Source organism: Muscardinus avellanarius (assembly GCF_963383645.1).
Source record: "Muscardinus avellanarius genome assembly, chromosome: 11".
NCBI lineage: Eukaryota > Metazoa > Chordata > Mammalia > Rodentia > Gliridae > Muscardinus > Muscardinus avellanarius.
In genome coordinates, this window is record NC_137797.1 from 89,449,298 (window position 1) to 89,521,386 (window position 72,089).

Sequence of the window (72,089 nt, forward strand, 5' to 3'; positions counted from 1 at the left end):
TCTTATCCAAAACGGGGCTAAATTCAGAGTCCAAGAGCTATTCCTATATCAATTACCTAGGAGGAAAAATTTAAAGAAATCCAAATAGAATCTACGAGGTAAGTGTTCAATCATCCAGAGAGTAATCCAATTCCTTCACTAAATGCCAAGAATCTCTGTTGACCCCAGGAGGGTTGGTAGGGAGGACACTGAACTGGTGCAAATTCCCTTTCAGAGTGAAGGACTCAGAGACAAGAGGATGTCCTAGAGTTTCACATATCAAACTGGGGCATCTACCCGAACCTAAATCACTTCTGCTGAGCCTCTTGTCACCAGACCCAGCCACGTGTACAACCCACACAGTTGAGCCCCACGTAATGGTGGCTCGCCAGTTTCCACCCTGCTGGCTTCTGATTTTCTCTAGTCCTCTTTTTTTCTTTTTTACTCAATTGATTACTTTCCCAATAATCACAGCTAAATGAAACCTGGGTGGTCGTGAGACATTTAAACCCTCTTGCCCCTAGTTCTCTCCCTCCTAGGTGTCTTTTTGACAGCTTTCAAGGCTGCACCCCAAATGTCTCATTTCGTCAATATTGCTCCTTCCAGACCCACGCTCTGAATTTACACACCAGGCAGAAGTGTTTCTTCGCCTGGGGATTCTCAGGATGCCAAGCTCGGCCAAATGGGAACAGCTTTCTTGCTAGACCACAGTCTTGTGGCCCACCTTGGAGGCTGAAATAAAGCTACTGTACTCAGCCTCCAAACCTCACCCGATGCCCACTAATAACACCAGCTTTATAGCCGTCGTGCCTGCAACCTGCTCCCTCCTTGGCGCCCTCGCCTCTCCGGGAGGATGTGCTCTCCGATGCGGCAGGTCTGGTGGAAAGTTGACCGTCTCCAAGCCAAGAGCGAAGCCAGCCAGCGCTGGATAAATGACTTGAAGTGCTTTCTCAAGGGGCCCTTTCCAGGTACAGGAGCCCTTCTTAACCAGATTCGGCCTGTGCTGGCAGACAGCCTTGCTCAGGAGCACATTAAAAATCAAAATACAGACACCGTTTGGAAAGCATAGAAAGCTCGACTTGACATCTATGTATTAAGGCATTGTTACATAAAAATGACCACAAAGCTCCAAATTCATACTTTCCTACTTTGTGAGACCGGCTACTACCAGGAATAAACCTGTGGAAGTGTGAGGCCGACTGCGGAGCCCTCAAGAGGCCTGGGGAGGAGGCTGGAGCCGCATTCCAAGCACTGAGGGCAAGATGAATGTCCTGGCCCTTGACTGCGGCCCAGTCTGAAGCGAGGTGGGTGAGCTGGGGCTGTCACCTCACCATGCGTCTGGAGGCAGCGCCAGCCCCAGCCAGGGTGCGACCCATAGTCTCTTCCGAGGCCCCCTTTCATCTCCCTCGTAAAGCCCAGACACATTGGCACGGCCTGCAGGCTTTAATGAAGCATGGGGTCCTGGCTGGAGCCGAAGGAGCGTTACAGAGGCAGAATGGGGCTCTTTCATACCCTCCGAGATGGTGCTGCGGAAGGCCAAACTTCTGGAACGACTTTCTTCAGGGGAGCGCCGTACCAATCATGGAACTCATCTCGTTTTCCCTCATTGAGTTTTAGTGGCATTCAGAATGGATGGCTTCCATCTTTGTTTTGAAGCCCACCTAAAACAAAGCCTTGGATAATGCCACCAAGACTGGAGACACAACCTCCTGAGTCCTGCAAATCTCCCAAGTCCTGAGGACACCTGAGGGAAGGTTCCAGCAGGCCAGGCCCTGCTGAGCTGTGGTGCCACGGCTCATTCAGTCATGACAGCATCCTGGGAGACCCTTCCCCTTCCCTTCTTTACTCCTGAGAAAATACGAGCAAAAGGATTTAGGGTCATGTTGTCAGTTCCTCCTCAGTACACATAAATGACTTCCGTATCCAAACAAATGCCACTGGAGAAGTTGTGATGTGCTCCACCCCGGGAAGGTTCAGGGCCTGGCCTTCAGCGGGCCCTCATTTAAAGCCTGACTCCAACCCTTCTTGGTCACATGATCCCGAGAAACCCCAGATTCTTCATTTGTAAAATGCAAGCATCGAAAGACTCAAGAGCTCTGCACCGGGCAACTTCAGCAATAGAATCAAATAGAAAAGATGCTCCCTAGAGTGGTGCAATTTTGTGTTCCCGCTGAGACTTAGCAATTCCAATTCTTGATAAATTGTGTTTGTTTTTTCTCCTCCCGAGCCATCACATAATAATGAAGAGGAGAAGTGCTTTGAAGTCAGAACTCCTTAGACTTGGGTCATGATGCTCCCATATCCTAGATGGGCAAATTTGAGTCCCAAGCACTCTGAGCCTCCAGCTCCTGACCTGGAAATGAGAATAGGTTGGGATAAACATGTACATTGGAAACAGGCATGGTCGTGCACACCTATAATCCTAGTACTTAGGAAGCGGAGACAGGAGGATCACAGGTTTGAAGCCAGCCTCAGCAACTTAGTGAGGCCCTCAACAATTTAGTGAGACCCTGTTTCAGGGGTAGAACACCCCTGTATTTAGTTCCCAATTATACACACACACACACACACACACACACACACACACACACACACCATTGTAAAAATGTTGGTATTTGGAGGCAGGTACCATAACAAACTTCTAAACTGTGGAAATGGCTTTGGAATTGAGCACTGGGTGGAAACTAGAAAGCAGAGAAGAATTTGAGAAGAGCATTAGTGACATATGAAAGCGCATCAAACACACTGTAGATATAATTCTAGATTATGGCTGTTGGTGAGGATGTAAAGGAAATTGAGAAAAATCTTATTGGAAACAAGAAGAAAGCCAATCGTTTCATACTGTCAAGAGTTTAACAACACCATCCCAAGAAGTTATGTACAAAGCACAGAAAGTTGCCGAGGAACTGGGTGTTCTAGAGGAGGGTATTTCCAGCCAGAGTACTAAGTGCCCCTGGATTCTTGATGCTGTGGGAGATACGATCATTACATGAAAGACAGTTAATTAAGTCAGGAAACTAGTAAGCACAGTGGTTCTGAATGTTTTCAGTCCTTCCAGATGACAAACAATGATAAATTTTAATTTGGGGAGGGCAAGAGGAGTACTAGGGATTGAACTAGGGGCATTCTACTTCGGAGCTGCACCCCCAGCCCTTTTTATTATTTTTGTTTTGTTTTGTTTTGTAACAGGGTCTCCTTAGGGTGCTGAGAGTCTCATTAAGTTGCTGAGACTGGCCTTGGACCTGAAATCCTCCTGTCTCAGTCTCCCAGGACCTAGGATTACAGGCATGTGCTATCATGCCCAGAGTGATAAATTTGAGAAAGGTCTTTTAAGAAAAAAGTAAAATCCAGGACACTGTGAGGCTTCTAAAGATTTATTATCCCTCAGCAGAAGCTTAGAGTTAAAAGGGGGCTTCTCTTGAAAAGATTTACCAATATTTTCTAATGGAGTAAACCTCAATATTTGCAGAAGACCCATAAAGTTTTTAAAGAGTGCCAGCAGAAGCCCTCCTAGTCCTGACAAAATGAAAAGAGGCCACCGGGCCCCCAGCTTCTCCAGATAAGTCAAGAAAAATACCCAGCTGCAGACACGTGCTAGTTTTCATGAAACACAAGGTTGGCTCACAGGACAGAACCCAGAGTCAAGAAGGCAGAGTCAGGAGTGCGGTAGAATAGCTCGAGTGAGGAGACAGGGCAGAGACGCCGGGTCGGCCTGGCGGGATTGCAGAGCGGTAGGGATTCCTTTGAGCCTCCTATTCCCTGTTTTGATGCAAGAATATCTACAGTGTTGCCCCGTGCCTTCCTAAACATTGGATATTGGGTGGGCAGACAGCTGGTCTTTGGAACCCACAGGTTTATAGAGAGGAACTGTACACAAGAACCACCCCAGACAGCCTCACCCCAACTAACTCTAACTCTCTCTCTCTCTCTCTCTCTCTCTCTCTCTCTCTCTCTCTCCTCTCTGTTCTAAAGATTGAATCCAGAGCACTCAAGTTAAACAGGGTCTCGCTAGGTTGCTACATTTCTGAAGCTGGCCTTGAGCCTGCAGTCCTCCCTACAGCCTTTCAAGTCCTGAGATTACAGGCCCTTATCATCACATCCTGCAATCAGACCTAATTTTGGTGGGGGAGCTACTAGAAATTGAACCCAGAGGCATTCTATTTCTGAGCTACATCCCCAGACATTTCTAATTTCTAATTTTTTTTCTTTAAATAGGGCCTTGCTAGATGTCTGAGAGTCTCACCACTTGCTAAGGCTGTCCTAGTACCTGCAATCCTCCTGTCTCTGTCTCCCAAGTACTGGGATTACGGGCCTGCGTCACCACGTCCTGCGACCAAGCCTGATTTCAGTGACAATATTCTAGACTTTGAGCTGAGGGTGCTATGAGGTGAGACTCTGGGGGGACTTTTTTCTTATAAGGTGCTGAGTTCACTTTGCGTGTGGAAGGGCCGAGAACCAGCAGGACCCAAAGGCCGAACTGTAACAGCCAGCTTCCAGGAGAGCCCTTTATGATCCCCATCTTCTATGTCCCTTGCTACATCACCGCAGAATTGATCTGTGTGGCCTGTAGAATCTGGCACAAGTGGTACTACACCACTTCTGAGATTGGGTTCTAAAAGATACTGTGGCTTCTGTCTTGTTCTGTCTGGGATCGCTCATTCTGGATGAAGCCCAGGCTGTGTCATCAGCCACCCTGTGAAAAGGCCCACACGGTGAAAAACCCAAGCCTCCAGCCAGCAGCCACATGAATGAGCTTGGAAGCGGGTTCTCTAGCCCAGGCGAGTCTTCAGAAGACTCCAACCCCAGCCAGCATCTTAACTAAAACCACAAGAGACTCTGGGCCAGACTTGCCCAGCAACGTTGCTCCTGGATTCCTGGCCCTCTGAAAGCAGGCAAATAATTAGTATTTGTTTATTAGCCAATAAGTTTGGAGGAAATTTATTATGTAGCTGCTATAGTTTGGGTGCTGACTGTCCCCCAAAGGACCATGTGTTTAAAGACTTGGTCTCCATGGCAGTGCTATTGGGAGGAGGTAGAACCTGTAAGAGGTAGCACCTAGTGGGAGTTCTTTAGGTCATTGGAGGCCTGCCCTCAAAAGGGATCATGGAGCCCTGACCCCTTCCTCATTCTCCCTCTTATGTTTCCTGGCTATGGGGTGAGTGGTTTTACTCGGCCTCGTGCTCCCCACCGTTACCATCTGGCCCCCCACCAGAAGCCTAAAAGCAATGTGTCTGCCTGAACATGGGCTGGAATCTCTAAAACCATGAGCCAAAATAATCCTTTTCTCTTTTTAAATTATCTCAGGTATTTTGTTATAGTAACAGAAAGCTGACTAAATGGTAGGAATAGAAAACAACCCAGGAAGCTATGGCAGAAAAGAAATACTCAAAGTGTTGCATTAAGGTGGTTAAAAAAAATTTTTTTTTGTTTTGTTTTTTGGTGGTACTGGGGATGGAACCCTTCTACCTTCGGGCTACACTCCCAAACCTATTTTATATTTTATTTGGAAACAGGGTGTCTTAAGCCACCTTGTCTTAAGCCAAGGCTGGTTTAGAACCTGCACGATCCTCCTGCCTCTGCCTCCCAAGCGCGGGGATTACAAGCGTGCGCCACCACGCCCGGCAAAGGTGGTTAAAAAATGTTAATGCCCATATATTTTAAAGTATACACAAGTGTGTGTCACTTAATACCAAGAGACATTCTGAGAAATGGATCATTTGGTGATTTTATCATTGTGCAAACATCACAGGGTGTACTTATACAAACTAGGATAGCTGTAACACCTAAGGCTATACAATCTGATGGGATTACGGTCACATATGGGGTCCATCGTTGACTCAAACGTCGTAACGTGGTGCTTGAGTACATTGACTATATAGAGAAACTTAGGCAACAGGTGTAGAGTATAATAACTAAGACCTGTTGGCCACATGCCAAAGTATGTAAAGGACATCGAAGCCCAGAACATACTTTCCAGGATCAAGAGGAGAAAGGAGGACAGATCTATAACCTGTGTCATCTTCAGAGAGGCAAAATAATAAACAGCAGGCAAAGAATGCCTTCTAGCCAGGTATGGTGGCATATGCCTATAATCCTAGTACTTGGGAGACTGAGATAGGAGGATCGCAGGGTTGAGGACAGCCTCAACAACTTAGCAAGACCCTCAGAAACCTAGAAAAAAAAAACCTGTTTCAAAATAAAAATAAAATAGGGCTGGAGAATGCACCTGGGTTCAATCCCCAGTACCATACACATACGGAAAAAAAAAAAAAAAAAGAAATGCCTTCTGAATAAAAAAAAAAAAGCTAGTGATAGATGTTTGGATGTTTGGTGCCAGAAGAGCTCTACAATGGAGGAAATAGCAGTTAATTTTGCATTCTGTGAATAAAGAGGGAGCTTGGATTTTAATGAACCTAAAAGAGACTATGAAGACAGAAGAGTGAGTGAAAACAGGCGCTAGGATTTCAAGTTACCACAGCTCAAATATTGGATCCCCAGCCCCGAGAAAGGGCTTTCAAACGCTCTGCCTCAGACAGTCAGGGCTGAGGAGCCCGGGCAAGGAGAGCCAGGGGGTACGGGCCCAGAAAGAGTGAATTCTGCGAACCAGAGTTTCCATTCTTTTGAGGATAACGGGCATCCCTCACACCCTGCTGTGACAAAACAAGGTGGCACTGACTGTAACTAAATAAAGCCACAGGAGAGGGAGGACAGGCCTGTCGGCAATCCTCAGTTTCAGAGGGATGTTTTGACTACAGTGCAAGGCGCACTCATCGCCGAGAACAGACAAGAACTAATCTTCAGAGTCAAAATACATCTCCTCGGGAGTTTTCTCTTTCTTTTTTTTTTTTTCCAGAAAACTCCATCCCCTCCCTGACTCTGACCACATTAGAACCTGGGATCGTAGGACTCAATTTGTTTTTGACCTTGTCCCTGGAACGGGTGAGATGTCTTCCTCTCTTTCCTTCTTTCTTTTTCATGTGAGTTTGGAGCCAGTGCGAGGAGCCAGATGGAAACTAAAGTTCTCTGTTTGTGACTGAACAGGTACACCACAAACAGCAGAGTAAATGTTCCACCCACCGCCTCCCACACACCCAGACGGCCCGAGCCCCACCTGGAAGGACCCGCTTCTAGCAGGGGGGACGATGGCTCCGTGTCTATGCTTATTGAGCCTGGTAATATTTGCTTAAGAACAACATTTGAATAGAGGCCCCTCAGAAAACTCACATTTCCATATTTACTGGGGGAGTTTTGTTTATTACAAATGAGGTCAAGAAACCATTCTGTATACTTTCTAGGTGAAAGAAGCGAGCCACTAAGAGAGTGGGGCCACCAGAACGTCAATCAGCACTTGTTAGCACTGACCATGCATCGGGACCTAGGCTGGCACGTCGGGGCTGTGTCTGTGGGCATTTGAGGCGAGTGTTGGCATCCCCACCTTTCAGAAGAGAGAATGGGGTGCAAAGAAGTGAAAGCACCAACCCCGCTGAAGAGGGGTACCCCTGGCGGGAGGAGAGAGGTGCAGTGGGAGGCAGCTTGGATCCTCTTATGCCATTAGGATTTTTTTTTTACCAAATGTATATATTATTTTGATGCATTTGACAAGATGAAATGGGCAAATAAGCTCATCTTTTTCAAAGGGCATTTTCTTGAAGTCATGGAGCTATTAAGTGGCCCAAACAAGCTCCTAACCCTGTCCTTAGAAAAAGCAACTGGCCAACACGTGTGTGGTACTTCCCTCTGGGAGGCAGCAGTGGGACACTATACCAGTTGAGTGACCTCATAAACTGTCATCACACTGGGACACTGCGTGCGTGTGTGTGTGTGTGTGTGTGTGTGTGTGTGTGTGTGTGTTTCTGGTTCTACGTAATTTATATGAGACTTAAATATTGGCGGGGCTCCTGAAACCAGTTCCTATTGGACAGCAAGGGATATTTGTATACCTCTCAAGTCTTCCGTCTTGAGCATGAATCATTTTACTAAGCACAGGGGCAGCATGGATCACAAAAGTATGGGCTATCCACACAATGAGATTCTACTCAGCAGTAAAGAACAAAATTGTGTCATTTTTCACGAAAACGGATGGACTTGGGAGACGTTATGTTAAGTGAGATTAGACAGTCACAAAAAGTGAAAGTTAATACATTTTCTCTCATATGCACAAACTGAGGAGTAATCAGGATACAAGAGAGATTTTAGACCATGGAGGAGAAACCCCAGTGGAGCCAGGAAGGTGGTGCAGGGGAGGATAGTGAGGGTAGAAGGTAGATTAACAAAGGAGGCACTGCCATGACAAACGCACGTGCGTGAAATTGCCGATGCCAATCTCAACACCCTGCGTGTGGAAGGGGAGAGCGGAGGGAGCCGGGGCTCACCAAGCGCCCTGCGCATGTACGTCCATATCACTCTGCACTACCTTATGACGTGAGACTACAATGCCCTGATATAAGTATATAATAAAAAATAAACAAAAAGAAAAGAAAAAAAAAAGACGTCCGTAGACCTAGCTTGTGGGTCTGTGTTCTTGTCATTCAAAACATGAACTGAAATTTCCACAATTCAAATTTTTCACCACCACAATGACATAGAGCTGCCAGCCAGAAATGTGTCAATCATTATTACTGAAATGCTCGTATTTCATAAAAATGCTTGAAAACCACTCTGTGAGTAGCCCTCACCAACATCGGGGGCAACGCAGGTGCTAAACCCCGAGGTTGTGTAATGCCTCCATGGGGGTTACCCCGCGCTCCAGTCAGCTTCTGCTCTACCAAAGCCACTTCCGCTGCTTCCCCAGGCTGAAAGACGGCTTCCAGTGCTCTGCAGCTGTTCATAACTTTCCCCGAAAAAGTTAAAGCCAGCTTCAGAAGAACATATGTGTTACCCTGGCCACCCCGAGTTCCAGTACACAAACACCACACACATCTAGGCAAGACCATCAGTAAATAAGGCAACTTGACTCAACCGAGCTTGGCCCTTCCTGAGTAGGGTGGCCTCGTCTGGACCAGCACCGCTGACTAAATAGCTCAGGAAGTGGGACTGAGGCAGACGGAGGCCTCCTTCCCTCTGACTCAGCGCTGAGCTAATGCGCCCAGGTGGTGTCCCGGAAGCCACCAGAGGGATGAGGGCCTCTCAAACATACAGAACCGAGGGAAACCCGCCACCTTCGCCTCTGCTCCCTGGACCAGGCTCCACGGGCACATGGTACCCGCTGTTTACATACTCTGTTTACAATCTCTTGATTGGATATATTGCAAAATATTGTCTCACTCTAACAGTAAAGCGAGCAATGAACTGGAGAGTGTTATACTAAGCAGAATGAACCAGACTCAGAGTCAAGGGTTCTGTAGTTTTCTCTCATATCAGAAGCTACAGAGAAAAAAAGGACAAAAAGGAAGGAATTTCATAACAATAGAAAGGAGAACAGCAGAGCAGAGGAAGGGGACCAGAAATGAGGAGAGGAGGGGGGATAAAACTGACCAAATTATGTTGTATGCATGTACAAATATGTAACACAGATCTCACTACTCTGTATAACAGTAATTCACCAATAAAAAAAAAAAAACCTTTAAATTAAGGTGAAGAAACAGACTCAGAGAGCCTGTCAAGTCCTAAAAGCAAGTCTGTGCAGCAGCGGGGTTCTTTCTCTTATATCACACTGTCTCCCAATAAGAAGCTATAAGCCTCTATTCAAAGTCTGTACCATGGTCTTTGACACTTCATTTTGTGTGTATTGTGGCATTCAGGTGTACTTCTGAGCTACACTCTCAGCCCTATTTTGCTTCTTTTATTTTGAAATAGGACTCACTAAGTTACCAAGTCTGGCCTCAAACCTGCAAACCTGTCTCAGCCTCCCCAGCACTGGGATTACAGGTGTGTGCACCACACCCAGATAAACTCTTTATTTTAGCTAAGCTCTAAAGGTAGTAACATAGCTTTAAAATACTTGTTCTTTTTCCACTCTAGTCCTAAGTTCTAAAACATGCCCACTGCATGATTTTGAATATAATTGTGTTTATTTTAGTATTATCTATTCTTCTGGTAGGTACAGAAAGGTCTAACTTATGTTATTGAATTCAGAAGGGAATGACTGTGTACTTTTGCAAGGAGGTGGGTTGACCCCAGGCTCAACGGCCGCCCATGAGTCAGTCATGTGTCTTTGGGTCTGATGAAGTCCCAGAGGAACGCCAGAGCTGGCCGGCAAAACATGGCCCCTGTGGTTACATGGGCTGAAATCTGTCTGGCTAGCTTCTCAAAAGCGGTTTGGAGCATCACAAGCTAAGCATGATGCTTGCAATTTAGATTTTTACCACTAGGTGGATAACAGTGCTTTCTATACAATATTAATGGTTTTACTGACTAGGAGGTTTCCCCAGCAACTGATAAATCAACATTTACGTTTATATAGTCAGTTGTACCAGTTTAACGGTATACCTGTGAGCTCCATGAAAAATAAGGCTCATAATTTAAATGGGATGAGAGAACAATAAAACCACACGGCAAAAAATGTGTTTATAACACAAAATCCCACTCAAATTCTGCTATTTTGTAAGAAAAAAAAAACTTCTTTCTTTAAAACAGAATAACTAATCTGATATTGGACAAAAATACTTTCTCAAGTTGCTATAATTTTGTGCCTTTCTCACTAAAACGTAGTTATTGCTGATTATTGCTGAATCTAATCTTGGCTTCCTTTTTTTCTTGCAGTACTGGAGATTGAGTCCAGGGCACTGTACCAATGAGCTACACCCCCAGTTCTTTTATTTATTTATTTATTTGTTTGTTTGTTTATTTATTTATTTTTGAGACAGGGCCTCACTAAGTGGAGCAGGCTGACCTCAAACTTGCCATCATCCTTTCTCGGCCTCCCTAGCAGCTGGATTACAGGTCTGCCCCACCATGACTTACCTGCTTTTTCAATTTTTAAGAAGAAAACCTTAACTCTTTTATTCCTCTACATTCCCAGACTTTCTGGAGAGTCTCCAACTGAAAACATGGCTGAGGTTAGAAGCAAGACAGCCTCTCCTAGTATAGCTAAATTGTGTCCTGCAAATTCCTGGAGAGGTATTACTTCCCAGGACCGTCTCAGCTGAGGCTAGTAATAGTGCAGTTCACAGCTTCTTCAAGGAATGATTAGGTGGCTTTTTTTTTTTTTAATGGTAGTGGAAGTTGAACTCAGAGGCACTCTACCCCCTGCCCTTTTTTACTTTTTATTTTCATTTTTTAGTGCTGAAAATGACAGGATTTTATTACTTTTATGAATAAACAATACTTTATACATATATTTCATTTTCTTCATCCATTCATCTACTGACAGAGACCTGGGTTGTTTCCACTTCATGGTTATTGTGAATATTGTTGCAAAAAAACATGAGCACACAGATGATTTTTAATATACTGACTTCATTTTCTTGGGAAATATACCCAAGTATATTGATAGAATTGGACCCAGTAATGATAGAATTGGACCCGATGGCAATTCCATTTTTAGTTTTTTTGTTTTTCAGTACTAGAGATTGAACCCAGGAGCATTCTACCTCCCAGCTACACCCCCTCGCCCTATTTTTTATTTTATTTATTTTTTTATTTTTATGTGGATCATATTGGAAAAGGCATACATTCACACAGTGCTTGGTGCCCTCCCCCGCCGCTTCCCCTTTCCCCCCTCCCAACAATGAGTGTCCAGGTTGACCACGCTACATCCACACTTATGCACATATTTGGATGTAGCTCCATTAATCAACCTCGGCCTTCTTTTTTTCCTACTCCTCCTTTCTATCTTTGGTGAGGTTCCCCCTCCATTATCTGGAGTCCCTCTGATATTCCTAATACTCCCTAGAGGCGTATTAGAGAAAACATATGTCCCTTCTCTTTCTGCTTGGCTGATCTCACTTAACATAATGTTCTCCGGGTCTTTCCATCTTCTTGCGAATGACGTGACTTTGTTCTTCCTTATTGCGGAGTAGAATTCCATTGTGTGTACTTCCCATAATTCTGCAATCCATTCATCTGTTGATGGAGACCTAGGTTGGTTCCATATTTTGACTATTACGAATTGTGCGGCCATGAACATGGGTATGCATATGTTACTGTAGTTCTCTGATTTCAACCACTTTGGAAAGATACCCAGAAGTGGTATAGCCAGATGATATGGTGTATCTATTCCCAGTTTAATAAGGCATCTCCACACTGATCTCCATAGTGGCTGAACTAGTTTGCACTCCCACCAACAGTGTAAAAGAGTTCAGCTATCTCCACATCCTCACCCGCATTTGTCGTTATTTGACTTCTTTATGCTTGCCACTCTGATTGGGGTTAGATGGAATCTCAGTATAGTTTTGATTTGCATCTCCCTAATGGCTAATGATGTTGAACATTTTTCATATATCTATTGGTCATTTGTATTCCTTCTTTTGTGGCATCTATTCAGTTCTGTTGCCCATTTCTTGATTGGGTCATTTATTTTGCTAGTGTCTAGTCTTTTGAGCTCTTTGTATATTCTGGATATTAGCTCTCTATCAGAGTGGTGTCTGGTAAAGATCTTCTCCCATTCTGTAGGCTTTCTCTTTAGGTTCTTGATGGTTTCCTTTGATGAGAAGAAACTTTTTAGTTTGATGCCATCCCACTTGTTAATTCTTGCTTTAATCTTGTTGAGGATGTTACTGCCTGTGCCCTCCTCTAATAGCTTCACAGTCTCTGGTCGAATTCCCAAGTCTTTGATTCATCTCGAGTTGATTCCTGTGCAAGACAGCCTTTTCACCAAATGGTGCTGGGAGAACTGGCTGTCCATTTGTAGAAAGATGGTATTTTTTATTTTCATTTTGAAAGAGTCTCACAAAGCTGTCCAAGCTGGCCTTGAAAATGTGATTCTGCTTCAGCCTCCCACGTAGCTGGGGAGTAGTCCCTTGGCCTCTCACCTCCCCCCACAACAGCCCTTTGCAATCATGAGCAATTTATTGCACCAAGAAAATTCTTTTCATTCTAATTCCTAGACTTTTTTTGTTTGCTTGGTTTTGTTTTTGTTTGGTGGTGGTGGTGGTACTGTGGATGGAACCCTTCTACCTCCGGGCTATACTCCAAGATCTATTTTATATTTTATTTGGAAACAGGGTCTCTTAATCCAGCAGAGCTGGCTTTGAACCTGCACGATCCTCCTGTCTCCACCTCCCAAGCACAGGGATTACAAGTGTGTGCCACTTCACCTGGCCTAATTCCTACACTTTTAAACCCTAAGACCAGGATAAAACTCTCATGATAATGGTAAATATAGTAACACATTGTGCTTATTAAAATATATCAGGAACTATACTAATAATTTTTCAATGTTAACTTATTTAAACTATGATACACTGAATTTTAAAGATTATTGAGCCGGGCATGGTGGCACATGCTTGTAATCCCAGTACTTGGGAGGCTGAGACAGGAGGACCACAGGTTTACGGCCAGCCTCACTCAGCTACTTAGGCCCTCCACTATTAGTGGAACCCTGTTTCAAAATAAAGAATAAAACATAGGGCTGGGTGTGTAATTCAGAGGTAGAATTCCCCTGGGTTCAATCCCCAGTACCTCAAAAATATTAAAAGTTATTTTATAATATCCCTCAATAGCTCTATACCTCCTTTTAAAATTGCTTTTGCAACCGGTGCCAGGGTCAGCGAGACCGGGATTGGAGCCAGATGAGGGGTTAGGCTGGTTCAGGGGCCAGGGAGGCCAGGATCGGGGCCTCCCATGAGGCAAGGCCAGTGCTGGAGCCAGCGAGGTTGGGATCAGAGTCCTCTGGGTGGCCAGGCCACTACTGGGGCCGTCCAGAGTGGGATCGGAACTTGCAACACCGCATGCACAGAGAAATATCACAGAAAATAAAAACCAGATGCTTCCCTTAATTAGCAAAAACTAGGAGGAAAGGGGTAACAGGAGGAGGTCGAATTGTAGAAAGGGCCCTATAGCGAAGCAATTAAGGTGACCAATCAGAGGGGAGGGGATGGGGGAGGATGGAACCTCTTTAAAACTCAGGAGGTAAGTAAACAAATGTATCAAAGATAATCACCAATCAAGCATGGGATCAAGGGAGGGGGAGGGAATGGGATGGGGAGTAGATGAGGGCTGATTGGATGATGTGTGCTTGTATATCCTCTCAAGTCTTGTATTCCAATGTGATGTATGATTATAATGCACCAATAATAATATTAAAAAATTTTTAAAAATTGCTTTTGCAAAACATCTACTGAATGATGCCATTTTTAAGAGCTCATTTATATATTCACACGTATCTTATGCCTTCATATACATAGACACGCAATCACATATACACAACTCTTCTTAACTCTTCTAGGCAGAGCACGCCAACTTCCCAGGTGGCTTGTGGTTCTCTGAAGAGCAATCTTTCTTTTAGCCCCGCATGTCACTCCTCCACTATGCCTTGCTGCCCAAGAGCACGATTCTCTGACCAGCAGCACGTGCACTCACTATAAGCTTGTTAAAAAGCTGAAATGTGAGGCGTGGTGGGTGATCCCTGTAATCTCAGTACTTGGGAGGCTGAGAAAGGAGGACAGAAGGTTTAAGCAACCTGAGCAACCTAGACACTGTTTCAAAAGAAGAATATTTTGAAAGGCTGAGGCTGTAGCTCAGAGGTAAAATGCACTTGGGTTCAATCCCCAGTACCATAGAGAAAGAAGAAGAGGAGGAGGAGGAGGGCAGGACCCTAGCCAGGTGCAGTGGCACATGTGCAGGTTGAGATCCTGCTTTAAAGTAAAAAGGGCTAGGGTAGAGCTCAGCAGTAGAATGCCCCTAGGTTTATTTAATTCCCAGTACCACAAAATAAAAGGCAAAGGGAAAAAAAAGTTCATTCCAACCTATTGAAACAGAGTCTGTATTTTAACAAGATGTCCAGGTGAATCACATGCACATTATCTACCTTCCTCTCCCTCCCCCTCCCCCTCCCCCTCCCCCTCTCCTTCTCCCTCCCCTTCTCCCTCCCCTTCCCCCTCCCCCTCTCCCTCTCCCTCTCCTTCTCCCTCTCCCTCTCCTTCTCCCTCCCTCCCTTTCTCCTGCTCTCTCACTCTCTCTCTCGCTCTCTCTCTCTCATACTGAGGATTGAACTCAGGGCATTCTACTTCTGATCTACAACCCCAGCCTTATTTTATTTTTATTTTGAAGCAGGGTCTACTAGGTTGCTAAGAATCTCGCTCGATCGCTTAGGCTGGCCTCAAACCTGCAATCCTCCTATCTCAGCCTCCCAAGCACTAGGATTACAGGCACGCACCACCACCACCACGCTTGCTGAGCATTGCCAGTGAGAAGAGATGTCCTTCCCAAGACCTCTGATCGGGAAGACGAGCACACGATGAAGGAGCTGGGCCTCAGGAGTGACTGTGGCAGCGAGGCCAGAAGAAGGAGCTACGCCACGTGGGGGTGCAGATGTAACATTCTAAAAGACGCCGCTACCTACACGTTCCTAGTAAACTCTAAAAAGAAATCACACTTCATAATGCACACTAAATACAAATGTGGGGCCATTCTTTTTATGGTCTGGAGAATAAAGTAAATCTTTTCCTGATGCAAAGAACAACTAGTACCAATACCAGAAAACGGGAAGTAACTCTGAATCCCACTATGACGTATACTTATGTTGCGCTAATACTTGTATAAAAAAGAAAAGAATGCAGCCGGGCGTGGTGGCGCACGCTTGTAATCCCAGCACTTGGGAGGCTGAGACAGGAGGATGGTGGTTCGAGGACAACCTCAGCTACTTAGTGAGGCCCTTTGCAACTCAGTGAGACCCTGTTTCAAAATAAGGAATAAAAAAATAGGGCTGGGGGTGTAGCTCAGAGGTAGAATGCTCCTGGGTTCCATCCCCAGTGCCGCAAAAAAGAAAAAAAGAAAAAAAAAGAAAAGAATAAAAAGGAAACAAGAAGTGTTTTCCTCAAATATTTGATCCTAGGGACAAATTCTGCACACCGGCAAGGCCATCTATTTTCTAAGACGTCTTTTCAGTGTATTCAATCTTCTCCGCCCTCCAGTTTCATTCCTAACTAAACAAAGCAGGGATGGCTGGTGAACAGCAGGAGGTCTCGCTTAGCACCGGCTTCTGTGCCGCTGGTGTTTGCACCTCTGTGCTTTCACCTGGAAACATGGGAGGGTGGGAATTGCAAAGACTCGGGACTTCCTTGAGCATCGGCAGACGCAGCAAACTGCTTCAACATCCGAGCTAGTTTGTTAAAATCGAGGAACCCTGCAGTGCAGTTTTTAGATACCAAGAGGCAGCGAGCGCTTTCGACAACAGTGGAACAACCGTGTTTTTGTGAAGTAAGAATCTGCTCAGGAGGTTACAGCTGCTGCCACGGTGCCATCTGCCTTCGCTCCACGTCACCACCAAGTTGGGGCCGCCGGCCTTGAATTTTGGGAGAAGGCAGGGAATTCACTAGAACGAGAAGGGAAGGAGAAGGAGCAAAGCGAGCAGGGACTGTCAGCTGTTGCTAACCCGCGCTGCGCTGTGTGCAAACAAGCTAGGGTCTTGAATACCCGGAATCTCTGCGATGCTCTGTTTTAAGATTATATATATAATATTTATCTATGCATATATTTGAATAGTAAATACAAATGTAGGGCCATTCTTTTTATGGTCTGGGGAGTAAAGTAAATCTTTTTTTCTGAGGCAAAGAACAAGCTAGTGCCAATAACAAAAATAGGAAGTAACTCTGAATCACTATGTATGTATGTGTGTGTGTGTGTGTGTGTATATATATATATACACACACATATATGTAAAATTATATATATATATTTTTTTTTTTATGGTACTGGGGTTTTCCTGAAAACCCTTCTACCTCAAGGCTACACTCCCAGACCTATTTTTAACCTATTTTTATACTTTTTTTTATTTGGAAACAGGGTCTCTTAAGCTAGCACAGCTGACTTCGAACCTGTGCAATCCTCCTGTCTCGGCCTCCCAAGCACAGGGATTATAAGCATGTGCCACCCTGACTGGATAACATATTTTTGTTTTTATTTTTGTTTTTGCAGTCAAAATTTTGTCAGTAATCGTTTACTGTGGTGGAATTTCACATCGCGGATGGCAAGGCCACTGCAGGTGTCTGAGTCACTGGGACTACATGCCTTATTAATCTGCATGTGTGGCTGTCATGGCCACAGTGATTCTGTTTAGGTACAAGTATCTCAGCAGTTGTTCCCAAACATTTACATGTTTATAGTTTTAACATTTTACATTTAAATGTTTGTTCCCAAACATTTACATATCAATGGAAATATTATATCATTAATAAATTGTTTTCCTTTTGTTTCTCCTTACCAGCAGGGCACCATATTGATTTTTTTTTCTTTTGGCACTAGGGATTGAACTCGGGGGCATTCTACCCCCAAGATACACCCCCAGCCATTCTTATTTTATTAGTTTTAATTTTGAAATGGGGTCTTGCTAAGTTGCTGAGGCTGGCCTCAATCCTTCTGTTTTATCAATTCTGCAATCCTCCCCTCTCAGCCTCCCAAGTAATGGGATGACAGGCATGCGCCACAGTACCATATGATTTTTTTTTTTTTTTTGGTGGTACTGGGGGTGGAACCCAGAGATTTTCTACCTTCAGGCTATACTCCCAGACCTATTTTATACTTTATTTGGAAACAAGGTCTCACTAAGTTGCTGAGAGCCTCACTAAGTAGCTGAGGCTGGCTTCGAACCTGCGCGATCCTCCTGTCTCAGCCTCCCAAGCGCGGGGATTACAAGCGTGAGCCACCACGCCCAACACCATATGATTTTTAATTATGTGTGTAGAGAGGCTATATTATCCATAAATTACTGAAAGGAATATTGCAAAATATAAAAAAAAATGGAGGTATCCAGTTTGATAGAATTGAGACCACTGGTCTTAACAACTTCCTTGCAACCTAAGACCCAAAAGGGCAGCAATAGTTCAGGCGACTGGCCAGAAGGACCACTCGGCAATGAGAATGTGCTTCTGTTTTGTGTAGAGATGCTTTGACCACTTGCTTTCCTTCAGTGGCCTCTCTCCTGCCTACCTCTTAAATGTAGGTGTTCCCATGGCCTCTTTCTGTTACTATTCTCTCACTCTGACCCTCAGTTTTAGAAAATGTATTGATTAGCCGGGCGTAGTGGCACACACTTGTAATCCCAGCATTTGGGAGGCTGAGACAGGAGGATCGTGATTCGCATACAGCCTCTGCTACTTAGTAAGACCCTTTGCAACTCAGTGAGACTCTGTTTCAAAATAAAGAATAAAAAATAGGGCTGAGGGTATAGCTTGGAGGTAGAATGACCCTGGATTCCATCCCCAGTACTTAAAAAAAAAAAAGAAAAGAAAATATATTGATTCATAAAGATTCAACCACCATCTCTATACAGCGAATTCAAAATCTGTACTCAAGATCTGACTGATCTGAGCATCAAACATAGGCTTCAATTCCTCTCTGGAGTGAGTCACACATGTGTTGTTTTATACCTTCAAATTCACCGTAGCAAATACATTTGACATCAGAACCTAGGCTCCAGTGTTCCCACCAAGTAAATCTTTATCCCCTAAGTCATGAGAGTTAAAATGTCAAATGATCAGAAGCTTCTGAATCATTTTTAACGAGTCTCTGCTAGGCATGGTGGCACACATCTGTAATCTCAGTAGTTGGGAGACTGGACCAGGAGGATTGCAGGTTCAAGGTCAGCCTCAGCTACCTCGTGAGACCCTCAGCAACTTAGCAAGACCTTGTTTCAAAATTTTTTTAATTTTTAAAAAGCAGTGGGGGTATAGCTCAGAGGCAGAGCATCCCTGGGTTCAATCCCCAATACAAAAACCTTCCAATCGCCCTTTAATCAGTCATCAAGGCCTGTCAATTTCATTCAGATAGCTCTCTGAAATCTTTTTCAGTGGTGTGCTGGTAAAATGATTTTAAAAAAAAGTCCTAGTTTGTAATGTTTGCCAGTTTCCTTAATGTAAATAGCCCCACTATGACCAATTTCAAGCTATCAAAGGTTTAACATGTGTCTCATAAAATCCCTAAAAACCTAACAGAAGTTCTTGAAAGCCAGTGCCGTATTCTGCTGTTGCCGCCCGAGTTCACCTTTTACCTATTTTCTGAACTGCTTAGAAATTTATAAGTTAGTCTGCTTATCCCTGACCCCAATTACACCATGAATAAAATACTTGCGTATTTCTTGGTTGATTATAAAATAAACATCTAGACCTTAGCCTGGTGTGAAGAGCCCTCCCCAGTATTGTCTAGTCTTTTCATCTCACATCTCAAACTCCCTGCACATGGCTCTTAGGCTCCTGCCCCAGGAGGCCAGCCTGGCAACTTAGTGAAAGATCCTGTCTCAAAATAAAAAACAAAAAGGGGTGGGGATGTAACTCAGTGGTAGAGAAGCCCTGGGTCCAATCTCCAGTAACACACACACACACACACACACACACACACACACACACACGTTGGGGTCTGCACAACCGCCTGACAGAAATTTCAATGAATCTGCAACATGTAGCGCCGAGCGGATATGAAGGGCGTAACTACTCCCCTTGCCCCCGCTAGCCCAATTTGGTAATGTTGAGCTTTATTGGCTCAAATAATGCTTCCGTGCTCCTGAACCCCTCGTGCATTGGATAATGATTGGCTGCAAGTTATGTGCTTTGCACATGCAAGAGTGACCTTTAGCTTAGGTTAGAATAGTTTCCTGTTGGAAATCCCCCTTGCAGTTTTTTGCTTTAAATTGGGTTGCCTGAGAGAAATAAATGCGATCCTGCTTAACACGGCTCCCAGCTCCATGTGGTTCTGTTTGGGGCCGTCTGTACTCACCTTCCCTCTCAGCCCCACCGCTGACAGGCTGGACCCATCAACACACACACATACACACAAACACACACAGCTTTGTCAGAGAACAAAGATCCTAGAGTTGGCAAATATCCTCAAAATTTATCTACTTTAGTCAGAAACATAATTACCCAAGGTTGAGGACAGAAAAATTGGCCAATTGCATTAGTAAGGAATGCTTTTGACTGCAAAACACAAAACATATTATGGCTTAAGCAAATACAAAATTATTCTGATAGACCAAGAAATCCATCTGTAGGTATTGCTGGCACTAGTTCAGCAGCTCATCAGTCCCAAGACTAATATTTCTATGATTCTCTTGGTCTCTCCCTTGTGGTCATGTGCTGTTATGACTCCAGGGATCACACACATATTCAAGGTTTAAAAACAAGAAGCAGTGGTACCATTGATCAAGAGAGCCCAAGCAGAGAGGATCATGTGAGTCTAGGAATTTTAAGCTAGTCTGGGCAACATAGATAAACTCAATCTCTTAGAGAGAGACAGAGATAGAAAGAAGAAAGAAAGAAAGAAAGAAAGAAAGAAAGAAAGAAAGAAAGAAAGAAAGAAAGAAAGAGAAAGAAAGAAAACAAAGAAAGAAAGAAAGAAAGAAAGAAAGAAAGAAAGAAAGAAGGAAGGAAAGGGAAAAAGTGTACCATATTCAAGTTAGCACAAAATACACTAGCACTTGGGACACTGAAAGCTTTACAATCAGTGAAGTCTCTAAGAAAAAGGGAGGGAGCCAATTTCTTCACCATGTAGTATAAAATACTATTTCTTCATCTATTGCTTTATGTTCCCCCAAAAGCTATGTCTAAATCCTAATCCCTCGTACCTCAGAAGGTGACCTTATGTGGAAATAGGATCACTGCAGATGCAGGGTCATACTAGAGCAGGATGGCCCTTACTCCACGATGACCAGTGTCCTTATAAGAGAGAAGACTGTCTAGTGTAGATGGACGCAGAGCCCGGAGTTATGCAGCTAAAAGACAAGCTGCACCAAGGATGGCTGGCACCACCAGAAACTAGGGAGGGGTGAAGAGGAGTCACCCCAGAGATCCAGAGGGAGCCATGTCCTGCTGAGACCTTGACTTCAGACCTTCAGCCTTCAGAACCGTAAGACAACATGCTCCAGCCAGGGGCAGTGGCTCATGCCTGTAACCCCAGTGCTTAGGAAGCTGAGATAGGAGGATCACAGGTTGGAGGGCAGCCAGAGAGAGAGAGAGAGAGAGAGAGAGAGAGAGAGAGAGAGAGAGAGAGAGAGCCTGGATAATATCCCTACCACATGCAAGGAGAGGAGATTATGTAAGGTAAAGATCATTGAGACATTGTAGAACTGTCTACCACAGACCCCTACTGTCTTAGGATACTCTAGAGGAACAAAACCAACAGAATGGATATATAATTTGTGTGTGTGTGTGTGTGTGGTGCTGGGGATTGAACTCAGGGGCATGCTACCTCTGAGCTACACCCCAGCCCTATTTGATGAAATAGGACCTTGCTAAGCTACTGAACGCTGATCTCAAACATGAGATCCTCCTGTTTCAGCCTCCCAAGTACTGGGATTACAAGTGTGCACCACCACAGCCAGCCGAGTATATATAACTTTTGTAATAGGAGATGTATTAGGTCGGCTCACAGGATAGAGGCTGGATAGCCCCATAATTGCTGTCCATGGGCAGGAAGTCTGGGCAAACCTGCTGCCAATCAGTCCAGAACAAGCGGGATGAGAGAGGCAGCCCCAGCAGAGGCTGGAGACTCGCTGGTGTGAAGCCACACCTAACGACTGGAGAGTCTGGAGTCTGATGTCTGTGGGTAACAGCAGCCACAAAACAATATTCCTGCTCAAAAACCAAGCTTGCTCAGCCGGGAGGAGCCCCCTTCCTGCCTTTTGTTCCATCAGGGTGCACTGGTCTTCCTCCTCAGTTCCCTGACCCACATGCCCATCATCTCTGGGAGCATCCCACTATGGCTTGGCTCTGGAGTGTCCCTCCAAGCTCATGTGTTGGAAGCACGGGCCCCACGGCAGCAAGGTTCAGAGGTGGGGCACGGCTGGAGGGGAAGGGTCTTGGGGACTGACATCTGCAGCCCCCTCCTCCAATTCCCTCTGCTTCCTGCCACCATGACTGAAAGCAGCTTTTCTCCATCCCACCCCTACCACCACGGTTTCTGCCATGGAGCTGGTCGACCATGAACTGAACCTCTACAGTTGTGAGCCAAACAAACCTTTTCTCCACTAAGTTGTGCTTGTCGCAGTAACAGGAAAGTCGACTAAAACACACCCTCACAGATGTGCCCAGAAGTGTGCTTGGTTGACTTTCAAGGTGTTCCCCAGTCCAGTGACAGTGAAAACCAGATTAGCCATCTCTTCCACACCTACCTTCCAGCTTGACATATAAATCCCCTAATAAAGATTACATTTCCCAGCTTCCCTCACAGGTGGGCACAGCCATGCATCTAAACATGTGCCAAGGAAATGTGGTATAGCAGCTTCTAAGAAACATCCTTAAAAAGCTGTGTGGTGACACAACCCTATAATCCTAGTACTTGGAAGATGAGGCAGGAGGATTTGAGGCAAGAGATTTGAGACCTTCCTTAGCAATTTAGTTAGATCCTATTTCAAAATAAAGGGCTGGGGATAGAGCTTGGTGAGAGAAACTCCTTGGGTTCAACTTCCAGAGGAAAGAAAGAGAGAGAGAAAGAGAGAAAAAGAGAAAGGAAGGAAAGAAAGAGAGAAATGAAGGAAGCAAGGAGAGAAAGTGAGAAAAGGGAGGGAGGGAGAGGGGGAAAAAGAAAGAAAAGGAGAGAGGGAAGGAAGGAGAAGAGAGGGAATGAAAGAAAAATAAACCTTAAAATACTGCTGGAAATATATGATCATATATTGATTCCTTCTTATATTTTATTTTGATTCCTTCTTGCCACCCGTAATGTGTATCTGGTTGTCTGTGTTTCTTGCAGGAACTTTAGACTATGAAATGACAGTGAGGATGGGAGCCACATGCCAGTCTGGTGTGTCAGAAGGTAAAAAGAGCTGCAGGGCCCTAACCCTGATAGAGAACTACACACCGTGGCAGTGATGTGCTTTTCTTTTCTTGGGTGTTTTATTGTTATTTGTTGCACTGAGGGATTGAACTCTGGGGCACTCTTCCACTGAGCTACATCCTCAGCATTTCTTATTTTTTATTTTGAGACAGGGTCTCATTAGGCCGGTTTTGAATTTGCGATCCTCCTGTTTCAGCCTCCTGAGTCTCTGGGATTGCAGTTGCGCACCACCATGCCAGGCCTGGGGCACAGTTAAATGGAAAATGGCTCTGGAAGGCAAAGCCTTGATTTGTAGCGTTTGCCAATGTTTGTATTGTAAATTCTCCACCATAACCAATTTCTTTCTTTCTCTCTTTCTTTCTTTCTTTCTTTCTTTCTTTCTTTCTTTCTTTCTTTCTTTCTTCTTTTGTGGTACTGGGGTTCCTGGAAGCCCTTCTACCTCTAGGCTATACTCCCAGACCTATTTTTACATTTTTATTTGGAAACAGGGTCTCCTAAGCCAGCGCGCGCGGCTGGCTTCGAACCTGCACAATCCTCCTGTCTCTGCCTCCCAAGCACGGGGATGACAAGCGTGCGCCACCACGCCCGGCAACCATAACCAATTTCAAGTTACCAATAGTATATAACTGAATACAAAGGTGGGAAGAGATGCTAGCGAGCCGTTCTTACAAATCAGAGCACACCAGCCCCAGCACACCGCTGGCCGTACCCTTCCTGGACTGGTTTATTTCCAAGCTTCTCTTTTCATCAAAGAAAATTTAGCTTCTATCTTGTTTAAGGAATTGTTAGTTTAGGGTTTCTGTCCCATGCAGACAAATCAAATCCTATGGTCATTTTGTTTGGTTTTCTCTGTCAATATTGGAATTTTCTTTTCTTCATCTTTTTCATTATGTTGAATGCATTTGGATCTAAGCGGGGCAGTGGGTATATGGGAGACAGGTTTTGCTTCCCACAGCATTCAAGAAACTGCCATTTCATCTCAGCCTCCTGCTGGAAAGATTTACCCTGCTCCTTATATGGGAGAGCCTGGATAATCGTACAGCCCTCAGAAGAAAACAGAGGGGATATTGTGCCTGAGAAACATAACCAGGCATGACAGCCACCCTAGGCAGCCACCATGGTGGGAATTATCTTAAAGCAGCGCAGCAAGCCTGGGAGTGTGCGACATGGAGCCCCACTCTACACAGCTGTCTCAGAAGACTGTTGAAGTTCAAGACCCATGACAGAGCAGAAAATAAGCATCAGCACAACAGCTCTACGAGAAAAAACCTATTCACTTCTCTGAAAACTGAGCTGGGAAAAACACACAAGTTGAGCCTTTTTCTTTTGGTTTTAGTGGCTCAGAATCTGAGACATGCAGCCCATGTACCCACCAACCTAGAGCCCACAGGTACTCCTTCTACCTCTGAGCTACACCCCTCGGTCCTTTTTACTTTTGAAACAGGGTCTTGCTAAGTTGCTGGACTGGCCTCAAACCTACACTCATGTTTCAGCCTCCCAAGTACTGATATTACTGTCACCTACCACTCACTGCATCTGCTATGTTAATTTTTTCCTTTTCTTTTGAAGGAAGGAGTCCAAAGGTGTCAAGTGCCCAGGAACATCATAATGTTGCAAGGGATAAATGATAATAGAATTGTTATTGCTATGGGCGCCAAACAGATGGAAACACTTCTGTCATAATTAGGCTTTCTTGACTAAAGAAAGTGTGGTGCAAATTAATGTCTCAGAAAGATATGGAGTTGTCAAAGTTGGGCTATAATAAAATGTTCAGTGAAGAGTCTAATAAACAGAGCTAATGCATATTCCCCCATCTGTTCTTTCTCTTTGTAGAGGTTAAGAGAACTGCCTTTGTGTGATATCTAATATGCATCAGGCTTCTCAGACTTTGTTATAGCAAGCTTCTAACTAGAAAACTAATAAGGCATCCCTTTGGCTTTCAAAAGGACATTTCTGTGGAGCATGCTGGCACATGCCTGTAATCTCAGTACTTGAAGGCTAAGACAGGAGGCTCATGGGTTTGAAGACAGCTTCAGCAAGAGTGAGAGTGAGAACTTCAAAACCATATTGAAAAGGGGTGGTGATAGTGGACATTCGTATCTTCTCCCGCAGTTTTCCCCCATTCAATACGATGTTGGCTTTGAATTTATTATAAATTGACTTAATGATGTTGTACTACATTCTGATTTTCTACAGTTTTTTTTTTAAACATGAATGGGTGTTGGATTTTGTCAAATGCTTTTTCAACATCTATTGAGATGATGATGTGATTTTTGTTCTTAGTTCTATTTATGTGGTGAATAACACACATGATTTGCATATGTTGGGCCAGCCTTGCTTTCCTGGGATGAAACTAACCTGGTCATGTTGTACTATTTTCTCAATTTGGTTTTGAATGTCCGTAACTAGTATTTTGTTTAGAAGTTTTGCATCTATGTCTATCAGTGATATTGGCCTGTGCTTTTCTTTTCTTGAGGTATCTTTATTTGGTTTGGGTATTAATGTAATACTGGCCTCATAGAAGGAGTTTGGAAGAATTCCATCTCTTTTGATTTCATGGAATGACTTGTGAAGTATTGGGTTTAGTTCTTCTGTAAAGTTTTGTAGAATTCAGCTGGGAATCTGTCTGAACTTGGGCTTCTCTTTGATGGTTATTCATTGCTCCCCACTAAATTATTTGGTAATGACCCATGCTCTGTAGTGGCCCAGCCTAACTGCTTGGTGGCTCCCAGATGTAACCAGGATAGGTGCTGACGCATCTATACAGAGGGATTCCTATTGGTATGTCTAGACCCAGCATCTGAGCTCTACTTTTTGACTGTCTATAGACTAGAAGGGAAAGATTTCAGCATTTCTCAACTTGTTCTGGAAACACACACATTGGGTGAACAGAACAGCCTCATGACAGCCAGTATACAGCTTATACAGCTCCCTAATGAAGAAACTTAATTTGATGTGTCACACTAGGACAGTGAGGAAGGGGAACTTGGAGGATTTGGCTCAGTGGGAAAATTGCACTAGAGATCAACTATGAAGGCACAGTAAACCAGGTCTGGTATATGCCTCAGAACAGTTGCATGGTAGCAACAAAGGCTCCATTGAGTGATGTTCTTGGGGGTTTTTTTGTTTGCTTTTTTTTTTTTAACTATAGGAAACATTCTTTTAAACCAGACCCTTCTGGAGCGTGCAACCTAGACTTGTGTCTCCGTGGACATCAGAAGGAAGGCTCTGGGCTTTCTTGGAACCCAGATCTCAGTAGGCATGTACTTAGTGCTTCAGATGATTATACCTTCTGCCTGTGGGACATCAGTGCCATTCCAAAGGGAGGAAAAGCAGTCGATGGTACACATCAGTCATAGAAGAAGTTTTTTTGGCATCTACCCCATGAGGCTGTTTGAGTCCGTTGCTGGTGATCAGGAACTTATAATGTGGGATACGCATTCAAACAATACTTCCAAACCAAGCATTCAGCTGATGCTCATGCTGCTGGAGTGAACTGTCTCTCTTTCAGGCTTTATGGTGAGTCCACGCTCACTAAAGGATCAGCTTGGCAAGTCTGTTCCTTTACGGGATCTGAGGACTCTGAAACTTAAGTTCCATTCAAAGGACACAACTTATGTGGCATTGGATGAAATATTCCAAGTTCAGTGGTCACCAAACTATGTGTTCTTCCTTCTCCATATATTTTCACTTTTAGTATATTTCTTTTTTTCACATTATTCCTTTCCTATCTGTGAAATAATAGTTTTTTGTTCTTTTACTTGAGACTTCCAAGTTGTAAAGATGTATGTTTTTACCGGACAGTTGTATCACAGGTAGACTGTTAAGAAAAGTGAACTTAAAGCTTTTGTTTTGAAAATTAAATTAATCCTTGATAAGAGTTGCAATTTTTAGGGGTTTGTCCTTGACTACTAAGTTTAATACCATCTCCATTTTGGGTGACTCATTCCACCAGAAAGCCTGTTGCTTTCCAGGACTAACTATGTAAGTGCTTATAATGGGATAAATTGCTTTTCTACATAAATAAGTAAAAAAAAAAAAAATGGAACAAGTTTTCAAAACATAAGGATGCATAGATCATGGTGGACCATAGTCACTAAGCTGTGAGGTTCAGACTTTGCCCTTTTATTTAGAATTCTGAGGACTTAGAGTACACAGACTTAGAGTATACAGAGTTCTGGTAAAGAAGGACCCAAGGATGCCCAGCACGCAGAGCCAGTCTCTCATCACACCGATGCTTTGCACACCCCTCTCCCCAACTCTTTACCTGCCACCCAGTTTGACTCTTCTCCCCAACAGGATTGCCACCTCCCAATCTGGCTCACAAGTGTTAGCTGTACATCCCCAAGGACCCTCCTCCCCGCTCCAGCAGAGTCCCAGGCAGACAGCTGGGGCACAGAACCCAAGAGACAGCAAAAGTTAATTTAGAGTGATTTTATTTGAAATTTTTTTCTTCTATAGTTCTACTCATAGACACAAAAAGAGTGCTGTTATAGTGAGCGCTTCCTCGGCCAACACTGCATTTAAATGAATCGGATGACAATGATTACATTTTCAAGCTACACTGGAAATCAAAGTCTCAGTACAACCTTTTGAACAAAGAAAGTATCAGTCATAACAAAACATAGCTATTCATCCTACACGTGATCGTTTTCTCTAAAATGACTACTAGATATGAAAACACTGTAGGGACAGCCACTGTGCCCCTGTGCTGATGTTTTGTTTTTTTTTTTAATGATGTAGTTATGCAAATCACATTTGCCTCTTCTTTACCAGTAATAAACTATGGCAACCATTTGAGAAAGCACAGGCCGACCCTACAAAAGCTACGTCAGCACCTCTAGCTCTTCAAAGCTTTGTCATCCTTGGTATTTATTCTGGCTCCTGTAGGAATTGATAAAACAGCGTGCCCGCTGGTGTGTTTCATAGTGCATTCCTAAATTAACACGAAAAAGTGGAAAACACTCCTGTGTGAATGAAACCTAAGGATGGAAAGCCACTGTGCGAGATCAGTATCACAATGGCACGCTCCATGGATTTTCGTAGGGACTGGTGCCTGAATGGACATTTCTTTGTTAGTACTTTCCAGGCAGTGTAAAAGGCGCTGGTGTAACATGCATGCAATGATTCGCTTCCTCTCTCCAGACACCTTGCTCTTGTTCCTCCCCGCATTAGACAGAGCTGCTGAGCTACAAAAGCTGTGGTGCTTAGTGAACATGTCCAAATAAAGTGGATCGCATATAATTTTAGATATTTTCACACACACACACACACACACACACACACACACAAATATTTTCTAAAAAGTAGTGAGAAAAAAAATCAGTGGAAAACGATAGTATAGGATGTGACATTCAGATTTAAAGAAAAAACTGGTTCATGATGATTACTAGCAAATCATAAAACAAAAAAGAGATTGGAACGGGACATAGGCTGCTAGACCAGGGAGCCCAATGTGCCTTGCCAGCAGCTGGAATCTTTGAGACGGATGTCCTGGTTTAGGCAATTGAAGTGAACATTTTAGGAGGCTGCAGGCTCTTCAAGCTCAGTGGTTTATTTCACCCCATTCCCGGTTCTCAGCGTGGTCTTGCATTTACAGACATTCAAAATAAGTACCTCTGGTAATTTAGGGAATTGCACTGAATCAGCCCACTGCTTTCAGAGCCATTCTGAGAGGTATCTGCTCTAATTCCTGTACTCCTACATCTAAGGCAGGGGTGGATAACAGCCTTGTTCCACTTGGAGGGACGGTAAGGGGTATCTGGAAGCACTGATCTGACATAGGTCCTGAGAGCAAGTCCTGACACAGAGGGAGTGCCACACTTCTTCATAATGCCAACTTAAAAGAGTCGCAGCATAGACGTTAAATAGTCCCCATTCCTGGTTTGGAAAAAGCATTGGACACTCACTGTCTTCCTTCTCCTGTGGGCCCTCTTGAGACCTGCACTCAGACCCTGTACAGAGACTGGTTGCAGGAAGACCAAGGCCCTTCCTGTTAACTCACCTTTGGCCACACAGGTTGGGTCACACCTTACCCTGGAAATAAGAAATATTGCATCCCGGTTGTTCAATAAGGAATGATTTACTAAAAGAAAACATTTCATGACTCCTTTTCTAGAGGAAGAGCTGTGTCCACCTCAGGATAGCTTAATTTCTAAGGCATTTGGAATTACTTGGGATCTTGGCATTAAAATAAAAAAGTAGCAGAATTCAATTCTCTTTGGTTTTCATGCTTAATCTTAAGCCTTGTTTCTCTCCTACTGGTATCCATAACATTCTCAGAACATCATTGTTAGGGCTTAACCAACTCTTACACATTCATCAGAAAACCTTTAAAGGCTGGTTGCGTGAATGCTGGCCCAGGTCTGCAATCCCAGTACTTACGAGGCTGAGACAGGAAGATTGCAGGTTCCAGGCCAGCACATGGTAGCTTAGTGAGATCCTGTTTCAACCTAAAAAATTAAAATAGGACTAGGGGTGTAGCTCAGAAGTGGAATGTCCCTGGATTCAATCTTCAGTAAATTAAAAAAAAAATACTTTTAAAGGATGCTAAGAGGAGAGAGTTCTCAAACTAAGACGGTTGAAAGGAAAATCAGAAAGACTGACAGGAAGAAACAATAAACTCCTTCTACGAACTCACAGTCGGAATTTGCTCCCTACCATCATATCATCCCCTGTGAAAACAGGTGCTGTGGCCAGGTGGCTCCTCAGGAGGGGCTCCCAACAATCCGCCTAGAGTGGGAGGTCAGCACCCTCAGGAGGAGCTCAGAAAAAAACGAGAAGAGGGAATGGAGGAAAATACAGGTTATCAAAGAGTAAAGGACGGTCCTGGGGGATACGAGGATATTTTCATAGAAGCACTGCCCTCAGCATAGGTAAAGTCTTCAATATAACAAAGAGCAGAGCCAGCCAGGCACAGTGGTGCTTCTAATCCCAGTACTTGCGAGGCAGAGGGTCGCAGGTTCAAGGCCAGTGCACAGTAACTAAGCAAGACTCTGTTTTAAAATAAAAAATAAAATAGATCTGGGGATGTAACTCAGAGGTTCAATCCCCAGTACCCTTTTAAAAAAGAACAGAGCCAAATTAAAACTACCCTCAAAATGTCCATTCAGCTGATGTGCATAGCAGGATGATGTCATAGAATCCACGGGCCTGTTCCTATTACACATTCTACCTTTCCCAAGCACTACTGGTGGCTGAGCATAACAAAATATTGTTAGGAGTCTCTATATCTTACAGTGAGCTATTAATATGCAAGCATATATATATATATATATATACATATATATATGTATATATGTATATATATATACACATATGTATATATGTATATGTATATATGTATACACACACACAGCAGACCAGGTTTATAAAAGAGTTTTGTAAATTAGAATATCCCTCCACTTGGTCCAGGAACTCTTTAGGAAAACAGGTCCAAAGAATGTAATCAGGAAGATAAATAGTTGGTTGGCAGGAATAAGACTGTACTTTATATGATGTGGTTATTTATAAGATGGTCTCCAATCTAATTGGTCTAGCACTAATTCAACTGAGTTCAACTAGAAACATCTAAACAGAAAAATAAAACCTTTAAAAAGATAAGCTCTGCAGCAACAAAAATAGATCTTAAATATATGGAATAAAATTACCAGCCACTGGAAATGCAATTCTACAATGAATATAAATTAAAATAAATCTACTGTTTAAGTGTCATTTCTGGGAAGATTTCAATACAGAGTTATTTTTAAAAGACAGTATTGGAGAATAAATGAATATGGCTTAAGACCCTTAAACAGTGTTATGAGTAGATTATTGATGGGATTATTTGGTGACAAGATACAAAGATCTGTATCCATGCCCAAAATAGAGGCTTTGTCCTTCTTACCTAAAGAGTTGTGCAAAGGGGATTTTTATAACTAGACCCTTCTTTAGGATACCCTGGAGGCCACGTTCATAAGGAAACCCTGTAATGATCCTTTCGTACTGAAGGACTCGGCGGTGGTGACCTCCCCTGCACCACCTCTGCACGGTGCATGGCACCGAGGCACTCGGCATGCGCTGTGACAGCATGATTTGCCGTAACCGTTTTATTCTTCTATGGGGCTTTCTTAAAGCCAGGCACACTGTGAATGAACACTTCTGCCTGCTGTTAGTGTAGAATGATCGACTCTGGCTCACAGCTCAGCTGAAATATCAGATAATCTCAAAAAGTATTCTTCAACACAAATATAATTTCCATATGCATGAGAATAGGTTTTCTTTTGTTTTGTCTTTTGTCTGAGGATTAGACCCAGGACTTCATGGATGCTGGGTGTGCACTCTGCGACTGAGCCACACCCCGGGTCCCCAGCGTTATGTTTTCTAGGGCACGCTGGTCTGTGATTGGCAGAAGTTTTTATTCATTGCTAACCAACAGGAAAGGGCATGAGTTGCTCGCAGCTATTGCTGAGGGAGTTGAGTCCTGACCAAGGCAAGCCAAGCACCTTACCTAATTTCAGAAAGACTTCCGGGGGGCATTCCATTTCTGTAAGGAATTCTTCCTCTTTCCAGCACAAATGTTTTACATCTATCCTCATCTTAGTCCACAAAAGCAAAGCACAAAATTACAAAGCTAAGATTAAATTAGAAAGCATCCTGATTTAAACATGATAAAGTTTTTTTTTTTCAATCTTAAAGCAAGAACTAAGTCAAATACATTCCATACTAGTAACTCTTAAAGGCAGAATTTTTTTTCTCATTTGGTATTTCCTTCCCTTTCTACATAAGACTCAGTTTTTAAAATATCTGTTTATAGCCGGGCATGGTGGCGCACGCTTGTAATCCCCGCACTTGGGGGGCGAAGACAGGAGGATCGCGCAGGTTCAAAGCCAACCACGCTGGCTTAAGAGACCCTGTTTCCAAATAAAAATATAAAATAGGTCTGGGAGTGTAGCCCAGAAGTAAAAGGGCTTCCAGGAACCCCAGTACCACCAAAAAAAAAAAAAAAAATCTGTCTATAGCTTATCTTCCAAGCAATATAGCATGCCTTGCAGTACACTTTATGTGAGCCACATAGATCTGCAGACTGCCACATATGAAGTCAGAGGCTGTATCAGTCTACTCAGCCATCAGTCATAATTATGAAAAATACTGGAAAAAAATAGCTGAGAATGCTTCTATGCAGGTCTTGGGTGGACTGAACACTTGCAAGGGTTCATTCTAGATTCCACCATTGTAGGTTTCCTGAAAAGTAGTGTACAAATAACAGAAGTGAACACAGGCCCTCTTTTAGACACGTCAGAAGGAAGTGTGTATATGGCTGGGGAGGGGAGAGAGGAGTACAACATTACTATAAATGTCTGTCAAGTAAATTGATAACAAAAAAGTCTCCCACATGAGAAACAAATGCTCTTTCAAGTGACCTAAGTAAAACAAATTTTAAAGCTGTTCCCGTTCAAGTCAACTACTGACTTTGGCCCTTTACCGAGCAGACCCAATGGCTCTGCTTCTTGATGCTCAGTCACTGGCCCAAGAGGATCACGTTTTGATGAAAACATTTTCATAGATTTGCTCCCATAATTTAAAAATCAATAATTTAAAAAATAATAGTGTTGGTCTCTCGTCCACAAGTTTTCAAGTAATTAGTTCAAGTGAGCTTATTTACAGCTGTTATTGGTATATCTGTGACTTATAACCCATGTTTTTTCTTTAGAAATCGGTCCCCCTTGAAATAGGATATCAAATTTTTTCTTTCTTTTTTTTTTTTTTTTTTTTGGTCTTGAACCAGGTTTCTTTTAAATACCAAGTCAACTCAGTCAAGTTTCTGCTTTATTGGGCAGATAAAGAGAAGAGACCAGCAAGTTATGTCCGAAGGCTGGGAAACGTCGAAATGCTTCCCAGCTGTCTGAAAAGATGTTGTACTTGAGGAAGACGCGGTGCTCCAGGCTGGTGGACAGGGTCACGTCTCGGCTCATAATGTAGATGCCATCATTGTGCAGCGCACAAGTCAAGTTCAGACCTGATTTGGACGTGTTCTCCTTGAGGTAGAGCCACTGCCGGGTGACAGTGTTGTAGGACTGCACGGTGAGCATGTCCTCACTCTGGCTGCTCCTCCGGTTGGGCCCGAATTCGTGGAGACACCCCCCCACGATGTAGATGGTCTCCTCCACGGACACCATCTGCTGCTTGCGGATGTGGACGTCACACGTTTCAAAGAGCGTCCAGATGTCGGAAGATGGGCAGTACTGCAAAATGTTCATGTTGCGGTCTGAAACACAGAAGGAAGGCAAGTGATGATACAGGCGCCCGCAGGACCATGGAGTCTTCTAGATGCACAATTTGCTCACACAGAGGCAAAACTCTCGGAAAAGCAGAGGTTAGAGAAATAGTCTAACAATGGCCGGGGAAAGATGTTTGGATTCAACCCCATCTACCTCCCATTTACGCATTTCTCCTTGTTGGGAGCCTTAGAGTCGTAAAGCCAACTCTTATCAACAGTACAGAATGGCTACTGTGGCATACAGGAAAGACGCCCACCTCCAGAGGATCTCTTCCTTTTTCCCTGAAAGGGAATCAAACCCAGACCTTGCAAATACTAGGCAAACACTCAAGCACTACATCCCCACCCTGAGGATTCTACTTATGACCGATGATCCTAAGAACCAGGGAGCCAGCCCCGCGGGATCTCCAGGACAGGCGCACAGTCTCACCGCCTGCCTACCAACAAGCAGACTCACGTGGCAACCCCACTTCATACAGACTAACAGACGCCCATCTGTCCGCCTGCCCCCTGCCCAAGAGACGGTCAGCGGATGGTCTGTGGATGAAATCAAAGACTAGATGAAAGTCGGCTCTGACATTCTTTAGTTGGCAGCTATTTCCTTTAGTGAAAAATGTTACCTCTTATTTACAGTGCCTGTAAAACTGAGAATATCTATTTTGTTGTTGTTGTTGTGCTAGAAATTAAACACTGGGCCTTGTGCATGAAAGGCAAGCACTACCTCGGAGCTACATCCCAGTCTTTTCTAAATTTTATTAATTTATTTACTTACTTACTTATTTATTTTTGCAGTACTGGAGATGGCCCAAGGGCATTCTACCCCCGAGCCCACTCCCAGCCCAATTTTTTATTCTTTATTTTGAAACAGTCTCACTGAGTTGCAAAGGGCCTCACTAGTAGCTCAGGCTGTCTGCGAACTGCGATCCTCCTGTCTCAGTCTCCCAAATGCTAGGTTTACAAGTGTGCACCACCATGCCCAGCTCTAAATTTTATTTTTAGGGCCAAGTCTCAGGTTGGCCTTGAATTTTGATCCTCCTGCCTCAACCCCCACGTAGCTAAAATGACTGTCTTGTGTATGACAATATCAGGCCTATTTTGCGTCTCTTTTTTAAATAGTTTTTTTTTTTTCCTTTTCTCCTCTAGGAGAGAACATATGGAATATTTTATCTCAGCAGGAGAAGAAAAAAACATTGAGTAATGAGAAAGAATAAACTTTCTGTTCTTTGTTAGACAAACCACAAAAACTGTCAGCGGAGGGGCAGCTGCGCCTGGGACCCGGCACGCCACTACAGCGTGCAGCATGCCTACCTACTGCTGCAGAAGCCCACAGCTCCTTTTCTGAAGGGGTTACCTCCTGCTTCAGCCCCTCCTCTGGAGGAAGATGGACCCACCCATAACTGGCTCTGCTGATAGAGCTCTACAGACTGAGCTGGTGCCAACGGCAGTACCTCTTAGGAGGGCATGGAGTAAGACCAGGTCCAGTGTGTACACGTCCCTGTGTCTGCAGAAATTTGAGAATTGTTACAGCTTTAGAAAACTGTCCTTCTGATTTCCATCCACATCAATAAACCTCCGGGTATTTCTTTTTACTGTGGCTCTTGTGATAAAGCCCGTTCTAGGCAATGGTGCCAGGAGTGTGGTTCCTCACTATTCGAAGGTGTTCCTGCCCTCGTCACCTGGCTCTCCACTGAAGGAATAGAGGACTCATTCTAGCGAGGACCCCGTATGTCCCAGTTCCAGGTCTAAGGGTCTTTCTAATTTTGTTTTGTTCAGTACTGGGGGTGGAACCCAAGGGCATTCTACCTCCAAGCTACACCCCTGGCCCTATTTTTTTTCTGTATTTTTGAAACAGTGTCTCACTGAGTTGCAAAGAGTCTAAGACTGAAGCTGTCTTCAAACCACAATCCTCTTGCCTCAGCCTCCCAAAGGCTGGGATTACAAGCATGCGCCACCATGCCTGGCAATCTTTCCAGGTCTTATGCAAATGTTCTCTGCCCTTAGCTGGGCACAGTGGCTCATGCCTATAATCGCAATACTGAGGAGGCTGAGACAAGAGAATTGCAGGTTCAAGGCCAGCCTTGGGAACCTAGTGAGACCCTCAACAACTTAGTGATATCCTGTTTCAAAGTAAACAAATTTTAAAAAGAGCTGGGAGGTAGAATGCCCCTGGAAGGGAAGAAGGAAGAGAAGAAAATTTAACTGGGCGCTATGGCATATGCCTGTAATCCCAGTACTTAAGAGGGTAAAACAAGAAGATCACAAGTTCAAGGCCAACATTGGCAACTTAGTAAGACTTTGTTTTACAAAATAAAAAAAAATAAAGAGTTGGAGGTAACTCAGTGGGAGAATATCCCTGAATTCGTTCCTAAGCAACACACACACACACACACACACACACACACACACACACACACACACACGTTCTGTGTCCTCATTCAACAAGAGCCCAGACCACAATGAAGTGGTTGGAGTTGGTGGGATGATATTTGTTTTATGTTTAAAACTGGTTCTGAAGTATCACAAATTACCCTTCTTTTACTTAGGGTTACTCTATCTGTCTACTGAATTCTGCATTTCTTGAATGGTTGCCAAAAAATTAAAATAACCAAACAGCTATTATAAAGGCCTTGAATTGTTATTTACTAAACTTTACAAGTTTTGCCAGGCGTGGTGGCGCACGCTTGTAATCCCCGCGCTTGGGAGGCGGAGACAGGAGGATCGCGCAGGTTCGAAGCCAGCCGTGCTGGTTTAGGAGACCCTATTTCTAAATTTTAAAAGTATAATAGGTCTGGGAGTGTAGCCCAAAGTAGAAGGGTTTCCAGGAACCCAATACCACACACACACACAAAAAAAAAAAAACTTTACAAGTCTTACCCAACTTAAGTCAGTAGGATAAGATCTCATCTTTAAGTTCTTGTTATTATTTTTTTCCATGACAATTAGAATGACCTGTTTGGCCTACAAGGAACTATTAGGTAAGGCTGGGGAAACCCCAAGCAGAGGAAGGCCTCAGAGTACCAGCAATGGCCCTGCCAGCTCATCTTAGAAAACGAATTTTCAGCCCTTCCACAAACACCATCATCCACATCACTAACCACCCATCCTGGTCTCTGGCACAGGGAATCCGGGCAGAAATCACAGTGGGTGGCCCCAGTGAAGGAGATACACTGCTGGTGGCTTGCAGAGCTACAAAACACACTAGAAGGCTTTTCCCGGTCAAATCTGAAGAACATTTGCTCGGCCAGGGTCATGGAAACAACTAGGAAATCTACCAGCAGAGCCTCTCTGGGTGACGGTGCTGCCTGGCTGTGCGCAGCAGCTCCTGGGTGGAAGGGAAGTCCAGGGGCACATGTGTGTTCTGTTGGCCCCCAGGATGCACTGTGTCAATCTAAGGAGGTATCAGTATCTTTCCAGGCATCCACGGTAAATAATGTGGCTACTTACTTTCCTGGAAGAAAAGAAACTGACAGACACACCAGAGTTTGGGGGTAGGAGAGGTCAAAGCTATTTAAGCATAAAGTTGATCTCTGTACCCTAGTGTTGAGGAGAAAAGAAATATCTGCCAAGTCACCTATGTGCTCTTTGCAAAGAAGAAAGTGGCAGGAAATTACCTTCAGTGGAGGGCAACTGGAGAATGAGGAGGGCAGGGCGCAGCTCAGTGAGAGAGGGCTTGCCTAGCTTACAGGAGGGCCTGGGCTCCATTCCCACCAGAGAGGAAAAGAGAGGGACGGGAGGGGAGGGGAGGAGAGGGAAGGGAGAGAAGGGAGAGAGAGAGGAGAACTAGAACTCGACTGCTTTCAGTGCATTTTTCTTTGTCTTTTTTTTTTTGGGGGGGGGGGGTCCTGGGGATGGAACCCAGGGCCATTCTACCTCCAAGCTACATGCCCAACCCTATTCTTTATTCTTTATTTTGAAACAGGGTCTCACTGAGTTGCAAAGGGCGTCAATAGTAGCTGAGGCTGGCCACGAACTGCAATCCTCCGGTCTCAGCCTCCCAAGTGCTGGGATTACAAGCGTTGCGCCACCACGCTGGACTTTGTCATTGTCTAGTCTTGAATGCCTAAATTCACATGCCACCTATAGTGGGCTAAATGGTGGCTCCCCAAAAAAGTCTATTTACCTTCTAGCCCTCAGAACCTCTGAATGTGACCTTATTTGGGGGGAAAAAAGGCCTTTGCAGATATAACTAAGAATCTTAAGATGAGATCATTCTGGATTATCCAGTGGGCTCCAAATTCAATGACAACTGTCCAGGAGACACACACAGAGATTAGAAGACTGTGAAGACAGAGGCAGAAACCCACATGCCCTCACTGGAGACAGAAGAGAGAGAAAGAACTCTCCCTAGAGCATTTGGAAGGAGCAGCACCTGCTGAAACCTTGATTTCCGCCATCTGATCTCTGCCACTGTGAAAAAATATATTTCTGTTATTTTAGGCTATCAGGTTTGTGCTAATTGTTATGGCAGTCATCGGAAACTAATATACCACCACCATACCCCCATGGACTCAGCTGCTTAGAGGCATGCTAGGAAATGTCAATCAAAATATTCTGCTGTCTCACACACACAGAAAAGGCAATCAACCAGGCAGCACCGTCCCAGCCTGTGGTCCCTATAGTTGGGGGGCTGAGAGAGGAGTCTCATGAATTTGTAATCAGCCTCAGCAACTTAGGGAGACCTTGTTACAAAATAAAAAAATGAAATAGGGCTGGGGGAGCTGGGCATTGTGATGCATGCCTGTAATCTCAGTACTTGAGAGGCTGAGCCAGGATGATTATAGGTTCAAGGTCAGCCATGTGTGTTAACGTAGCAAGGCCCTATTTCAAAATAAAAAATAAAATATGGCTGTGCAATCCACAGTACCAAAAATAAAAATAAAAATGGGGCTGGGGGTGTAGCTCAGAGGTAGAATGTCCCCGGTTTTAATCCCCAGTACACACAAAAATAATTTTTAAAGAAAAGGTTGAGGGTATAGCTCAGAGATAGAATGTTCCTTGGTTCAATCCCCACTACCTCCCCCCAGCACACACAAGTACAAACCACACAGGGACACCTTAACAAGTGATCATCACCTCTTGCTGGTCAAAAAAGAATTCTCTTGTATCCGTGCCCCTCCTGTGACATGTGACCAACACAGTATAGCTGGGTTTCAGGATCCATATGCGACGTGTTTGTGCTCAGGAAGGGCGAGAACAAAAGCAAAGCCCACAGGCAGCCCCAGCACCGTGGGGCTGGATGAGTGCCTGAGTGCGCTGGGGAGAGGGATGCTCAGACAGTGCAACCTCCATACACCCGGCACAGCCAGGACCCAGGTGGCTGACCACAGGCTGGGTTTCCAAAGCAGAAATAGAACATTTCCTCAGAGCTCCCCCAGCATTCCCCTGGCTCTTTATTTTGTTTTATTTTCATTTTTTGGTACTGAGAATTGAACCCAGGGACATTTTACCTCTGAGCTATACCTTTATTTATTTATTTATTTATTTATTTTAATTTTGAAACAAGGTCTCATTAAGTCACTGAGGTTGGCCTTGAACCTACAAACCTCCTGTCTCAGCCGCCCAAGAACTGAGAGTATAGGCGTGCACCACTGCCAGCTCCCACTGGATTTTGATGCTTATGTATGGTCACTGGAGGCCTCTGGAGTCCAAACCACCCCTGTCATACAGGGCTCTCTTCCAGATGTGGAAATATATAGTATCTAGTACATAAAATCCCACTCTGGTATGCCAGTCTCCTCTGCACCCTGCCACCCTCCCCAGGCCACTGAAGCTTACACAGTGGAGCAGCGACTCAGCCCCTCACTTACCTCTGGTGGTATAGCCTCCAATGACGTATATTTTCCCCTTACACTCACATGCAGAGAACTCTGCCAGGGGATTTGGCAAAGGTGCCACAAAATTCCAGGCATCCTGCTCGGGATTGTAACATTCCACGTTAGAAACAGCCTGCCCGCCGATGGCGTAGAGTTTTGAATTGACAGCCACAAGCTTGAAGTTGGACCTGAAAGAGAAACACAAGGGCCCGTGAAGTCAGCTCTTCTGATCGTGAAGTAAGTAGACAGTATGGACTGTCAAGCCGAGTGTGGAGTCTGCAGGTCAGGGGAGGAAATCAGCTCTCCACCCTGGAGCCATTCTGCCTGAGAACTGAAGAAAAGCATGTGTGTGTGCTGTGGAGGATTGAACCCAGAGGGTTTTCTACATCTGAACTATGTCTCTAGGGCCGCGCTACATTGCTGAGGCTGGCTGAGAACCTGAGATCCTCCTGTATCAGCCTCCCAAGTACTGGTGTTACAGGTGCGCACCACCACACCTGGCTCAAAAGATGACTTCTCACAATGTACTCTTGCCCCCCGGACTCCACAGAAATGCCAGGCTGCCCCAGCACCAGCAACTGAAAACAAGTAGTTCAATACAAGTACTAATCTTACCTAGCTTTGGGCCAAGAGCCAATGTACTCTGTATATACTAAAGTCAAACAGCTGGCCCTCTCAATCCACACCATTCACATCCATGGGCTGAAAATGTTTGGGGAAGCCAGGTGCATGCATGTCATCTCAGTAACTCAGGAGACTGAGGCGCAAGGATTGTGAATTCAAGGACATCATGGAAAACTTAGTGAGCTTTGTTTTGAAGCAAAAATATAAAAAGCACAGGGGATGTACTTCAGTGGTAAAGTGTCCCCAGGTTTCATCCCCAGTACCAAAAAAAAAAAAAAAAAATGAAGGAAGAAGGGAGACAGGAAATTGTTGGAGAGAAGATGCACTTGCACGAAACATACACAAACTCTTTCTCCTCATTATTCCCTAGAAGACACAGCATAACTATTTGCAGAGCATTTCATTGCATATCATAAGTCATCTAAAGATGACTTAAAGTATATGGGAAGATTATTTATATGAAAATACTATGTCACTTTATATTAAGGGCTTGAGCATCCATGGATTTGCGTATCTGCGGGGATCCTGGAGCCAATTCTCCATGGACACTGAAGGATGACTATATTTTCTTTCCAGGGCAGAGGCAAGTGGCAAGGGAGAAAGGCACCTGCCATGCTGTCCACAGAATAGTCATCACATCCTTCCTACTGAGGAGGAAGGCTCCATCTCAGTGCTCCTACACAGCTCTGATACCTACACCGCTGGGGACCCATTTACCACTGGAGCACCTGTGCGGCTACTAAGCCTCCCTCCTCTATCAGAGGGCATTTCTATATGGCTTCAGAACATATGAATGAGGAGAAGTAAGCACTGAACTAATTAAAAATATTCTGATATAGTATATTTAGGATATCTATAAATGTTAATAATACCTATATCAACAAATGTGCTCTAATATTAATTTTTATTTATTATTTATTTTTTGGTACTGGGGATTGAACCCAGGGGTGTTCTACCTCTAAGCTATACATACCACCAGCCCTATTTTATCTTCTACCTTGAAACAATCTCACTAAATTACCACACACTGGCCTTGAGCCGACTATCCTCCTACCTCAGCCCCTGAAGTACTAGGATCATAGACAGACGTGTGCCGCTGCCCCTGGAAAGAATTTTTTTTAAAAGAAAAATAAACTGGCTTCTGCAGGTGTGGTAACCCATGCATGTCATCCCAGTACGTAAAAGGCCGAGACACAAGGATCTTAAGTTTGAGGTCAGCCTCAGCAACTTAGCAAGACTATGTTTTAAAACAAAAAATAAAATAAAATAAAATAAAACAAAAAGGGATAGAGATGTAGATCAGTGGTGGACTGACCCTGAGTTCAATCTGTATTACAAAAAAAAAAGAAAGAAAATAAAATGAAAATGAAACACACACTGGTTCCAAGCCCGACAGTCATATATAGTTAAATGCTACTTATTCTTGTAAACACTAGATAAGACTCATGAACTGAAAGGTAAGACGAGCTGGGTGTGGTGCCAAACATCTGTAATCCCAGTGTGTGGGAGGTTTGAGGCCAGCCTAAGCACCTCAGTGAGGCCCTCAGCAACCTAATGAGACTCTGTTTCAAAATAAAAAACCAAAAGGGATGGGGTATAGAGTTCAGGAGTAGAATGTACTTGAGTTCAATCCCTACTATGAGAAAGAGAGAGAGAAAAAAAAAGAGCCAAAGAAGAGAAAGAAAAGAAAAAGAGGAGGCAAGGTGAAGTTAATTTGCTCCAGTGAGCACACAGAGATTCTCTGGTCCTTGGAAGGACCATCATTTGGGAGCGCCAGGCCAATGGGTGCGGATCCCTGCAACAGGCACAAGGTACAGAAGCGTGCGCGTCGGCGTGATGGAAGAGGAAGTGATTTAAGACCTGAGCACAAACCAGGAGGCCCTGGCTTGAGCCCCAGCTCTGCCAACCAGCCACCTGAGCCCAGCCCAACCACCTCACACCCGCATCACATAACTTTCATCACAAGGTGGTCGCGATGATGAACTCAAATGGCCCATCACAAAGCACTGTACATAAACCAAGTGGACCTAACAGACATGTACAGAATACTCCATCCAACAACAGCTGAATCCACATTTTTCTTAGCTACTCAGGGAAGTTTCTCCAAAACAGATCATATGCTAGGCCACAAAGCAATGAAATTTTTAAAAAGTTGAAATAATTCCACTCGTTTCAGATCATAATGAACTGAAAGTAGATATCAGCAGTAAGATCCAGAAGAATTACATAAATACATGGAGACTAAATGATGCACTTTGAATAAAAGCTGGATCATAGAAGAAATAACTGGAGAAATTAAAAAATCCCAAGAATCAAAAATAGAAACACAACCTACCAACCTACCAAAATCTACAAGACACTTTGAAGGTGGTTTTAAGAGGGAAATTTATAGCACTGAGTGCCCACATAAGAAAAACAGAAAGTCACCAAATAAACAACCTAATGATACACCTCAAGGCCCTCAAAAAACAGGAAAAGACTAACCCCAAAGCCAGTAGAAAGCAAGAAATAATTAATTCAGGACAAAAATCCATGAAATAGACACCACCAAAAGTACAAAGATCATCAGAAGTTTTCATTTTGAAAAGATAAGCTTGATAAAACCTTAGCCAACCTAACCAAAAGAAAGAGAAAACCGATACAAATTACAATATAAGAGATGAGAAAGGACATATCACTACTAAACTGCAGGGAAAACTAGAGCATTATCAGAAACTATTTTGAAAATTTATATTCCAGTATAATGGAAAACCTTGACAAATTACAAATTTCTGAATACATACACTCTACCTAAATTGTACCAAGAAGACATAGGAAACCTAAACAGAGCAGGAGCAAATAAAGATAATAAAACAGCGACAGAGCCTTCCAACAAAGAAAAGTCCAGGACTAGATAGATTCCCAACTGAATTGTACAAGAAAAACCAAGCCCACACTCTTCAAATTATTCCATGAAATAAAAAGAGATGGTATACTTCCAAACTCATTTGACAAAGCCAGTAACACCTCAATACCAAAACCAGTCAGAATGGCAATCGCCAAGAATGAAAACAATGATAAATCCTGGCAGGGATGTGGGGAAGCAGAAATTCTTAAACACTATTGGCAGGATTACAAATCAGCCAGCTGCTATGGAGATCAAAATGAAAGTGTCTCGGAAGACTGGGAATGGAACCACCATGTGACCCGGCCACACCACTCCTCAGTGTCTTCTCAAAGTTAGAATAGCACGATGAGACGTGCATATTTATGCTTACTGCAGTAAAATTCACAATAGTCAAATTATTGAACCAGCCTGGGTGTCCATCAACAGATTTATGAAACTGTTATATATATATGTATATGTATATACATATATATGCACAGTTTAATTTTACTCGGCCATAAAGAAAAAAAAATGTGATTTTTTTAGGGAAATGGATGGAACTAAAGAACATTACGGTGAGACTGGCCAGTCTCAGAAAGTAAAGGGTCATGTTGTTTCTCTCATATGTAGAAATGAGAGGAAAATTGAGAAACAAAAGGAACTTCAGATAAAGGAAGAGAGAGAGCAGTAGAACAGTGAAAGGGAATTTAGGGAAGGAGGGAGGAGGAGAACAAGGAGATTTGATGGAGAAAACAGTTTAAATAATACTGTGTAGCTATATTATGTTATCAGTACCAATCTAAATAATACACACAGGAACGGGGAGGGAGCGGGGAGGATTCAGAGGGAAAGATGCCAAGTGCTGTGTGCAGGTGCGTCCTATCTACCGGAACCTCATTATGATGTATAATTACAATGTGCCAATCAAAGTATATCTTAAATAAATAAAAATAAAATAAACAGCCAGGAGTAGTGACACATACCTTTAATCTCAGTACTTGGAAGGCTGAGACAGGAAGATCTCAGGTTTTGAGCATGGCCTAAGCAACCTAGTAAGACCAGTATTTTTTTTTGCTGTGTGTGTGTGTGTGTGTGTGTGTGTGTGTGTGTGTGTAGTAATGGGGATTGAAGCCAGGAGCATTCTACCTCTGAGCTACACCTCCAACCCTATTTTATTTTTATTTTGAACCAGAGTCTCACTAAGTTGTGGAGAGCCTAAGTTGCTGAGGTTGGCGCAAAACCTGTGATCCTCCTGTCTCAGCCTCCTGAGTACTGGGATTGCAGGCTTGTGCTACCATACCTGACTGAGACCCTGTTTCAAAATAAAAAATAAAATAGGAAAATAGGACTGGAGGCCTTGCTTAAAGGTAGAATGCACCTGGGTTCAACCCCCACTACTACTAGTAAGAATAATAATAACAATAAAATAATAAACAATAATATAAAAAAGCACTGCAGAGATAAGATACTATTATTTCTTCTCAACTTTCTACTATGTGAAACAAACATGCTGGATTGAGTAAATTTTGCGGCTATACCTAACTCCAACACAAAGATTTCTACAAAAAACATGATCTCAGAAAAGAATGGTGGTAGAGGCTACCAAATGCAAATAAAATAATTACATCAGAGAGTAGATTAAGAAGCAGCCTAGGCTTGGTCTCCCAGAGCTGTTCAAGAAACTCTGGTGCCCTATGAGACAGAAAATACATTAGTAACAACTACCTACTAAACAGTTTTTTCTAAAGGTGCCTGTGATGCTCATTTTTAAATGTGTTTTCATTTAGCTTTATTTTTCAAATCAGAGCGTGAACAGAGTACTCTTCATGAAGAGTTTCTTCCTGGCCATTAAACCCAGCCAGCCGTTCAATGTTTCGGGGCAAGCGACCTCGCCAGGGTGGCAGTTACTGGGGGGTCCCTGATTCATGTTTACCTTCCCCGCTGCCAATGGTCCTTAAAATCCAACCATGATGTCCTCTCTGTGTGTGCAAATTTGGGGAACCAAGGAAATAAAGCTTGCAGCTGAGCGCTAAATTTTACCAGCCCTCAATTTGTTTTTGCTCCCCAAAGGTACACAGACAATAAATCTTGCAAGATCAAAACAGTTTTTACTGTTCACCAGGATAATCATTTGTCCTGAGCAAAAAGGTAAGGGGCTTTTTTGGAGGTGGAATGAACAGGCAGCTAAGAAGTAAATGATTCTGTTTCTCCAGACCCTAACGTGCCCAATATCATTTGAAGAGAGGAGAAATACTTTATTAATGTTGGCTTTAAGATGAAATTGCCACTTAAAATGGACCATTTACTACAGAGGCATACTGGCCAGGGAGCTAACTTCATTCAGCTTCAACAGCCTGTAACCGTGGGAAAATCACTGAATCTCAGTGTACTTGTGCCTCAGTTTCCCCACTTGAGAATCAGCACACAGAAAGAGGTGAAAAAGACACCAGCTGCAGAAAGAAAGTCCTCTCCATTGTGCTCTGGGGAATACTGTTCTCGAGTCAGAAGGCTTGTTTCTTAACCTGGGGACGGCTGGTTTCTCATCTGTTACCTGCAGGAGTAACTTGCCCTGTACCCTGCAACTCTGTACCAAGAGCTCTGTCATCAGCAAATTCTCTCCACTTTCTGTCTCATCTCCAACTTCCTAAAAACACCCTCAACTTTTCCCCTCCTCAATGGAAAAAGGTGTATATCCAAGCTATCACTTTGAAATATTATCATCTTGGCCCAGCATGGTGTGATTCATACCTATAATCCCAGTGCTTGGGAGGCTGAGACAGGAGGATCTCAAGTTCAAGACCAGCCTCAGCAACAAAATGAGACTCAGAAACCCACCGAGATCTATTTCAAGTAAAAAGGGCTGGGGGCATCACTCAGCAATAGAATGTACCTGGGTTCAGCCGGGCATGGTGGCGGACGCTTATAATCTCCACACTTGGGAGGCCAAGACAAGAGGATCACACAGGTTTGAAGTCAGTCTCAGCTAGCTTAAGAGACCCTGTTTCCAAATAAAATATAAAATAGGTCTGGGAGTGTAGCCCGGAGGTAGAAGGCCCCTGGGTTCCATCCCCAGTACCACCAAAAAAAAAAAAAAAAAAAGTACCTGGGTTTAATCCCCAGTACCACAAAACAAAAACAAAAACAAAAAACTGGCCCAGCACGGTTTGCACCTATAATCCTTCTTCTTAGAATGCTGAGAAATAGGAGGATTGAAGGCTGCAGGACAGCCTCAACAACTTAGTGAGACCCTACTTCAAAATAAGAAATAAAAAGGGCTGGGGATGTAATTCAGTGTTCAACCCCCCCTGGGTTCAATCCCCAATCCCACAAAGAAGAAAGACCGAGTACGCCACAGAGGGGCTGAGTATAAAATATGAAGAAACGTCACGTAGTGAGTGACCTCGACCCTGACCCAGAGGAAGCGCGCAGGAAACAGAAACCATCTCATTAGCTTGTTCCACAGGAAGCTGGTGACCATTAGAATAAACATTCAAGTGAACCGCTGCACTCCCTCCCCGGCCCCCAGAAGACGTGCAGTGTACAGACCACCCAGCTCTTCTGACCCATCTTCTGCCCTCTGCCTGCTTCCTGCCATCTGCCTATGTAGTCGCCTCCCCTGGGTACCAGGAGGCTGGGAGTGTGACACAGCGATCACTGCTTCAACCTCTTATCACCCCTTAGCAATTTAAACTGTCGGCCAAAATTAAACTGGGGGATGAACAGACATAGTCTTCTTTGCACGGCTCCCAGGCCTCTTTGTAACAATAACCACAGAGGACGAAACCTCTCAACAGTCTCATGTTTCTAGCAATGTTCTGAAACATTTAAACTTTGGCTGTGAGGATTCAGGCCAGCTCAAGAAACAAGACCGGCTAAACAGCTGGGCATCCACCTCTGCCGGCAGGTAGCCGTGTGTGAAGTCTCTCTCGGCCTCGCTGTATTCGCACACCAAAGGGCACAGCCCAGCTCCATTTTAGAGCAAAAGTCCAAGGCTGGAGACGAGCTGGCAATGCACAACACTAAGGGACCTGCCGCGGCGACAGTGGCCAGTTCCTGCAAGTTATTGCTCATTAAAGCGAGGAGGTAAAGCAATTTTGTGGTCACACAAGCTTTTACATGTGACGCCTTCTGTCCCGACGACTCCTGAGGCCTAATCCCTGCTCAGACAGTAAGTCAGCATGGCGCACCTGGGCCTCGCGAGCCCTCCCAAGGGTGCTGCGCACTCCTGCCGCCAAGCTCGAGCCCGGGGAGCAGCGCTGCGTTTCTTTCTTTCTGCCCCATAGACTGTTCTCCAGGGTGCAAAGGCTTCATGAAATTCTCCAGCTCAGGGTTCCCGCTCTTTAGGGTGCTGGATCACGGCATGGCTCAGCCCCCAGGGAGAGTGGGCCGCTCACCCTGTGACCCCTTCATCTAAGTAAAAGTGGGTGGGGACACAGGCAGCCACTGTCAAAGTGAATCAAGGCAGACGGAAAGGCCCGGCAGCCGGAGGCGAAGCCTGCCCTTCTTTTTTAAGGTTCCTGGTATGGAATCTGGACTGGATGCGCTATCCAGGAACAATCCACACTAGGTTTTATTTGCCCTCCTCCCATTGTCTAAACTTAATTTTAAACTCACTGAGGGCAGGAACTTTAATCCCTGCTTCTGTGTCTCCACAGGTGGCTAGAAACACACTGGGTGAAGCTGAGACACACATGACATTTTATTATTTATTTCGGTACTGGGATGGAACCCAGGGCATTTTACTTCCCAACAATGCCCCCAATGTTTTTTATTTTATTTTTTGTTTTTTTATTTTTTTGGTGGTACTGAGGTTCCTGGAAGCCCTTCTACCTCCGGGCTACACTCCCTGACTTATTTTTATAATTTGGAAACAGGGTCTCTTACGCCAGCACGGCTGGCTTCGAACCTGCGCGATCCCCCTGTCTCCGCCTCCCAAGCGCGGGGATTACAAGCTGCGCCACCACGCCCAATGTTTTTGATTTTGAAACAATGTCTCAAGTTGCTGAGGAGCTCACTAAGCTGATGGGCTGTCCTTGAGCCTGCGGTCCTCCAGTCTCAGCCCAGCTTACAATGACACTTTTAAATGTGATGCAATACTAAACAATTACTATACTGCTTCCTGGAAAAATAATTTCTTGAGCAGAAAGTACCAAACCCTATGATTTACTGCCTTTCCCATCTTAAGTAAGTGTGGTCATCACATGCTGTGGATTTCACTTTTACAGGTTTAGATACAATAGCAGACTGAGCAGGAATTTCCTTTTCCTTCTTCACAGTTTCACAAATGGATTTGCTCTTACTGTAGAGCTGAGCAACCTCAGACCAGGACCTTTCCTCCTTTCCTCCTTTCTTTCTTTCTTCTTTCTTTCTTTCCTTCCTTTCTTTCTTTCTTTTCTTTCTCTTTCTTTCTTTCTTTCTTTCTTGTCTGGGGATGGAACCCAGGGGCATTTGACCTCGAGCTACACCCCCTGCCCTATTTTTTATTCTTTATTTTGAAACAGTGTCTCACTAAGTTTCAGAGGGCCTCACTGAGTAGTAGCTGAGGCTGTCAACAAACTGCAAACCTCCGGTCTCAGCCTCCCGAATGCTGGAATTACAAGCACGCGCCACCACGCCCAGTTTCTCTTTCCTTTTTAAATAGAGAACTTTCACCTTGCATCCTTAGTAAGCACTTTGCACATCTTGTTGACACATCCAAAAGGACCCCACCCGAGCACACTGCAGTACTGTTAAGTACACAAGCACTGCAGTACCAATACAGGTGTCTGAACACCAGTGACTGAGTGACTAACGGGTGGGTAGTGAACACAGGGTGGATACACTGGACAAAGGGGTAATTCATGTCTCAGGCATGAGATTTCATCACTCTACTCAGAATGGCATTCCAGTTAATTTATGGATTCTTTCTAAAATTTTCCACTTAATATTTTTGGGCCATGGGTAACTAAAACCATGGATATCAAAACTTTTAAAAAGAAAGGACTATTATTTATTTATTTATTTATTCATTTATTTATTTTGGTGGTACTAGGGCTGGAACCCAGAGGCTTTCTACCTCTGGGCTATACTCCCAGACCTATTTTAAGTTGCTGAGAGCCTCACTAAGTAACTGAGGCTGGCTTTGAACCTGCGCGATCCTCCTGTCTCGGCCTCCCAAGCGCTGGAATTACAAGCGTGCGCCACCACGCCTGGCTAAAAAGGAAGGACTATTAATAAAACATGATATGCAGTACTTGGGAGGCTGAGACAGGAGGATCGCAGGTTTGAGGCCAGCCTCAGCAACGCAGGAAGACTCAGCAGCCTAGTAACATCCTGTTTCAAAACAAAAAATAAAAAGAGCTGGGGATATAACTCAGAAGTAAAATGCTCCTGAGTTCAATCCCCAGTAAGTAACACACACACACACACACACACACACACACACACACACACACACGATAGGTAAATTTACAAATATAAATTAAAAACTATTCATCTTCCCCTAATCTATAAATGCAATCCCAATCTAAGTCCCTATGGGACTTGAAAAACTGACTCTTAAAGTTTACCTGAAGGAGAAAATGTGCAATAAATAGTCAAGAGAAATTAAAAAAAAAAGCAGTGTCAATTCCACCTGATAATAAACTATATCACCAAGCTACTTTATTTTACATTATGTCATCGAGTCGGGCATGGCGGCACACCCCTGTAACTCTAGGAAGCTGAGACAAGAGGAGCTCAGGTTCAAGGCCAACCCCAGCAACTTATTGAGACTCTGTTTCAAAATATTTAAAAATGAGCTGAGGGTATAGCTTGGACGTAGAATGTCCCTGGGTTCAATCCCCAGTACCAAAATAACTAATTAATTTCAAAAAGTAAAATTAAAAAAATAAGAATATGTTACTGGTGCAGGAATGGTCAAACTGGAAGCCTGAAAATCAGCATATAGTAACTAATTTCCCAAATCAGTAAGAAGGAGTGGGCCTGCAGGGACATCCAGGAAAAAATGCTATAACCTTACGTTATACCTTATATGGAAATAAATACCAAAGAGACCTAGACTTAAATGAAAAAGGCAAACTATAAGGTAGAACATGACACAGAGATTTTTTATATATTTAGCCAGTGAAGATCTATGTATGCAAGATACTAAAAGGATACCTATGACAAACCTCATGTCAAAAAAATAAAAATGTCTGCCGGGCGTGGTGGCGCACGCTTGTAATCCCCGCGCCTGGGAGGTGGAGACAGGAGGATCGAGCAGATTTGAAGCCAGCCGCGCTGGCTTAAGAGACCCTGTTTCCAAACAAATAAAAGTATAAAATAGGTCTGGGAGTGTAGCCCTGAGGTAGAAGGGTTACCAGGAATCCTAGTACCACCAACAAAATAAATAAATAAATAAATAAATAAATAAATAAATAAATAAATATGTCTTCATGTAAGAAGACACTGCAGACCTGGAGTCTAAGACTGATGGCGCACAAGGCCTTAGTAGGCTGCGTTCAATTTACTTTACAAGGTCTTGTTTGTTTTTGTGTTACTGGGGTTGGAACCCAGGGGTCTTCTATCTCCCTCTGGCTATCCCCCCAGCCCTGTTTTAGTTTTCATTTGAAAATAGGGTTTCACTATGTTGTTGAGAGCCTTATCAAAAGGGTTTTCTGGTTGTTGATTTACTTCTTTTTTAAACAAGAGTAAACTATTGACATTTAAAAACTGGCGTCAGGGGTGATGGCGCATGTCTATAATCCCAGTACTTAGGAGGCTGAGACAGGAGGATTGCAGGTTGGAGACCAGCCTCTGCAAGAGCAAGACTCAGCAACCTAGTGAGACCCTGTTTCTTCACCACCACCACCACCACCACCATCGTCATCATCATCATCGTCCTAAGAGCTGGGGGATAGCTGAGAGGTAGAAAGTTCCTAGGTTCAATCCCAAGTACCACACACACCAAAAAAAAAAAACAAAAAAAAAAAACCAGCCTAGGATGTTTGGCTGTCTGGCCACACCCCTGGCTCATCCCCGTTTGGGAATAACCGGGTGTGGCTGAGGGCGGAGGCTCTTTGGGCCGGGGGACACGCCTCCTTAGTTCACCCAAACTCCCACCGCCCCGTACTCATCGGCTTCACCTGCCTGGTCACGTTGGGACTTCAATTTTGAACCATACTAAAAAAAATAAAGGCATGGAAAAGCAGGCACTGTTACATAACAGACAAGAGCCTGGATCTACATATAACTTTTAAAATGAATATGAGAAAGTCAAACCAATTTTTAAAAGAAAACTGGCAAAGACCATTTATTTTCAAAAGAAACCTACTAAGCATATTTGAAAAGAACAATCTTCCTTCTTTTTTATACTTGTCCTAGGACTTGAACCCAGGGCCCTCTATACTAGGCTGTACCTCTAGCCTTTTTTTTTTTTTTAACAGACTCACTATGTGCTGGCCTTGAACCTACACTCCTCCTGGCTCAGCCTCCCAAATTCTGGGATTACAGGCATGTGCCACCATACCCAGCACGATCTTTCTTCTAACTAAAGGAAAATCACACCAGTGCTTTTAAGTCAATTTCCCTGAGGGGGAGCAGTGCAGAGGACAACATACCATCTTGGCAGAGGGGCACAGGCAGCTGGCAAGTTCAAATGGCATGCGGATACGCGAGGCTGTCGGAATACTTCTGGACGGGCAATTCACCAGGAGCTACCACAATATAAAATGTGTATACACTCTGCCCTACGTACCCAGGGATTCCAAGATTTTGACATGTGGAACTAACCCACATGCACCTTCTAAAATATACGTTCACATATACCAGGATGTTCAATACAGCACTGTTCATAGTGGCAAACGGAAGCAACCTAAATGCTGGTGAGTAAGGGGAAGGCAAATTACATTAAGTATATCCGTAGGTTGGAAGGCTACACACAGCCATTAGCAAGACAGGAGGAGACCTGCATTTGTGACCACAAAAGCTCAGATACGGTACTCTGCTCTGAGTAAATATAAAGGACCATAATAATTAGTATAAGCTAATAATTTTAGAGTGAAAATAAATATTCATAAGGTGATATATACCCTGATGATAAATATACTACATAGTAGATAAGTACTATATGTCTTAGAGTGACTAGCAGGTGTGGAGCTGGATACAGTGTGGATACATCGAACAAAAGGATGATTGTGTCCCAGGAATACACAGGAACACACACACACACACACACACACACACACACTTCACCCCTTGCTAACCACTATCAACATACTTATATTTATATAAGCATATACTTACATATGTTTAGACATTTATTGTACATAAATATAAGTACATCTATAGATACACTTGCTTTTATTCACAATAAATTTTTCAAGTAAAGTGTAGTTTAAAAAGCATGTACTTAGCCAGGCACAATTGTGGTGCACAGTTGTAATTCCAGTATTTAAGAGGCTAAGACAGGAGAATCATAGATTCACTGCCAGCCTTAGCTACTTAGTGAGACCCTGTTTCAAAATAAAATAATAAAAAAAAATAGGGGTGGAGGTATCTCTTGGAGGTAGAGTTCTCCTAGCTTCAGTCCCCAGTACTTCCAAAAAAAAAAAAAAAAAGCATATACTTATGCATTATTGGAGAGAGAGAGAGAGAGAGAGAGAGAGAGAGAGAGAGAGAGAGAGAGAGAGAAATGGCATGGGGGCACACACCTATAATCCCAGTATTTGGGAAGCTGAGGCAGGAGGATCACAGGTTCAAGAACAGCCCTGGTAATTTAGTGCAATCCTCAACAACTCTGCAAAGTTCTGTTTCAAAATAAAAATGAAAAATGGCTGGGGCTATAGCTCAGAGGTAGAACGCCCTTAGGTTCAATTTTTAGTACCAAAAAAAAAAAAAAGTGAGAAAGGGCACTCCTATGGGGAAGAAAGGGGAAATGGGAAAATAAAAGAAGGCACTACCAAGGATGTATGAAGGACAACGGAGGACTGTGAGGTGCACTGTAGGAGCTAAGGAGGGCACGCTGAGTACAAGCAGAGGCAGCTGGAGACAATGCATAGATGACAGGGAATCTGAGCCTTCCATCCGTAGTCTGAGCACCATCCATAACTACCAAATATTCAGGCTTGTGGTATAAGCTCATTGGCAAAGCACTGAACCTACCCTGTGTGCAGAACCTTGGGCTTAATCCCTAGCACGGGAAGAAGGAAGGGATGGAGGGAGTTTGGAATATTCCTATAGCTCAGATACACAGAAGGCTGAGATAAGAGGATTCAATCTGAGGTCGGTCTGGGCAACAGAGCGAGACCCCCAACTCAAAAATAAAGCTCTTAAAATGTTTTAAAATGCCGGGTGCATCATGGACACTTATCTAGCACTTGCGAGGCTGAGAGAGGAGGATCACAAGTTTGAGGCCAGCTTCAGCAACTTATTGAGATCCTATTTCAAAATTAAAAAATAAAAAGGGCCGGGCATGGTGGCATACACTTGTAATCCTACCACTTGGGAGGCTGAGATAGGAGGATCGCAGGTTCACAGCCAGCCTTAGCTACTTACTGAGGCGTTCTGCAACTTAGTGAGACCTGTTTCAAAATAGAGGGGAAAAAAATAGGGCAGGGTGTGTAGCTCAGAGGTAAAATGCCCCTGGAATCAATCCCCAGTATGAAAATAAATAATAAAATGAAATAAAATAGGCTGGGAGTGTAGCTCAGAGGCAAAATATCGCTGGTTTCAATCCTCAATACAAAATATATATTTTTGAGCTGGGTGTGGTGTCGCACGCTTGTAATCCCAGCATTTGGGAGGCTGAGACCAGAGGATTGCTGTTCGGGGACAGCCTCAGCTACTTAGTAAGGCCCTCTGCAACTCAGTGAGACCCTGTTTCAAAATAAAGTGTAGCTCAGAGGTCAAATGCCCCAGGGTTTCATCCCCAGAACAGCTATATATATATATATATATATTTTTGTTTGTTTGTTTGTTTGTTTAAAAATAACAGCCCCAACACCCAAATTTAAACATAGTATCAGCTTAATGGTGTAAACAATGTATTAAAGAGGGGCTGGATGAAAAGTGGCAGCTTGTAGCCCTTGCCTCTGGAGGAGAGTGTCACAGCACAGCCCTCGGCTTCTTCACTCCTACTTCTTCCGGTTTTCTATAACTGTAGCATGTTTATAAAGGAAAAAGAAATCAGTTTCCAAAGTGAATTTTATATTATGGCAAAAACATAGCCAGTGTTCATCAAATGATCTCTGGCCTCGGGGGCCCCTAAGTGGAGGAAATCCGCACAGCAGATGCCCCATTACTGCTAAGGCTGCCTTTGCCTGGGTATGAGTCCCACAACCCCTTCCTCCAATTTTAGGGAAGCCACCACGGCCCGACCCAAGATGGACTGACAGCAGGGCATTCCTGTCCTTTGCTGGGTTACACGATTCTTCTCCCAGCTTCTGAATGTGGGTTCTGAGGCACCTTGGCCCTACCACCTTTATTTTCTACTGTTTCTTCTTCGCTTGCTCTCATTTTGATATTTCTTTCCAGGTTACTTTCCCTCCCCCCAAGTCCCTCCAAGTCACCTGTGTTCTGGGTGGAAGGGTAGGCAGGATGGGGAGGGAGAGGGCAAGGATGGATTGAAATACATTGGCACTGAGAGAGGCGGGGTCTGAATCCACAGACTGGGGTCTGAATCCACAGATTCAACCAACCGTGGACAGGAAATACCCAGGCAGGAGCGATTTCATCTGTACTGGACATGTACAAACATTCTGTTATTCTCTAAAAAATACAGTCTAGCAGCTATTTTATATAGCATTTACACTGCTTTCGATATTATAATCTAGAGATGATTTAAAGTATACAGAAAAACACGCATAGGTTATATGCAGTTACTATGGCCACCTATACAACAAATATTAGTAACTTTCCTGCAGTTATCTCCTGATCACAGCTCGGGGGTCCCAGTATGGAAGACTTCAAAGTCATCGACAAAAACAACAAAACCCATCCAGGTTTACTGTTGGATGCCGATAATCCCGGTACTTGGGAGGCTGAGGCAGGAGGATCGCAAGTTCCAGGCCAGGTTCAGCAATTTAGTGAGACCCTGTTTCCAGATTAAAAAGGCTGGGGGTGTTTCTTGAAAGTAGAATGCCCCTGGGTGTCAGTACCCAAAAAAAATTATATATATATATATAATTTTATTATATAAATATATAAATATATATAAATATATAAATATATATAAATATATAAATATATAAATATATATAAATATATAAAATTATATATATAATTATATATATACACACATATATATGTATATATATACAGTAACCTATAACACTGAGATATATATATTTCAGTGTTATATATCTCAGTGTTATAGGTTACTGTCCAGGGTGTCATCATAATCAGATCCTAAAAGACAAAAATTTAAAAAAAAAAAAAAAAGAAAAAGCAGTTTTCTTTTCCAAGTATCCTTCCTGGAAATCACAACATCTTCTGTCCACCAGGAGAGAAGCAGAGAAAGCAGTTGTCCCAGAAGGCGCGCGCCTGCGGAGGCCCGGGGCGGCCGGCGACCTCGCGAGGCCCCTTCTTTTCGGCCAAGGTCTCAGCTCGCGAGGAGCTCTGCCGGGGCCCCCGCGGGGTCAGGACGCGCACAGCAGGACAGGCGAAGGGACGGAGAGCCGGCCGCTCGCTCGCTCGCTCGCTCGGGTCTTACCTCTTCTGGTTCATGGAGGCCACCTGCAGCCACTCGTTGGTGCTGGGGTTGTAGGAGTGCGCGGCGGAGATCTCCTGGCTGGTGATCCGGTACCCGCCCACGATGAACAGGTAGTTGTCCAGGATGGCCGCCCCGTAGCCCCTGACGTTCACCAGGTCGGGGGGCAGGTTGCTGGCCAGCGGGAACCACCGCTCCGTCCCCTCCTCGTACCTGAGCATGGACGGGGGCTCGCCCTGGTAGGGGTGCGGGGCCAGGGGGCCGCCCAGGAAGTCGCCCAGGGCCACGAGCACGGGCGTGCCGGCCAGGCGGGCCTCGCGGAGCCGCTGCTTCAGGCCCGGCGGGCCGAGCTGCGGGAAGTGCGGCTGGCCCAGCACCTCGTGGAAGTGCGCCGCCATGAAGCGCAGGCAGGCGTCCTGCAGGTCGGGCAGCCCGTACACCTGCGCCAGGCGGTACAGCTCCAGGCAGTTGCCCAGCCGCACCCGGGACCGCAGCAGCCGCAGCAGCGACGTGACCTGCAGGAAGGAGGCGGCCTCCACCAGCTCGGCCAGCGGGGCCTCGTCGCCGTCGGGCGCCGCGCCGGGCAGCCCGCCCGCGTTGATGAAGTCCAGCACCAGCCGCAGGCCGGGCGCGCTGAGGCCGCGCAGCTGCTGCACCTCGGGGCCGCCGGCCGCGCCGCGGGCCTCGCGCATGCCGGAGCGGTACAGCGCGCGGAAGTAGTCGCTCTGCTCGATCAGCTTGCGCTTGCTCACCGGGTAGCAGCGGTCCTCCAGGCGGATCTGCACCACCTCCTCCGCCATGGCCGGGGGCCCGGGCCCCGGGGCGCTGCCCGCCAGCTCGGCCGCTCGCGCCCTCCGCGTGGGGCGCGCGGGGATGGCGGCCGCGCCGGGGCGGGACGAGCCGGGCCGCGCCGCAGCCCCTCCTCCCGGCCGGCCCGCGCCGCGCCCCGAGGCCCGCTGCAGCCTCCGCCCGCCGCGCCCCGCACGCCCGAGCCCCGAGCCCCGAGCCTGCACGCCCGAGCCCCGAGCCTGCACGCCGAGCTCCCCACGCCCGAGCCCCGAGCCTGCACGCCCGAGCCCCGAGCCTGCACGCCGAGCTCCCCACGCCCGAGCCCCGAGCCTGCACGCCCGAGCCCCGAGCCTGCACGCCGAGCTCCCCGAGCCCCAAGCCCCGAGCTCCCCGAGCTCCCCGCGCCCGAGCCCCGAGCCTGCACGCCGAGCTCCCCGAGCCCCGCACGCCCGAGCCCGCGCCGCCCCAGGCTGGCTGCAGGCCGCGAGGCCGGAGGACGCGCGCCCCCGCGCCTGCCGGGGCTGCGGAGACGCCCGGGTACCGCAGCCCGAGCGCGGGGCCGCCCGCCTGTGCCCCACGCCAGGCAGCAAGGCGCGGGCGCGGGAGGAGCAGGGCCGGGGGAGCCTGGGCCTGGACGGCGAACAGACCTGACGCTGGGGGCGCCCCCCGGGGCGGCTGCGTGGGACCCGGGCCGCGGCGCCAGGCCGCCAAGGCGGCTTCAGGAGGTCCAGGCAGATGCCCAGCGCGCGCCACCAGATGAAAGGGATCGCGAACAAGGGCCTGCATTTGCTGCTGGGCCCCCTTGGCCCGTGTTGTTAAGAAATGATGGAGGCGAAACTCACACGCCTTCTGTTTGTAAGACGTGTTGTCTAACAGCCATTGCTTTTTCTCCTTCAGTTTGGGTGGGTCTGAACGCTTCGGCTCACAGTTCTCTACAGAGGGCTTTTCTCGCTAACTCCTTACCTAGGTGCACCCCTGGCCCTGTCTCCTGAGGACTAGGACAGGATCCCAACTCTTTCCCCTCTTCCCTTACCTAACGTGGTAGAATAAGAAGGCCTACTCCAAGCCCGGCGTGGTGGCCGCACCTGTAATCCCAGCACTTGGGAGGCCGAGACAGAATTACAGGTTCAACGCCAGTTTCAGCAACTTAGCAAGACCTTGTTTCCAAATAAAAAATAAAAGAGTTGGGAGTGTAGCTCAGCGGTAGAATGCCCCGGAGTTTAAGCTCCAGCATCACACACACGCACGCACACACATACACGCGCGCGCACACACACACACACACACACACACACACACACTCTACTCCAGGTAATAATAATACAAATGACCTTTGTTGCTTCATCCTAAAAAAGTGTAGGGAAAATATTGTTACATTACCTTTAGGTATTGTTAAATATAAACTTCAGGAAGCCATTGTTTTTTTTTTTTTTTGTGTGTGTGTGTGTGTGTGTGTGTGTGTGTGTGTGTGTGTGTGTTACTGGGAGTAGAACCCAGGGGCGTTCTACCTCTGAGAGACACCCCAGCCCTAATTTTTTATTCTTTATTTTTGAAACAGGATCTCACTGAGTTGCAAGGGGCCTCACTAAGTAGCTGAGGCCGTCTGCGAACCGCACTCGATCCTTCCATCTCCGCCTCTCAAACCCAGGGATTACAAGCATGTGCCATCACGCCAGGCCAAGAAGCAGTGTTGGGGGCTAAGTTCTGCACTGGGCCCCAACTAGACAAGGCCCAAAGCCAGGCACGGTGGTATGCTGGCACATACGTGTAATCCCAGCACTTGGGAGGCTGAGACAGGAGGATCTCAAGTTCAAAAGATGAGCGATCTCAGCAACCTATGGAGAACTTAAAAACATCAACAAAGAGGGATGGGGTGTAGCTCAGAGGAAGAATGCCCCCGGGGTGCAATTCCCAGAACCACACACTCTCCTGAGGTCCATCCAAGCCTTTTGGCTATTTTTATTCTCCTAAATGGTCCGGGATGGCCTCGAACTTGTAATCCTCCTGCCTCTGCCTCCTGAGTCACTGGGACTACATACATGAACTGCTATGCCTGGCCCAATTTTAGTTTTTTGGCTTTTAACACAGGGACATTCTACCTCCAAGCTACACTCCTAGCCTTTTTTGTTTTGAGACAGGGTCTCATTAGATGGTGGAGGCAGGCCTTGAACCTGCAAATCTCCTGTTTTAACTTCCCAAATACTGGCCCCCACCACCATGCCCACACACTTCAGCTTTTCTCTTGAATGACAAGTTGGTACATAATATCTTCTTCATAAATACATCTCCGCTACTTCAAAATAGCAAGCGGGGAGTCTTGAACAATGGAGAGGAGCACCCACACTTGGCAACTCAGTCCTTGGGAAGCTGAGATAGGAAGATCACAGGTTTGAGACTAGCCTCGGCAATTTAGTGGAGGCCCTCCACAATTTAGGGAGACTCTGTTTCAAAGGAAAAAAAAAAATAGGGCTAGAAGTATGCCTGGGAGGTAGAAAGCACCTGGGTTCAATCTCAAGTACACAAAAACAAGAAGGAAGGAAGGAAGGCAGGCAGGCAGGCAGGCCAGCCAGACAGCCATGGTGATATATGCTTGCAATCCCAGCACTTGGGAGGCTGAAACAGAAGATTGAAGACAACCTCAGCAATTTAGTTGAGGTGCTTAACAACCTAACAATATTCTCTTTCCAAATAAGAAATAAAAACGGGTCTAGGGGTGTACCTTGGAGGTAAAAGGCCTCTAAATTCAATCCCAAGTACCACACACGAAGGCAGACAGTCCGTCAGTCATACTGATGAAACATGAAATCCTTTCAGCACACCATGTATGTTTACTTCCGTGTTTTTCCCTATGTAATTTAGATACCTCCCACTGATGTGTTATCCATTATCTTCTGTATCATGAACAAAGAACTAAAATTTAACAGAGAGCAAAAGATTCTGGATTCTGGCCTCCCTGGGGAAAATGAAGGGAAAAGAATGGACCTGTGCCTTGTTTCATTCGGTTACTTTCTTGGATTTTATGAAGCCTTCCAGTGCTCCGCTTTGGTTCACCTGCCCCTTAAATCATCACCGGTAAAACGCCATGCTCACACTGGCCTCCCTGTTTCACTCTCAAGGAGGGAGCACGAGATATGCCCAGGGGTTGTGTTTTGTTGTGATTTTTGTGGTGAGGGTGGAGCATTGGGCTTCAAAACCAGTCATGGTAATGCACCTGTAATCCCAGTACCTGGGACTTTGAGACAAGAGGATAACAAGTTCGAGGCCAGCCTGAGCAATTAGCGAAGCCCTCAGCGACTTAGCAAGACTCTGTTGCAAAATAAAAAATAGAAAATAGGGTGGAGGATGTAGCTCAGAGGTAGAATGGCCCTGGTTCAGTCCCCAACCCCCAACAAAAGGTAAGCCTTCAACTCGGGGACTTTCGCCGGGAGATCCTGTAGCAGAGAGCCTTGGATTTGGGATTCGCTTGTGCCTCCACCAATGACAATGCAGGATTCAGTGGGTCAGCTGCACAGAACGGGCTCTCAGTCTCTCCTCTGACTCTTTAGAATCTTTCACCAATAGATGCTTTTGTTTCCCAGCCACCATCGATATGCCTCAGACTGGTATTTTCTTGCCTTTTTAAAACAGACTGAAAAATCACACTCGGTGTGTGTGTGTGTGTGTGTGTGTGTGTGTGTGTGTGTGTGTGTGTTAGAAAGGCATTTGAAGCACCGTAATATTATCAGGGCACAATCAGGTCAGACAAGGAAACTGGAGCCAGTGTGACAATACTGGGTCCTGACCTGATCCCGAAAGCTTCTGGGCCCCAGCATGATGACGTCAGCATCATTTGCAACCTGAAGCATCTTAAGGGATCAAGTCACTTCAGCCGGGTGTGGTGGCGCACGCTTAAAATCATTGTGCTTGGGAGGCAGAGACAGGAGGATCGCGCAGGTTCAAAGCCAGCCACGTGCGCTGGCTTAGGAGACCCTGTTTCCAAATAAAAATGTAAAAATAGGTCTGGGAGCGTAGCCCGGAGGTAGAAGGGCTTCCAGGAACCCCCGTATCACCACCAAAAAAAAAAAGAGAGAGAGAGAGAGAGAGAGAGAGAGAGAGAGAGAGAGAGAGATCAAGTCATTTTATTTATTATTTATTTATTTATTTATTTTGCGGGTCTGGGGATGGAACCCAGGGGCATTTGACCTCCGAGCTACTCCCCCTGCCCTATTTTTTATTCTTTATTTTGAAACCGGGTCTCACTGAGTTGCAGAGGGCCTCACTAAGTAGCTAAGGCTGTCCGCGAACCGCGATCCTCCGGTCTCAGCCTCCCGAATGCTGGGATTACAAGCGTGTGCCACCACGCCCGGCTGATCAAGTCATTTTAATTCATACGTCAAAGCAATGAAAATTCCTTGCATTTTAAAAGACCTCAAGTGCTATTCCTAGGCTTCATGAAAATATTGCTTTACATAACTGGAAGTATTCTAAGGATCTGTTATGGCTAATCACCGAATAATAAATACTGGCCTTTGTGGAGGTAGGCCTCGGTCAAGCACTTTACGTCACTGTGCACTTCTGCAGTACTGGGGATTGAACTCGGAGCCTTATCTGTCCTAAGCAAGCACTCTACCATTGAGCTACATCTCCAGCCCCTTTTTATTTTATTTTGAGACAGGGTCTCACTAAGTTGCCCAGGCTGGCCTCAAACTGTGATCCTCCCACCTCAGCCTCCTGAGGGATTATAGCTGTGTGCTACAATTTCTGCCCGCCACTATGTTATACAAAAGACTAAAGTAATTTATCTAAGGTAATTTATTCAAGAATTTATACAGAATATATCTTTAACTTAGCAAGCTAAGAAAAATCTTACTGTAAGATGTTTATCACAGTATTGCTTTTATTTAAAAAAAATTTTTTTTTCTGCTCTGGGGATGGAACCCAGGGGCATTTGACCTCCGAGCTACACTCCCTGCCTGCCCAATTATTTTTTTTTAATTCTTTATTTTGAAACAGGATCTCACTAAGTTGCGGAGGGCCTAAGTAGCTGAGGCTGTCTGCGAACCACAATCCTTCTGTCTCAGCCTCCCGAATGCTGGGATTACAAGTATGCACCACCATGCCCAGCATAATATTGCTTTTATTAATAAAAAACTGAAAATGGCATAATGTATAATAGTAGCTAATAAGCCGGGCATGGTGGTGCACGCTTATATTCCCAGAGCTTGGGAGGCTGAGACAGGAGGATCGCACAGGTTCAAGCCAGCCTCAGCTACTTAGTGAGGCTCTCAGCAACTTAGTGAGACTCTGTTTCCAAATAAAATATAAAAATAGGTCTGGGAGCACAGTCCGGAGGTAGAAAGCCTCTGAGTTCCACCCCCAGTACATAATAATAATAATAATAATAATAATAATAATAATAAATATTCAGTGTTATATGTAAATTGCAGTACTGATTTTTGAATATTGTATAGCTATAAAGCAGAGCAAGCTTTGGTATGGAATGAAGAACCATAGCCAGCCAGGAGTAGTAGCACATGCCTGTAATTCTAGTACTTGGGAGGCTGAGACAGGAGGATCACAGGTTCAAGGCCAGCCTTGGCAACTTAATGAGGCTCTCAGCAACCTAGTAAGATACTGTTTGAAAATAAAATAGGGCTGTTGGGCAGTGGTGGCGCATGCTTTTAATCCCAGTGCTTGGGAGGCTGAGACAGGAGGATTGCATAGGTTCGAAGCCAGCCTCAGCTACTTAGTGAGGCTCTCAGCAACTTAGTGAGACCCTGTTTCCAAATAAAATATATAATAGGTCTGGGAGTATAGCCCAGAGGTAGAAGAGCCCCTGGGTTCCACCCCCAGTTCTACCAAAATAAATAAATAAATAAACAAACAAACAAACAAATAAAATAGGGCTGGGATGTAGCTCAGAGGTAGAATCCCTCTGAGTTCAATCGCAGTACCACCACTACCAAGAAAAGAAAAAAGAAGTTGGGTGTGGTGGCACAAGCTTGTAATCCCAGAATTCAGGAGCTGAGACCAGAAAGAAGATCATGGTTCACGGACAGCCTCAGGTACTTAGCAAGGCCCTTTACCACTCAGGGAGACCCTGTTTCAAAAATAAATAAAATAAAAAGACTAAAAAATAGGGCTGGGGGTATAGCTCAGGAGTACATTGCCCCTGGGTTCCATCCCCAGTACTGCAAAAAGAAAAAGAAAAAAAGAAATACCATAGAGCTGTTATACCTTTTGATGTAGATTTATTTATTTCCTGGCAGTACTGGGGTTGGAAGCAGGCCCTCACATGTGTTTGGCAGGTGTTTCAAGCTGCCCGAGCTCTCTGTCTTCGAGCTCACCTGCCTCCTGCCTCAGCCTCCTGAATAGTTGGGATTAAAGGCATGTGTGCTGTACCTGGCTTAGATCTTTCTTTAAAGCCACTGAAAAATATAATTTTACATTCGACTTTGTATTTTTATTTATTTTTTGTGTGGTACTGGGGTGGAACCCAGGAGCTTTTCTACCTCCGGGCTACACTCCCAGACCTATTTTGTACTTTATTTGGAAACAGGGTGTCACTACGTTGCTGAGAGCCTCACTAAGTAGCTGAGGCTGGCTGTGAACCTGTGCAATCCTCCTGTCTCAGCCTCCCAAGCGCTGGGATTACAAGCGTGCACCACCACACCTGGCTCTACATTAGACTTTTTAAAAGGATCCTGGAACAGTATGATTCTATTTATGTAAAATCACACACACACACACACACACACACACACACACACACACACACCCTTTGATAGAGCTATCCAAAAAAATATTTATCAATATGTTAAGATTATAAGACCTTGAAAGGTTTTATTTCTTTTCATACTTTTCTGTATAGTTTAGATTTTTAAAGTGAATATACACCAATTAAGTAAAAGCAAAAAATTTAAAAAATATTAATGATATATTTATATTTTTCATGCCCTAGCTTTAAAAGACAATTTGCATTACTATTAACAACTGATAAAATGAAAATGTTAAATACTACAATTTGCAACCTTAAGGGTGAAATATTTACCTTTTTAAAACTTTTATTGGTGCATAGTAATTATACATCATAATGAGATTCAAAGCATAGAAATTGCACTCAGGTCTTGGTGTGTTTTCCTTCAGGCCTACCCCTCCCTACACGTTAGTGAGACTGGTAGTGTCTCCTTCCTCAGGGGCACAGAATGATTTGAACTGTTTCTTTTATCAGTTCTCCCTTTTCTCCCTCCCCTCAACCCTCTCCCACTCTTCTACTGGCCTCTCTCCCCAGTTATCTAAAGCCTTGTTCCCCACTTTCTTTCTAGCTTCCACATGAGAGAAAACTTTCACCCTCGCTTTCTGAAGCTGGGTGATTTCATTTAGCATAATATTCTCCAGCTCTATCCATTTTTCTGCAAATAACATAATTTTGTTACTGCTGAGTAAAAGTCCATCGTGTACAGACACCACGTTTAGTTATCTGTTCACCTGTTGACAGATACCTATATTGGTTGTATAACCTACTGTAAACGGTACTGCTAGAAACATGGACATACATGTAGTACTGATTAATTCCTTTGGAAAATACAAAGGAGTGGTAGAGTTGGGTCATGATAGTTCCAGTCCTAGCTTTTTCAGAAACCTCCATCCTGAGCTTCATAGCAGCTCTACTAATTTGCAATCCCAACAGTGTTAAGGAGTTCCTACAGCCCCACGCTCTCGCCAGCATTTATTACTGTTGGTATCCTTGATGGCTGTCATCCTAACTAGTTAGAGTCTCAGTGTAGTTTTTGTTTTGTTTGGTGTCTCTATGCCCTCTTCTGGAAGTTACAAAGCCTTTGGTTTAATTTCTAGGTCTTTTTTCTGTCTTGTACTAACTCTTGTCCTAAAATTCATATGGAAAAACAAAAGAGCCAGAGAAATAAGATTTTTCATCCAACAGACAACTAAGATTGGTTATCTGTGGAGATTCATTATTTATGTTAGTCTTTTACCTATCTCTGCATTGTATTGTTTGCTTTTATTGTTGCTAATTTTTAGGATGTCTAGTTGGAATATTAATATACCTTCAGATATAACATTTGGAAATATTTTATCCCATTCTATCAGTAACTTTTAACTCTGTTTACATTGTCTTTGGATATACAATATTTTTTTATTTTTTAGGGAGTTTGTATACTCTTCTGTTGCCTGTGCCATTGAAATCATATCCAAGAAAGCACTGCCAATTTCAATGTTGTGAGGTTTTATGACCCAGATTTTCTTCTAAAAGTTTATAGTCTTAAGATTTATATTTAGGTCTTTTATCTATTTTGAGTTAATATTTGTATGTGTTAGGTAAGGGTCCAATTTTATTCTTTTTCATGTAATTATTATTTTTCAACAATATTTAGTTAAAAGATTATTATTTCTTCCACCAAATGTTCATGGAAACCTTGTCAAAAATAACTTGACAATATATGGAAGAATTTATCTCTAGGCTTTTATTTAACTCCAATGGTTTATATAACTGCCTTTAGAACAGTACTACACTGTTTCAATTATTGTAGCTTTATATGGTTTGAAATCAGAAAATATACATCTTCTAGCTTTGTTCTTCTTTGAGATTGTTTTGGGTATCTAGAGTCCATATTCCATATCAGGATAGATTTTTTCTGAAAAATAAATAAATAAATGTATGATAGCTTCACCTAAAAAAAAAAAAGAAAAGAAAAAATATTCTCTGGTAAGAAAGAAAGCAAAAAGAAATATTGAACTGTTATCTTTTAGTCATCAAAAGCTTGTTATCAGACAAATGAAACTGTTTTGTGAGATTATCATCGTTAATATTGGATAAATTGCTATAAAACTAGATGTCAACCACTAAGCCAAGCATGGGAAGGAGGGATGGGGAGGGAACGGGGTGGGGATCGGGTAGGGGCTGACTGGGCGATGAGTGCATGTATGTCTACAAAAGTATTTTCTTTATACCATTATGATGTATGAATACATTGCACCAATAAAAAATAATAAAAAATTCAAAAAAAAATTAAAAGTAAAAAAAAAGAAAAGAAAAGAAAAACAAAAGACCTGAAATTTCCAAAGCAATTATGATCAGTAAGAACTATGCTGGAGACATCACAATACTTAACTTCAAATTATACTATGAGCTAAAGTAACAAAAACAGCATGGTTTTGGTACACACACACACACACACACACACACACACAAAGACACACAGACCAATGGAATAGAAGATATAGAAACATATCCTCACAGCCGGGCGAGGTGGCGCACACTTGTAATCCCCGCGCTTGGGAGGCTGAGACAGGAGGATGGCACAGTTTTGAAGCCAGCTTCAGCTACTTAGTGAGGCTCTCAGCAACTTAGTGAGACCCTGTTTCCAAATAAAGTATAAAATAGGTCTGGGAGTATAGTCTGGAGGTAGAAAGCTTCTAGGTTCCACCCCCAGTATCACCAAAAAATTAAAAAAAAATCCTCACACTTACAGTCAGTTGAATTTTGACAGACATGCCATCAGAATACATTGAAAAGTAGTGCTAAGCCGGGCGCGGTGGCGCATGCTATAATCCCTGCTCTTGGGAGGCGGAGACAGGAGGATCACGCAGGTTTGAAGCCAGCCTCGCTGGCTTAAGAGACCCTGTTTCCAAATAAAATATAATAGGTCTGGGAGTGTAGCCCAGAGGTAGAAGGCTTCCATCCCCAGTACCACCACAAAAAAAAAAAAAAAAAAAAAAAAAAAAAAAAAAAAAAAAAAAAAAAATAGTGCTAAGAAAACCGGATATCCTTATGTAGATTTATTGTGTTCCAATTTTTGGAGGAGAGATATTAGGGATTGAACCCAGGGCACCTACCTTTGAAATGCTCCCACGCCCTTTTATTTTGAAACAAAATCTCATTAAGTTGCTGTGGCTGGCCTCAAACCTGCAAGTCTCCTGTTTCAGCCTCCAAGTACAAAGGTTACAGGGATATACCACAATGCCTGGCCAAATGTACTTTGAATTTAATAAACTCACGTTGTTCCTTCACCTAAAAATGACTTCCCTCTGCATTTATACCCAGGCAAAATGGAAACGTCTTTCTTTCACCGCAGCATCTGGGGTAGCCAGGCGTGGTGGCGCATGCGTGGTGGCGCATGCCCGTAATCCTAGTACTTGGGAGGCTGAGGCAGGAGGACCTCAGGTTTGCAGCCAGGCTCTTGCAACTTTGTGAGACCGTGTTTCAAAATTACAAAATAAAAATAGGGCTAGGGGTGCAGCTCAGCGGTAAAAATAAATAAATAAATAAATAAATAAAAAGTAAATGGAGTGATTTAAATGAGATAAAGGTAGTACACACATTTAAATGGCTTTATTGAATTCAAATTGAGCATGTTCCTACAGAACAACTGTCAACTTTCAGAGCTCCTGAATCAGGCTGTTGGGAGAAACAAACTTTTTAAGATAAGACTCATTTCTTAACCCTGTTGAGAGTATCCTACTGAAAATAATCACAGTGAATTACTGCATTGTACTAGTATAAAATGGACCACACAAAAAAAGTATTTTTAAAAATTTAAAGCATGCTGGGTGCGGTGGTGCACACCTGTAACCCCAGTTGGGACGCTAAGAAAGGGGGATTGCAGGTTCAAGCCTCCCCAAGTAGTAAGACCCTTATCAAGTGAGTGCGCTCCTTTTTCTAGCTAAAAACAAAAGAGGGCTGAGGGTGCAGCTGACAGTAGAATGCCCTGGGCTCAGGTCCCAGTCCCCCACCCCGACGCACACACACTGAAGCGTGTTTTTGCATTGGAGCTTGTAGATCAGTTAAAATAGGAAACTTTGATCTTCGTTTGAATATCGTTTGGCAGCAAAGGGGTTAAGCAGTTGTGGACTGTGCCATTATTCCCACAGGGAACCTGAGAACTTGGGGATGACACACCACACAAGAACCACGCTGCGTGAGACTGAGGGGCCTGGACTCGGGCTGGGAGCGGCTTTCTGGTCTGCATCCCGAGGGCATTTCCCAAGAGACACCGCTACGGAATCTCGTGAGAAACAGGGCGCAGTTTCTTGTGACCCCTGTCCCAGCTGTGCCATCAGAAAGTCCACCCTCCCTCCGCTCAGAGCGGACGGAAGGAGCATCCGCCAACTGCAGGCGAGCCCCGCAGCTTTCTAGATGTGATCAGGGTGGAGTTCATCGTCATTTTCCATGTATCTTATGTGTCTTATGCAAAGTTAAGAGTTAATGCATGGTATAGTTGAAAGAGAAGTGGTTTTTTAGAATTATTTGGCCTCAAATATCTTCTCATTATCTCCATTAATGTATGTTTCTAAAAATGGAAAGGTATGTGATATGTAGCGGTCCATGATCAGCAGGCGGTGGCTGGTGAGGTGGACTCAGAGAATGTGAACACTTTGGGGTCAGGTATGCAGATGAGGTAAACGACAGGCTGTGTAAAAAGGTGAGCAGGAAGGAGGGCGAGGGCAGGACACCAGCACCTTTTCTACTTAAATGGAGTGCTGCAGGACTCTGTGCCAGAGCTGTCACTAATGCTGCATATAAAATGGAAACCAAAAGGCGGCAGTTTCATGATCTAAGGAAATTTTTCGTCTTGGCCCTCAGGGGCTGAAGGACCCACAGCCCCGTGAGCGCAGGGCCATTCCGCTGCTTCTTTCTTTCAAGTGTTTTGATGTTGCGGTTGAAGTAATCCCCTTAATACTTACTCTCCCTTTTGATATCTGCAAATGCGAACGTCAGAACACAGGCAGGCCCTTCCCCGAATGTCGTCACAATGTCCACTCATAACTGTAAATTACACTTATACTTAAACAGTATACACTTTACTGTGTTTTGTCCCATGTACATTATGAGTGCTTCTGTGGCTGAATCTTTAGACTTCCTTTAATAATATATATACATATGTGTAGAAAAATGATAAAGATAGATAGATAGATAGATAGACAGACAGACAGACAGACAGATAATGTATATGAGTGGGTAAGTACTGGGGATTGAAACCAGGGACATTCTACCTCCAAGCTATACCCTCCTCCTCCTTCTTCATAGGGTCTCCCTAAGTTGCTGAAACTAGCCTCAAACCTGCAATCCTCCTGTCTCAGCCTCCCAAATACTGGGCTATAGGTATATATCACTGTACCTAAGAAGAAATATTATGACTGGCTTTTATAAAAGTACTGGGCCAAACAAATAACCAGGATCTATATTTAATGTTTTGCAAGCACTGCAAACTAATTTTTATTTCATTTTCATTTTTACTTATTTTCAAGATTTTAGGTAAAAGTAAAACATTTAAATAAACCAGTATACAAACTGTTTTTCTAGTGAACCTGAATACCAGAACTTAAATTTAAAGAAACAAGATCTTATTGAAAAAAACTCCATTACAATTTTCTTAAAAACCACACAGAAGCTAGGCATAGTGGCAGACACTTGTAATCCCAGTACTTGGGAGTCTGAGATAGGAGGATCACAGGTTTGCGGCTAGCCTCAGCAACTTAGTGAGACCCTGTTTCAAAATAAAGAATAAAAAATAGAGCTGGGAGTATAGTTCAGAGGTAGAATATTCCTGAGTTCAATCAGTAGTACGACCAAAAAAAAAAAAAAAAGGCCTCACAAAGTAATGTCTTGTTTCTGGTGAAAAAGATCCATCCTTTATCTGATGTCAAATGACCACAAAAAGACTCGGCTAGGATTCCCACTTGTTTTTATGTCTACTTAGCAAAAGGTGTCTGTGACTCTCCACTTTCAGAGAAAGAAGAAAAGCAGAGGAGAGAATTTACGTCTTCAAGAGGCCACGGGACAGAACGCTGAAATAACTTGGAAAGTGTTCAAAAGGAATACGGCAAGTCCGGCGTTCACTGGGGCTCGGTGGGGGAGGAAACAAAAGAAAAATCAACATGCAGTCAAAGACTGGCCTCCTTTTCCTACAGGGTGACTCTCCAGAAAAGTCCCCAGAGAGCTCAGCCCAAGCAGCAGCCCCGGGGCCTGAGACTGTCCATACCTCCGAAGCCTGACGATCAGCTCTGGCCTCCGTCTGGAAATCAGACTCAGTTTTTCTTCGCTCCGGAGAAATGCGTGTGGCAGTGCTAGTGACAGATGTGATCCTGATCCTGAGCATGGGGTGGACATCGCACTCCCTCTGCTCTCCCACCGTTTTTTACAGAGACTGCTGGATCCGCCGCTTCCCGGGTCTTCTGATTGATCTGGACGAATCTCAGAAGCTGGGAGCCCAGTTCTTGAAGTATTATTCTGAGAGCACTGGCCAGAAGTGCGGTAGGAGCTGCTGTCTTCGGAAGGATGGTAAGTGTTCGTGACAGACTTCAGCAAAATAAGAGGGAATCGCCAGATGTGATGGCACACATCCGTAATCTCACAGCTCGGGGGGCTGAGACAGGACCACCATAGGCTGGAGACCGGCCTCGGCAACTTAGCAAAACCCTCAGTAACTCAGTGAGATCCTGTTTCCAAATAGAAAATAAAAAGGGCTACAGGTATAGCTCAGAAGTAGAATGCCACTGGGATCAACCCCCGATGCCAATTAAATAAATAAATAACTTAAATTTGAATTTTTAAATACCTTTTCCTCATAGCTTTACAGCACAATCCTCAGAGACTATATTCTGAAATGTTTTAGCAATTAACTTAATTAACTTCCATCCTATTTTCTTCTCCGGGGACAATCAAGAATGTAGAACCCTTCGGCTGTTGCAGAGATGCCGTGAAGACATACGCCCACCCCACAGGTTTCATTAGGAGCAATTCCACAGCCAATCTAGGCATGCTCTGGGGGCTGGTAATCCCAGCCTGTCCCTTTCTAGTCTAATTTTATGAAAGACTCTACTACCTTCCGGCAAGTGGATATTTCACAGTACAAAACGGTCCTGGCTGCACTGCAGCAGGAGAAAAATCCACGCTGCATAAAAGGGAGGGTTGACCGAAGGTCTGCATCTAACATCTGACTTCCAGCTTTCTGGATAAAATACAGTGTATTTTGGGGGGCAAATTTGCTTAGCGGAGAAGAGGCAGCATGATCCAGTGACGTTCCGCCACAGCTAGACCCCACATGCCAATAGTACTTCCTACCCACCACTGCCTCTTCAGAATTTTTCTTTTTGTTATGCTGGGAATTGAACCCAGGGACTTTCTAACTCTGAGCTAAATCCCATGCACTATTTTATTTATTTATTTATTTGTTTGTTTGTTTATTTATTTATTTATTTATTTATTTATTTATGTAAACAGGGTCTTGCTAAGATGCTGAGAGCTGCAGTAAGTTGCCGAGTCTGGTTTCGAACCTGCATTCCTCCTACCTCTGCCTCCCAGGTACTAGGATTACAGCCATGTACCACCACAGCCTACCTGCCTCTTTACATGACACTGAGGAGGCCTGCCCTCCATCCCTTCCTTCGTACTAAGGATTGAACCCAGTGCATTCTCTACCTCCAAGCTACACCCCAGCACCCCCTCTTTTTTTTTTTTTTTTTTTTTTTTACTTTAAAACTAGGTCTTGCTAGGTTACCGAACTGAGCTTCTTGCTAAATACCTGAAGCTGGCCTTGAGCCCGAGATCCTCCTCTTTTAGCCTCCCAAGGACTGGGATTCCGGGTGTGTGTGCGCCTGGCTCTGAGGAGGCTACACTTTGCACGCTGGGCTGTGCACACCTCCAGTCAGGGCCAGCGGCCTGCAGCCTTCGACCATCTGGGCTCCCCAGTGATGCTCTTGCCCTTTTGCCCTTCCCAGTATTCCTTTTTTCCTTTCTTTCCTGTTTCTCTGGTGGCCCACAGCGCCTTAGCATTCTGTGAGGACACTGTACTTAGAAACCTGACACAGAAATCTCCAGAGGTTTTTGCAGGCTATTGAATTTTTCATGAACACAAAATAGTAAGACTAGAAAATGATTCCAGGTTTTCTGAGTGGAATGGAATGTGTGAAAAATTACTTAGGAGAAAATCAGTAGATATTTTCTTTTTAAAAGATATTTTTTTCTGAGCTGGGCATTGTGATGAACACCTGTAATTCTAATACTTGGAAGGCTGAGACGGGAGGATCACTGGTTCAAGGCCACTTTAAGGCCACTCTCAACAATTTAGCAAGATTGTTTCAAAATTAAAATATATATATATATCTAGGCATGGTGGCACATGCCTGGAATTCTATTACTTGGGAGACTGAAACAGAAGAAACACAGGTCTGAAACCGGCCTTAGTGAAATTCACAGCAACTTAGTAAGACCCTGTTTCAACACAAAAAACAAAAAGGGCTAGGGCTGTAGCTCAGAGGTAGAATGTCCCTGGTTCAATCCCCAGTAAAATACACATACATACATCCACACACAAGCATGTTCTGTATTCATAAATGCCATTATAGGCCATTTTCAACTCCCAGAAATGTGCTGCTCCAGACCCTCCGTGGAACGTAACTCTCTGCCCATGTTGTTTTCCATCAAGAAAGCAGCCCGTTCCAGACATCTATTTTTCTGGAATTAGAACCTCTATTTACCATGGCTTTCTTTTATCCTGATCCCCATATTTCCCTAAGTAAGCATCTTCTATTCCCCTTAAAAAAAAAAAAAAAAAGGCCATTAGAATTGTTCATAATGAGCCGGGTGTGGTGGCCCACCCACACTTGTAATCCCAGCGTTTGGGAGGCTAAGACAGGAGGATGACGGTTCGTGGACAGCCTCAGCTACTTAGTGAGGCCCTTTACAACTCAGTGAGACCCTGTTTCAAATTAAAAAATTAAAATATAGGGCTCGGGATGTCACTCAGAGGTAGAATGCCCCTGGGTTCCATCCTCAGTACTGCAAATAAATAAAAAAATAAATAAAAAACAAGAATAGTTCATAATGTTCTGTAAAATGTCTGAACACAGCCGTGTAATACAGTGTCCTTAATCTAGTGTTTCTGAAAGAAATGCGGGCTACTCAGGGCTCAGCAAGTGGACAGAAATAAAGCCCCTCTCAGATGCACTCCGCCTGCTTCCTTTTTAGTCTCCTGCAACCTGGCTGTCTTCTTCCACGATCCCATTCATGACAACGTCAACTGCCTGCACATCCACTGCCCAACGCTGGAGAGCTGCATATTAGAACCGGGGACCAGCGCCATTTTGTACAATATAACAGATGGTAACAACAATAGATTTTAGGACTTCTAGTAGAGGCATGTGGCTGGCTGGCAATAGCTGTGTTTTAGTCTCTAAATATTATTTTCCAGTGACGCCTTCCTGGGAACTGTCTGAATATCGAGGGTAGAC

The 72,089-nt window shown here is 44.3% G+C and overlaps 2 protein-coding genes across 2 annotated transcripts in view; one reads left to right on the forward strand and one right to left on the reverse strand.

Moving 5' to 3' along the window:
• Positions 1-32,626: 32,626 nt before the first annotated feature.
• KLHL42 (kelch like family member 42) lies at positions 32,627-55,870 on the reverse strand (the record flags this gene model as incomplete). Its single annotated transcript, XM_080704937.1, has 3 exons — positions 32,627-33,088; positions 38,908-39,101; positions 55,074-55,870. The coding sequence occupies 3 exons, from the start codon at positions 55,868-55,870 to the stop codon at positions 32,637-32,639; spliced, it is 1,443 nt and encodes a 480-aa protein (XP_080561063.1). The 3' UTR covers positions 32,627-32,636.
• A 13,039-nt stretch (positions 55,871-68,909) lies between these two features.
• The window catches only part of MANSC4 (MANSC domain containing 4), a gene marked incomplete at both ends in the record, with an annotated part of 5,255 nt that continues 2,075 nt past the window's right edge, over positions 68,910-72,089 (forward strand). The window contains 2 exon segments of the mRNA XM_080704938.1: positions 68,910-69,138; positions 71,827-71,961. Of these exon segments, the coding sequence (XP_080561064.1) occupies positions 68,910-69,138; positions 71,827-71,961 (364 nt within the window).